Source organism: Polypterus senegalus, chromosome 14, assembly GCF_016835505.1.
Source record: "Polypterus senegalus isolate Bchr_013 chromosome 14, ASM1683550v1, whole genome shotgun sequence".
Lineage (NCBI taxonomy): Eukaryota > Metazoa > Chordata > Cladistia > Polypteriformes > Polypteridae > Polypterus > Polypterus senegalus.
In genome coordinates, this window is record NC_053167.1 from 143,701,974 (window position 1) to 143,774,062 (window position 72,089).

At 40.7% G+C, this 72,089-nt stretch overlaps 1 protein-coding gene across 1 annotated transcript; it reads left to right on the top strand.

The window, feature by feature from the left end:
• Positions 1-13,628: 13,628 nt before the first annotated feature.
• LOC120514716 (interferon-induced protein 44-like) lies at positions 13,629-56,406 on the top strand. The gene is made up of 8 exons (XM_039735226.1): positions 13,629-13,739; positions 24,781-24,826; positions 33,879-33,951; positions 40,299-40,494; positions 44,973-45,128; positions 49,197-49,368; positions 51,578-51,678; positions 55,965-56,406. Exons 2-8 carry the CDS (start codon positions 24,802-24,804, stop codon positions 56,157-56,159), a joined length of 918 nt encoding a protein of 305 aa, XP_039591160.1. The 5' UTR covers positions 13,629-13,739; positions 24,781-24,801; the 3' UTR covers positions 56,160-56,406.
• The last annotated feature ends 15,683 nt before the right edge of the window (positions 56,407-72,089 follow it).

The following is a 72,089-nucleotide window of genomic DNA, read 5'->3' on the forward strand; positions in this document are numbered from 1 at the left end:
ATACTTACCTGTTCAGCTTCCTCCACCATTTCTTTATGAAGCTCTTTCCATATCTTCATATACCTGCAATCTAATGGAGGCATTTTTCAACTACATTAGCCCCACTGAGAAGGATGCACTGACAGAGGCTTTGAGTGATTTCAGGCAAGCTGATTTGGAAGAGCTTCTTACCATTCTGAGCAGTCATAACTGTACTTCTCTGCCAACAAAAGAAAACTTGCTGACCTTGTTGAGAGAAATTGCACACAAGGAGATGGTCCAAGAGCCAGCATTTATAATAAAGTGCTGGCAGCCAGTCCTGAAAGGTATAGGAGAGTCTTTGAGTGGGAAGACACTGGAAAAGATCCTGGATGATCTTCAACCAAAGCCAAGAAACATCACAAAATTCATCCAGTTCCCAAAGTCAATGTCACCAATTGAGAGGACCACATCTCTTCACCTTCTAAGATTTGTCAGAGACATTGATCACAAGGACATTGGACTGTTCCTTAGGTTTTGAGCTTTTTTCTGATCTTTTTCTGGCAAAGACCATTAATGTTACATTTAAGGACATGTCTGAAGTTGTGCCCTGGAACTAGCATGCAACTACAGCAGTTTCTCAGAATTCAGGTCAGAGTTTCTGTCTGTGTTAAAAAGTGGAATATGGGTCATGGATATGGTATAAAAAATTTTTGATCAATTGAAGACCTCAGAATGGCCACGTGATAAGATACTGCAGGGATGCAGGCCTATACATCAAATAAGGAGCACAATTATACATTGAACTGTGCTACAGGTGTCTGAAATATAATGGACATACTGCTCCGAATGTTTTATAGTGGATGCTGTCTTCCTGAGGTTACATATGCATTCTGGTTCTTTGTCATCGCAACAAAGGCAACATAGTTCCTTCAACAAGAGCCAAACTACTAAATGTTATTCTTCATAGTTCAACATGATGCTCTTTAATGCATTACTTTGTTACATATTGCATTTTGTTACATTTACAGATAAAGCAAGTTGTTTTGTTTACACAAAAGTTCTTGTAGAACAACATAAATGATGTAATTATTAAGTATTAATATAAACATTCATCACAAAGTTCACATGGATTTTGTCCATATTTGTATTTCTGTTGCTTGATCTTTGAATTTTGTGCACATTATTTTCCAGAGGAACTGTTGGAAAATGAGTTTGTTTTTTTTAATGTACATTCATGTTTCACGTTTAACAGCTTTTCTTTTTTGCAGGTCTATTGTGTGATATGATGTCATGTAATGAGGAAAACAAGATTTGAGGAGAAAACATTTTTCTAGTTTTAGATTTGCATTTTATTGTTTTTTTTTTAATTACATAAATCAACACTTAATCTAGGGTAAGAGTATATTGATTTCAAATATATTTCAAATAACCTCCACACTGCTTTCAATGACCAGATTGTCTAGTAGTGTGGATATGTATTTACATGCTGATTGAGTGATGGGGCATTACAAAGAAAACAAAAAGTGGAGGAAGAAGAGTGAAGTTAAAAACAAGAAGTAACATAACTTATTTCTGCATTTTGGGCATGCTGCTGACATTCACTCAGATGTCTGAAAGAGAAGATTGCAGCAAATTCAGCTCGTCCTCCATTCAGCCATCAGCAGAAGGGAAAAAAGAAAATAATATTTGTGTTTTATTGTGTTATAAGATCACCTGTGGTATGCACCTAACACAAAATGTACTAACTAAAGTTTTAGGGTTTTTTCTTGGGGGATAGGAAGAAATGTCAATATCAGCTATGTATCTGTTACCTGTTACCTTCACTGTCAACTCTACAGACCACCATGGCAGACTGCTTTGCTGAACCTCTAATTCAACCCAACTTACCACCAACACAAGACTTCCAAGAAGTGTCCTTTGTACCCTTAAAGGGCTGTAGCTAAGGAATGATCAATCGAGCTTCTAATAGCAATTGGACAAAGACACCGAGTTAAGCTTTGATTTAAAATGATTTATTTCCATAATGACAGCAAATAAAAACAAGTATAAGTAATACAAAGATTATACAATCTGCGTGGGTTCATACATCTTTATTCAGTCCCAGATGTCAGTTTCTAGATGGCCCAGTTCCTTAGTTATTAATTATATATATCATTAAAGTAAAAAGTTAAAATATGATTTCTTGCTGTAGATTCAGCTCCTTTACAGGTGCCCAGCAGCTATGCAAACAGCAAGCTTCATTTAAATGTCCATGGCTGCTCTCAAAATGTCCATGTTTGCAAATGAGCTGGCCTCTTTACAAAAAGTGCCAGAAAGCAATTGAATTAAATGTTCGATTTTTGCCACAAACTGAACAATTGAACTAAAGCTGAATTCAGAACTCTTTCTGAAAACAGTTATAATTCATTCATTTTTCAGCTTTCCCAAAATACACTACACTTAACTTCAGCACAACAAAATTTTCAAGGTTAGGCCATTTACCTGAAATCTATCAATAGAGAAGGTTAAACCAAAGTAGCAAAACAAACGAGCAAAAAAATCTAAAGGAAACATACACGCTCAAAAGAAACAGACATAAATAAAACAGTGAGTATACGATCCTTTATGGAAATATTATTACGTATGTTGGTGTGAGTACATCAGGGGGCTCTGACTATTCTGGTTATGACAATATTTCTCTTACCAAAGGCCTAGTAGCCTCAAGAGCAGTATAACTAGATTCAAGATGGTGTTCCTCCATTAGCAAAACACCGAGTTCATGAAGATCTGGATCACAGGGAATACCAGTTTTCCAAATACAAACACCCTCTTCTACAATTATATCCAGTTTGTCATAGTCAGCTGGATGGAGGTAGTCCTGTGCTTAGTAAAGTTCTGGTGATCGGTACATGAGAAAAGGTCTGCCGTGAAATAAATCACGACCACTCCCGCCTGGCCTGATCCACATTCTGACCACAGTATCTAACTCCCTCTGCAGAGAATATTCAGAATAGTCAAATGTGTTACTAATCTTCTCAGCACAACCCCAGTACACAGGCACACATAGACAGAGGTAGGAATTATTGTCCCCCAAAAGAATATTCCTCTGGGCTGCCATATAATATTAAAAATCTATAGGGAATGTAAAATAAATTATGCAAAAGGAAACAAGTATTCTTTCATTTTTTATCTATTCTATATTGTTTTTTCTATCGTAATATTATTGTCCATAGGTCTTAGACAGTTTAGCAGTCAACATAAGGCTGTAAGTGTGAATGCTGTTAATTTAAGAAATTTTCAATAGTAAAAAAGAAAAGCTAATATCCCCTTAGCTTGGCAGGTACCATGGCACACATTGATTGGCACTGCCACAGATTCAGCATGCTAGTTTCAAATCCAGCACCTGATTGTCTGTGTGGAGTGTATATGTTCTCCCTATGTCTCTGTGCTTTTATTCTGGGTACTCCAGTTTTCCTTCCACATTCTTGAACCCATGCGCTGTGATGTACCAGTACCCTGTCTTGAGCCCAGTTCTAACATTATAGGCTCTTGCTCTCCGCTCCTCTGAACCGGAGTAACCTGAGAATGACTAGGACTATAAGTCGGCCAGTGTACACATTTACTTTGAAATTGCCATGAACTTTTGCCAAAACCAAAAGTCACTTCTAAAAGACCATAAAATAATGTAAAGTTGAATTGTGCTATCATAGGGTAATGCGTTCTACAAAGTCTTCATTTATAAGCTGAAATGTCTTTCTTTCCAGAGTTTGATGGCAACCTTAAACGGGCATATTTAACAGACGCTCTTTTCAACGTTATCTTTGAGTACTGTTCATCATTGTGTCACTGCGGTCAGTTCACCATATAAAAAGGAGCGAAGCTGATTAAGGACTCACCAAATAATCCAAGTTAATTTCCTGAAATGTATAATTTTACTGTAAGAATGTACTTCAGACGTTCTTCGCGTTTAAGTAAATAAAGATCAGTCAAGTGTCTTCTAAAACGCAGTTTAAACATACTGCAATACAACAAGTCTTAGACTTTCCTGGCGCACTTGAAACAGGTGCACTAAACAGCACATCAAATTGCGGAATTCAGTAGCTGCATGATGCATGCATGAGAACGTAACAAAACGTAAAGTGTAAAAAAAAAAAAAAACTAAATCCCTACATAACAAATTGGGCAGAATTACTTAACAATAATTTTACAAAGACGTTGAGATCACTTACCAAATAATGTGAGGAATAGCTTATTCGCAATTCCACGCGTGTAATTTTATTCACTGAAAAGTTTGTGGGTCCCCATCCAGCTGTGAACCCTTACAATCATCACCACCTTTCACATCAATAGGTATGGCTCAGCAAACACAAATATTTACCCAAAAAAGGAAAACCGCAAAGCATATATATTTAGGCCAAATCAGCACATTGATGAGTTAATGGTTAAAGCATAAAGGCTACTTGTAATAGTATACTGTAGAATTCATATGTATACTTAGCCAAAAAGTTACTATGGTGTGCATGTGTGTGTGTGTGCAAGTGTGCGTGTTTGTGTGAATGAGTTCTTCCCACCTGAATGACGTCAAGAAAGCAGAACTGAATGAGACCTTTGTCAACCACGTCACCATTGAAGTCTCCCACAGACTGAAACTCTAGAAACAAATCTCTCCAGTAGTCCACATTTTGCCTCCGATAGAATCCCCACCACCATTCAGTCCTCTGATTTGCAGTACTTCTTCCTTGAAGAATAGCAGGTTCAGAAAGTGTGCCGTTTTCATCCTCACGTAGAAAACGTTGTAGTCTGTTAACGTGCACATTTTCAGTACCGAGATCGGATCTGGTTATTTTTGGGCAGCCCCCCAATTCAATGACAGCACTAATAAAGTAACCTGCAACCACTTCAGGTTTACAGTTAGTGACATTCGCTTGCATTCAGATGATATGCCGTGAGAAGCCATCGATGCATCCGTTTACTATGATACCAAAAGGTGTGAGTTTATCATAGCTGTTGTAGGGTCCGGACACAGACAGGCGGACATGTTGTTTCTCAACCACCACGCGTTTATTTACAATATTATTTACAAATATAATGTCACTAAGACACAGTCCAATGGTCACTCAGACCTCAGTCACGTGCACAAACCCCAAAACACACAATCCTGGCCACAATGCCTTTTCTTCGGGCCGCCTCCACAGCTCTCCTGAGCTTTGTCCTTCCGCCTCCCGACTCCAGCCTCGAATGATGGTAGACGGCCCCTTTTATAGAGTCCCCGGATGAGCCCCAGGTGTTCCCGGCATTCCTCTTCTGGCCACGCCCCAGCGTGGCGGAAGTGCCTGCTGTCCTCCCGGCAGCTCTCCGGGCGCCGTCCTAATTCTTCCCCCCAGCACTTCCTGGTGTGGCGAAAGTGCTGGGGCAACAGGTCCCCAAGGCATTGAGGCGCCTCCTGGCGGTGTCCACGGGCCCCTACAGGGTGGAGCTTCCATGCCCTGTACCCGTGGCCCTCAAAACAACCAGGAAGGCGACCCCCACGTGATCCAGGGTGGGCACAGACCCACATCCGGTCCCTCATGACGTCCCGGCCGGGTCATGGCCCCTGGCATCCCTGACACTGTCCATGTGCCAAAGTTAATTTGGTCCCGGGACATGGTAATGCCTTCTTCGCAGTCTCCTGCATCTCCTTAGCTGAATGCCTTCTGGGTCCAAAGTTGATTGTATTTCATAAATAAGATCTCTATTGACTCTTAATCCAGCTAATTGACATCTCTCTGTCATCATACGGTATCCGTGGAGTTGCCCAGGGCCCGTTAACTGCTCTGCGATGTGGTGCACAATGGCATCAGGCTGGCTTAGATTGCGATGCCTATACAACTGAAGCCTTGCTAACCGTCTTCTTAAATGACGCACACTAACGTTGTTATTTTCTAAACTAAGACATAAAGATATTTCAGCCTGTGTCAGTCCTTGAATTAACGAAAATGTGACGCGATGATAAATACAATTCTGCTCTTCTGCCATTATTCCATTATCTCAAGAAAATAAAGTTCGTTTTCTCTAGATCTTGAATAAAATTATTCCGTTATCTCGAGAAAATAAAGTTTGTTTTCTCGAGATCTCGATAAAATTTTTCCGTTATCTTGAGAAAACAGTTTAAAAAAATAACTCTATATCACGTCCTCTCTCGCCCTCCGTAGGGACACTCAATAAAACTGAATAAAAAAAAACTCAAATGACAGTGAGATACGAAGAAGGCAGATTCGCCAGCTTTTTGTGTGTCAGTTTTTATCCCTCCACATCTCCAGTTATTCCCAGTTTCAAATAAAAACTAACACCGTCAGATCCCTGGTGGGGTTGGGTGGGTGGTCGTGTTAGTATGTATCGTGATCATGATTTTGAGAGAATAAAAGTGAAAAAAAAATGGTAACTTTTACAAGTCCTATAAATATACACCGTGTGTTACAGACGCAAACCAAACGTATGTGTGTACTGTATAATATTAACAATAAGAGCAGCTCACTGCTGAAAACAGCAAATATAGGAGTGAGTCGGGATCAAACCGGGGACTCTTGATTACAAGTCAGCAAATCTTACCACTACGCCATGGAAACTATTGTCTTTTCCTTGAACCTTTTGTGAAAGTGTTTACTTGATCTTTGGACTTCAGGCTTCATACATTATATAGTTTAAGCCTACATTTTGTCATTTACTACTAAAATATGAAAAACGTTTCTGTTTTAAAAATGTGTTTACACAGATTACTGTAGAAACAGAACACACGCAAAATGCGTGTGTTCCAAATAATGATCTATTATTTCCACTCTAAAACTCCACTTACAATACAATACAATACAATACAGTTTATTTGTTGTATAGCCCAAAATCCTGCCACAATGGGCTTTAACAGGCCCTGCCTCTTGACAGCCCCCCAGCCTTGACTCTCTGAGAAGATGAGGAAAAACTCCCAAAAAAACCTTGTAGGGAAAAATGGAAGAAACCTTGGGAAAGGGCAGTTCAAAGAGAGACCCCTTTCCAGGTAGGTTGGGCGTGCAGTGGGTGTCAAAAGAAGGGGGTCAATACAATACAATACACAGAACAGAACAAATCCTTAATACAGCAAAAAAATAAAAATTTTAGAAGTACGGAGCAGAATTTAACAGTAAATGATATCACATACTTTAGAGTCCTGGAGACCTCATCCATCAAGCTGCCTCCCCCATTTGGCCATTCCACGGCTGAAACATTGCTCGGCCAGCCAATCCGATGAAAGGACCCCTCTTTCCAATGATTCCTGTGATCCTCCATCAGGGATGACTTTACCATAGGCAGGCAAACAACTTGGCAGGTGGGCCGTGGCACCAATTGCCACACTTCACTCCCAGATAATCAATCAAGGCATGAGCTGGGAGAAGTTCGTGCAAGTTGGTGGGGGGATGGAATAGCTGGCTGCTTGCTGATTGTCTTTATCGGTGCATTTACAGGACAAAAGACGCTGGCGTAGAAGTGCGAATGGATTTAAGGTGGGTCGGATCTACAAGTTTTTTTGTAGGCTCAGGTAATTCATGTGTTAAGTGTCAAAAGGTGCAGCTTTTCTAGTTGCTGGCTGTTTAATCAGATGTTCTTATTGCAGGCAGGTTAATCAGTTTTACCTCATTTTTACTAATTTTTGTATTACTATTTAATATACAGTTCAGTGTTGTGAATTTTAAGGAATACAATCTACATTAGGCTTATTTTTTATGCCATATACATCAACATAGACATCAGGGTTAATGTTTGCAGTGCACCATCTAGTGGAATGTATATGGATAAAATGCATTATAGTTGTCATTCCAACAGATGGCACCTCACAAACATTTGTAGCAATAAAATGCATAACAATAAATGTTTGTGATTCACCCAGATGTCCTTTTATTAACATGGATAAACTGACTTCTGTTAGTCAGATTCTGTCTGTCGGACGTATTCAGCATTAACGTTGACAGTCCAGTCTGTTCTTTGGGTTGCTATATCTCATTTACATGCCATTTGGTACAAGATTCATCAAAGCAGTGCTAATGTTTGTGATGCACCATCTGCTGGAATGGAAAGGACATAGTAACCAGATAGACACACAGATACACCGACACACAGACACTTGTCCTTGATGGATGGATGAGCTGATTTACTGTATGTCTCTCCAGCAGTTCCTGTCCATTGGACATATTCACGATTAGCATTTGCAGAGCAGTGTGTCCTTTAGTTTGCTGTATCTCCATTACATGCAGTTTGATATGTCAAAGCAGTGTTAATCTTTGGATAACAGAGAAATAGTGACTGGATGGACACATGGACAGGCAAACACAAGGGGGAGCTGTAAGGGAAACGCTATCCTCACTTTGGGTTATTCCTCCTGGCCAGGAAGTGCTTGCAATGTGCAGTGCTTTGACCCAGGTAGTACTCCCCGGTCCGACATAAAAGATGCCACCTCATCTGCATCACGGAGTCGGAATCGGGATGAAGCTTAACGACTCCTCTCAGAGGAGACACAATGGGTGTTAGAGTTGCTTTGTAGGCTGATGGTGTGGTGCTGGACTTATCTGTTGCTGTGTCAAGGTGATGTTACAAAATAAATAACATTTTTAGTTTTTCTTGAACTCGTGCAGCTGAGTTGTGTATGGTGTAAATTAAGAAAATTAATTCTACGCTTTCTGTGGCACTCTTGTGACAACAAAAGACAACTGAAAGTAATACATTTGGTCACAAATTTCCGGTGATGGTTTTCTTCAGATAAGAACGTGTTTCCTGTTTTCTTGTCTGCTCCTAGAGACCATTTGTATTATTGTAGTATTTCCCTCTACTTACCCTTTACCTGTTTTCTCAAGGTTAAGTGTTCTCGTCAAGTTTGTTATCGGGTTGGTCTACTGTTGCACTTTAAGATGAACACACACACACAGACTCTAACCACAACAGTGCCCCATGAATGACACACACACGCTGATTAACCCTTAGCACTTTAAACCACACAAGTGCACACAGCAAAAAGGCTGCCCCCTTCACACTAGGCGGGCGGGGCTTTGCAGTGGCGCAGAAAGAGGAGAGACCGCAGTGAGAGAGTACAGTATTACAATGAAGTATTTTTATGTTTCTGACAGTTTCCCCATATGACACAAGTCCACTGAAATCTCGTTACTACGAAGTGCATTCAGCAGCAGATACTTTCATTACAACGAAGTGACCTTGAAATGCTTGAATGAATCATCCACAGAGCAGTTAGTTCTGTGGTCACAGCTCAGTTGTGGACATTTGCACAACGATCCCCAAACAGAAACACTGTATAAAATGTTCTTTCTTCGAACTTTCCTCGTACTGTTTTTTTGCTGTTTTTGTTTTGTGTGGTTTTAAGTGATACCTTTTCGTTATTGCTTCGTCAACATTTGAAAAACATCCATTAGAATTTAACTCATTATTACCCTTCTATAGAAACGGCATACTTGTTATATGCAAAAAAGAAGAAAAATCTTGGTTTGCAAACGTATGCGAGCTGCTGCATTTGAAGACGCCAAAAAGGCCGTTTTTATGTGGTTGCAGTGATGCTTGTTCAAGAAACATTCCTATTAATGCGGCACTCTTTCGAGAAAATATGAGGTTTTTAAACTCTTTTGGGACCCGGACAAACAATCTCACACATGGCAATAGCATTTCTCTTGGGGGTGGGTATCCCAGATCCCAGATCCCAGATCCCAGATCCCAAAAGAGTTCAGAAACCTCACAATATGAAGAAGAAGAAGAAAAGGATAATTTGGCTTCTGATTGATAACTGTTTTGACCACAACATGCTTCCGCACTTAGACAATGTTCACGTTGAATTCCTCCCACCCAATTAATTGCACGGCAGTGCTTCAGCCATTGGATTTGGGTATCATTCGCATCCTGAAAATGTATTATCGCAAGGAAATGCTGAGAAAAATTCTCGTCAGCATAACTTGTAGACAGGAGAAGATTAAACTAACGTGAAAGAAGCTATTGAAGCTGCTTCCATTTCCAACATCCTATCTTTGTGATGCACGAGAATAGACTGAACATAAGCAACACACTTCGCGTGTCACTGTCTTCCATCCTCCCCAGATGGGATCGTCTGGTTGCAGAAGAAAACAACTCAGGGCTCTCACTGATTCTGCATTATGGTAAGCTGTATAAATTCTATTACTAAATTATAACTTAATAATAATAGAAATATAATGTAAATTGTGTATAAAACTGCCCTACAAACCCTCCCATAATCACCCATAAACTCCAACCTCCAACAACCCATCGGTCCCTGGAAAAATTTGCTTCTAGTAAAGTGGTCCTTGGTGTCAAACAGGTTGCGGACCACTGGGCTGCACTACTGGTTGGGCTGCTGAGACTGGCCACTGGGCAGAACTGACCATCACGAATAGTAATAGCTCGCATATTTTCACATTTTGTTTGCTCTAGTTTTATGTAATTTTGTGCTAGTATTGTAACAAACAGTGCTGACTACAGCTGAAGATCCGAAGTGGACGTGAGAAGTTCGTAAGTTGCTTATTAACATATTTTTGTGATTTTCAGTTTGTAAAATTAGTGTAGGTTAGGTGACTTTTTGAATATCGGCTTATTTTACAATATAAACTTTGAAGTAAACTTAGTAAAGTCAAATTAGATTTTTGGAGGATTCGTTTTCCAACATGTATTACTGAGCAATGAATTCAGTGAGTGTTTTCGCGATTTCAGTTCACACGAACAGGACTTTGTGCTGTTTATGTCACCATACTCTTACAACGTTGAGAATGCACCTGAGAATATCCAAATGGAATTGATTGAACTGCAGTCAGATTCTATTCTGATGGCAAAATACAACGAAGTTGGTGTGCCAGGCTTGCATGCTTACCTGCATCCCTCGTATGTGCAGATCCGTAAGTTGGCATCGAGAGTACTGTCTATGTTCAGAAGCACTTAACTTTATGACAATTGTTTTCGTTAATGAAAGCTACCAAAACCCCACATCGCTCAGGACTTACTGTCGAGCACCTTTCATCCCTCATAAAAGTTGCAGCTGCACAAGATTTCAAGCCTGATATTAACAAACTGGTTACTAACAAGAGATGCCAAGTGTCGGGACAAAAGAAATAAATCTCACACTGTAAGACTCCTATATAAGCAATACATATAATGTAATGAATATAATATAATAATATAAGGACCTAGCTAAGAGGCTAAGACTCTAATTGTACGCTGTTGTACGGAGATTGTATGGAAATAAATTGCTTTTCTTTAAACTTTAAGTGTTACATTTTTTAAAGATTTCAGTATTGGAAAGAAAACTACAGTAACTTTGTATAATAGTATAATAGTATTTGTTACAGTGCAGCCCGCTGACGCACATATGGCAGTCAAAGCGGTCCACCAATGGTAGTGAGTTTGATATGCCTGCTATAGGCCATTTTATCAGCCAAGAAGACCTTCTTTATCGTACTGTCCCTAACCTTTGAGTGGCACCCTCACTCTCAGCCTTATAAACACTGCAGCACAGAAATAATGGCAAAAATCTGGCTATCACCAAGTGCTCAAAGAAATCTAACTTATTACTTCAATCACTCTAGACATTAAGACAAAGCATAGAAAGTTAAAAGCGGCATGGTTTTTATTACAAGAATAATAATAATATCACTGGAACAAAAAATAATAGAAAAATAGGTACTGATAGGAAAGTCTGAATATATGTAGTCTTTGGGAAAAGCTTACGAAAACAGGTAGAGATGACAAGGATGAATGTCCCAGGGAGGCATTTGATTTAGCAATCAATGTTCATGATGCCTTTCTGACGACCAGTGCCGTCTTCGTCCGTTCCTCTTCTTCTCCTTCTTCTCTTTGCTTTTTTCTCTGTCTGACGTTTCTTTCAAACCAAGGGATATCTATTATGAAATGTCAAGCCTTGGTTTCACAACACATGCACCTGATTGGCTGGCTGTCAAAATGATTGATGAATTAATTCACTGTCCGTTCTCCCAAACAATAAAACCTTTAATGTACTCTGAGGTGTCAGTAGTTCTTCCTTTCCCGGGATGTAAACCAAACTATTGTTCCAGATATCCATACATAAAGTAATCAATAGCCTGAGGTATCAGCTCAGCCTCCTTTCCCAGGCTGTAAGCCAAATTAGCACTAATCTATAAACAACTGTTATAAAAGTGAGATATAAGGAAAGAAAACCTGCTTTGATTTGTCTTAGTTCATCTGTTGTCTTGTCTTGAACAAAATATAATGGAAAACCAAAATGTACAGATTTTATACACCATAACACCATCATAGGTGGAGTTGTGACATTTCCATGGACCCCTCACTAATTAGCAGTTGTCGTACACCTCGCTGTAGCTTCAGGAGGCTGATTTTCCTTCTTTTGCCTCTCCAGTTATTTTATTAGTGGTTGTGTTCTGCCATGGCGTGTAAGAAATAATGCTTTTAAAACAGATAAAAGGATGGGCGAGCTTGTCTGGCTAAATGGCCTGATCTTGTCACAACTTTTCAAATGTTCTAATATTCTGCACACAAGTGTGCTGAGTGTCTGATGGTGGCAAGGCTGACAGAAATCATCTTATGTTGCATCAAATCATCAATGCTCCATTTCTGTCCACTTCATTCTTCAATTCACAACTTTCTACAAAAGATTTAAATTCAGCACTGACATACTGTGGACCACTGTCAGATATGACAATCTCAGCATTGTAGGGGAGAAGAGGGGGGAGACACAGCCCCCCAACCCTTTAGGGTTATTGGAAGTAGCTGGGATCATAGATTGGTGGGTAAAAACAATGGATCCTCACTCAGAATCAAAAATCCAGCAAAGTGGGTACTTAGAAGGCAAGAAAATGGTAAAAAGCATAATTTCCTAAGTTAAAAATTCCATTGTAAATCACCTCACCTGCATGTCTTTGGACTGTGGGAGGAAACCCACGCAGACACCAGCAGAACATGCAAACTCCACGGAGGGAGGACCCGGGACATGAACTCTGGTCCCCTTACTGCGAGGCAGCAGATCTTCTGCTCTACCACCTTATGATGAAATGGCGCTGATTAATTAAATGGGCCACAGCAGGACAAGGTCTCCCTAAAAAAATATATTCACAAAATAGAGTGTGAATAAAGTCTTTAAGTAAGCAGTGAAACCAAGCTGAAAGTGTGAAATTAAACATCAACTTACATTTACAGGACAAAAAGATTTTATTTCCACAAGAAAAGGTATAAAGGCCCTAGATGTTACAAACAAAAGCATGAATTAATAAATCAGTATGAAACGTAATGAATTCTGATGTGTAATGAATGTATGCCATAAGTGGGACCTTCAAGATGAAATCAAGCGAAACTCCAGGCAGGTGATCTCCATTGATCTCATGACAGCACCACTAATGATTTACGGCTGTCATTTTTTAATATTTACACAGACTATTATTTTCTGTTTTATATTTGTAATTAAATTATGGCATCTTTGCAGAAATCTGCTTTCAGTCTGATATTAGAAAGTCTGCAGATCAGTGAAAACAAAGCCAAATGATGTATTGCTGTACAAAGTGAGAACTTGCAAAGCACTGTATGTAAATGGGTAAAGCAGCACATTTACAGAAAATCAGGCCTTCTTCCAGGAAAAGGAGAGGATGTAGATTTTGCTTTCACTTTCACATTGAGTCAGCTCTACTGGCACAAGGGGGGTTTCCTGAGCTACACAGACCTCGTCCCACCCTATTCTCTCACAGGCTGCATAAAGAGAGAGCAGCTCTGAGTGAAAACATCTTGGGGCATCGCAGCAGGTGAGTGACCGGGGGTCTGAAGGGGTGGCCGTGGTCGGACCTTTGAATTGCAGTCTCTTATCAGCCTTTGCTTTATCATATGCTGGCTGTGGTAGGACATTCAGCTGATGTCTGTAGGCAGCACTTTAAATTCTGCCTTTTTATTTTAATCTAAGCCCATATAATCCTGGGGTGTCCAATTCAATTTTATTGAAGGGCGAAAATAACCCTTTATGCACTCAATGTGAGCACCAAAAATAACAAACCAAATGTCCTGCACAGAAGTGACTTATTAAACTTGTTGTACTGGTTTGGACTCAAGTGTCCTTATTATGTTCTATTGTTATCCTGCTATTGTTATCCTGTTATTCCTTATGCCTCCATTCCTTTGGGCAGAAAGCTGAGCAGGCTTACATGAAGTCAGCTCATTGCTATCTGGCTTGATGCCTTCTGCTGCAGCCACTTGAATTTAGTATGAAGACGTTCATTAGTGATGCATGATGTGTGCTTTGAATTGTTGGGTCAAATCAGTTAAAACAACTCTTCAGAATAAATATGCAGCTGCATGAAGCTGGAAATACGTCACTGTGTCTGGAAGTGAGAAACAAAGATCGGAACAGGAGTCGACCCCGGGTGGTTTAGTAGCTCAGTCAGGTCACTTTGAATTGCCATGAGCATCGCTGCACGTGCCAACAGCAAACAGATTAGGAAAAAGATGAAAAGCAAACTGCTGCAGTTTATCATCAGAAAAGAGTCGCTCAGAAGAGTTAATTTGATTCCATCTGCAGCAGCTTAATCTTTGGCACACGTTCTGCATTGGAAAGGCTGCACTGAGCTATTTAGAGATCACTCAGTAAAGACGGCAATGGACACGGATATCTAGCTGCAGTGGTGACTCCCACAGACTCCATTTTAGGTGGAAGGCTTTAACAGCACTCTGCACCTCTGCAGTCTTAGATTCAGAGTACTGACCTCACACGAGAATGTAATGTTAAACAACACGTGACAGCTCCATGACATCCTTAACTTGGTCTCACACACAAAGTGCTATTTGTTTCTAACAGCTTGACAAATCTCTTGAATGTGCCACCACAACTTTGCCCAAAGCACATCTGTGTAGAAAGGTGCATCAGTGCGATGTTTTATTCACAAACATAAATTGTGAAAATGTAATAAAATTCTGATTACTTGCCTGCAGTGCATTTAGGGGTGTACATAATCATTACAGTTTGACACTCAATTGCCAGTGCAGTTGTTTCTATTTATAAGTGTGTGGATGTCCATTCACTGTATGTTATTAATATTCCTCTACTGCAGGGGTCATCAACTCGGCTCCAGTCCTGAAGGTCTGCAGTGGCTACAGGTTTTTGCTTTATACAAATTTTTCATTAGAACCCATTTATTTACTACTAAAGCACTGTGCTTTTTGGGGCTTTTAGTTAACTCATTTGATACGATTCAGAACCCTTAATTGCTTAATTCGTTTTAATCCTTTCTATCAATGCTACTTAAATGGACTGCAAATCCCAGCAGGTTTGGGAGCACTTTGCCTTTGGGCAGCTTTGGGTGTTGCCAGGGGGTTGCTGGGGGAAATAAGGTATGTCTGTGACGATGCGGGTTCCGCTTCATGCTCCCATCTCCATTTTGGGAGCTCTAGAACCCGACACTGTCGGAAATGTAACCAGATGTGCTGGAAAATGAGGTCACAAAGAAACAAGGGGATGGTGTAAAAAGGTGCAAAGTGCTTTTATTTAAAACAAAACCAAAACCGTGTTCAAAACAAGTGCAGAGTTCAAAACGTTTTTAAATAAATAAGCCATAAAAACGAGGTAAAATTCAGACCTTTAAAAACAAGGCGAAAACGAGATTAAAATCCTGCAGACGACATTGGAGTCCCACCAGCCAAGCTCTGCTTCTTCCCAGTCTCTCCAGCTCACCCAAGGTATGCTCAGCAGGAAAAACTTCAGCCATCGCGGTCCTCATTCTACTAACCCCCATCATGGCTGCCTCTGCCAGTGTCTGCCTGACCGCTCGGTGTCCTTCCTTCTCGCACAAAGTCGTCCCTCGGATCCCTAGGGTTGACTCCTCTGCGATCAAACTTAGTCTTCTGAAAACCTCAGTGGGAGCGATCCTGTCCCATGAGCGGCGATCACTCGCTCTATCCAGGACCCCTAACCGCGCTGACCTTTCTCTTTCATAGCTGTCTGGGTCGTTCACTCTCTTTTCCCCCCTGCTGCTCTCGCTCTCCAAGCCTTTTTTTTTTTCTTGTCTTCCTTCTTCCGCCCTCGCGCTTCTCCAACTTTGTCTTGGGGATGTGGCTCAGGTGTGGTGAGTAGCAGCTCCTGGCATCAATTACGAATACAGACGATTCTTCACCTGTGCACTTAAGCGAGGAAACACCCGCATAACACAGCGTCCGAGAACTGCTCCCGCCACACTACCATGCCCCCTCTTTAACCCGCGAGTGTGGCGATTATTAATTTAAAAACTGGGCTTTTATTCTGAGCCATGGACCCACTATATCACAATGGCGTAGACTTTAAAAGTGAGCCAGAGGAATCTGGCAGCTCCGTGATCGTTTAGGTCTACTTATTTCAATGCTTCATCCTCAATTGGATTACAAATACAACTTCCCTGGGTTACAGTTTTTCTAGATTTACGTCCTTGTCCTGGTCCTGCTTGTTTTTGTGATTTCATGTTGGTTGGTTACGCCTTCATCTGGGGAGCACCAGCTCCCAATCACTTCAAGTCTTCACATAACAAATGGAACTCAGAAGGACAAAATGTTCCTAACAATTAGGAGGCTGTTAACTTGATTATCATCGCTCATCTCTGTGGAACTGGAGTGTCTGTGGACTGTATTGAGTGTTTATCTTTTACCATTTTGTGCTTAGTGTTTTATTGGATTTCATTTGTTCATGTTAATTGTGTCATTATCGCTGTTGGGGAAATGGGTGGGATTTGTGTGAGTGTTGTTTGTCTTTTTACCTTCATTACTTGTTATTGATTTTCTGAACATTTGGTTTATGTGTCTCTGTCTTTGAGTGTTCAAGACAGGTCCAGGCTGGGTGCATTCCTGGGGTCCCTGAAATAAAACTTATAAATCATCATTTAACAGCGGTGTAAACCTGAGTGTCCATTGTTTCCATTGAAACCTCGGTATATGCATCATAAAGTGTTTGTGTTAACAAAATGTTTTGAAATAAATGAGGGAGAAGGAAAGGACCAAGAGGTACAAATCTGTTCAAGCCAACAAAACAAATGGATGATGTTCTCAAAAAAATGAAAAATCTATAATGTGATAAAGATTTGTACTGGAACAATGAAGACATCATCAACCTATAGAACTAAACAGAATTGATCTGCTAGGCCTGCCTTCTAATTACAAAACTGGTTCGAACGAAAACCTGAAGGACTGGAGTTGAGGACCCTGCTCGACTGTATTGCTATGTACCTTCTGCTTACTTTCCAAAGCACAATGTGAATAATGAAGGATATTTACTAATTTAGATGAATTCTGAAGTAACTAAATTGAACTTTTACTTAGTAAATATTTGCCTAAGTTTTAAACCTTCTACTAGAATTATTCAGTACTCTTTAACCCCTGATATCTAAGGTGTCTCAGACCTGCCACAGTCTTGTGTTCAGTTATAATGGTGAATAAATAAATGTGACCCAAACTAACACACAACCCATACAATTGCCCACAGATCCCTCTTGTATGTTGTCCATTTCTGTACAACCACAGTCAAGTTCCGGCTGGCTTAGGCCACTGCTTTCTCCTTGCCAACCTCTGCCACCACTGCCCTGCACAGTAAGACAGTGGATGGTTAAAATCAGCCATTACAGCCTCTGGCTCATTCTTTTTTTTTTTTTTAATTTTTATTTACTAATTTTATTACAATCAATACATAGCAATCAAGTTTTTACAAAAAAAAAAAGAATTATGATAAGAACAAATCGAAATCGAAGTCTCTGGCTCATTCAATGCAGGCAGTCTCGTATGATGCTGACATTTGTCCTGAAGGGATTTTTTCAACTGCAGACACTATAAAAAAAAACAAGCATTTGTCTCAGGTGGACTGCAGTGACAGTCTTTGGGACTGTGACCATGCTGGGGTTTTTTTGTTATTTAATTCTATTCATACTTTTATTTCTGTTTATCTTAGTGTGTAATTTTAGCGTAGAATGAGCGGTGTGTCTGTGTATATATATATATATATATATATATATATATATATATATATATATATATATATATATATATATATATATACAGTCATATGAAAAAGTTTGGGAACCCCTCTTAATTCTTTGGATTTTTGTTAATCATTAGCTGAGCTTTCAAAGTAGCAACTTCCTTTTAATATCTGACATGCCTTATGGACACAGTAGGATTTCAGCAGTGACATGAAGTTTATTGGATTAACAGAAAATATGCAATATACATCATAACAAAATTAGACAGGTGCGTAAATGTGGGCAGAGATATGACATCAATACTTAGTTAAGCCTCCTTTTGCTCCTTTGAGCCTCTCGACGCTGTCCTCCTATAGACTGTGATGAGTGTCTGGATTCTGGATGGAGGTATTTCTGACCAGTCTTCATACAACATCTCTCCAGTTCAGTTCAATTTGACGGCTGCCAAGCACAGACAGCCTGCTTCAAATCATTCCATAGTTTTTTAATGATATTCAAGTCAGGGGTCTGTGACAGCCATTCCAGAACATTGTACTTCTCCCTCTGCACAAATGCCTTTGTAGATTTCGAACTGTGTTTTGGCTCATTGTCTTGTTGGAATATCCAACACCTGTGTAATTTCAGTTTTGTGACTGATGCTTGAACATTATCCTGAAGAATTTCTTTGGCTCCCCAGTGGCACCCACAGAACCCAAAAGGGCTGAGTCGAATAACTCCAATTCCCATGGTGCCATGTGGGAATGTGTGGCACCGCTGTAATCCAGGAGAGCTGCCATCTGGCAGTCAGGGGGAGATAGTGTCCTGTGTATGCCATCTCCCCTTATATATTGTGGTCACCAGGTCCCCAAACATCCAACACACACAGGCACAGACACAAGTTAAAAGAGGCAGAGTTTTACTTGTGGGCAACTCTTTAAACCAAGCATTTCCCACCACCACAGCAACAAGTACAATAATCCCTGTATAACACACAATAACTCTTCATTTCTCTCTTGGACAAAGGTCACTGCCTCCTCCACTCCTCCCTGCAAGTGCTGTCCACCTTCCTCCCAAATCTGAGGCAGACAGCTCATTTGATGTCCCCCAGGAGTACACCCTGTGCTCCACAGACATGGTCTGAAATCACTTCTTAAACCCAATGAAGTAGGGCTCCACCATCCCTGCAGCACCACCTGGTGGCACCCACGGAACCCAACAGGGCTGACACGAAGAACTCCATATCCCATGCTGCCCTGTGGGAATCTGAGGCACTGCTGCAACCCAAAATGGCTTCTATCTAGCTCTCCAGTGGAGAGAATGCCCTGTGCATGCTCTCTCACCCGGTCCTTCCATTCTGAGAGCACCTCGGCTGGGTAAGGATGTGGGCTGTCCCTCACAATATATTGGTTTGTCCGGTTTATCCGGAGGTGCATGGAGGTGCCCCGAATTCCAGCAGGGCATCATTGACAATGGAGTTTGGATTCACAGCCCTGCTGGATACCATGGGGGCCACCAGGGGATGCTGCAGGAAGACATGAACATTGTTTCTATTATATGAAGAATAAAGAGTGTTTCCATCTGACCAAGAAGTGCTATGAAATCACATGGACTGAGGGACAGAAGCACTTCCGGGTCAAGGAATATAAAAGAACTTTCGTAAACCCGAGCAGGTGGTCGAGTTGGGAGGAAGGGTGACGGAGCTGCTGGGAGGAGAGGAGGATTAATTATTGTTATTGTATTGATTTATTGAGTATTGTGGTGGTGGAGGTGCTTTATGCACATTATTGAAATATTACATTTCATTTCTTTATTTTACCTGGTGTCTGGACGTGTTGTCTACAGGTTTCACAGGGCAACAGCGACCCCTGCTGTCACAATATATACACAGCAGGTGCCAGGAAGGAAGATTAGGTATCCTGGCCAGGATAAAGGAAGGATTCATACCTGGCCATGCAGCCACAATAGAAGGATTGGGTGAAAGGGCCCACCGGGAGCAGTTCATTTAACCGTACAGCAGGTGTCAGTGTTCTTCGGAGCTAAACCTGATCAGAACACCTGCAGAGTGGCATTGGAGCTGGAGTCTGGAGACACAGCCCTCTCTGGGTCTTTGGGGACTGCGTTGCTGGGGGAGGACTGCCATACTAAGTGTGTCCGGTTCAACTTACTGTAACGATCAGTAGTTGTAAGCGACGTTAGCACTCTGTGTAAAGCTCTTGATCGCTGGTTTTTAGAAGAACTGTTGGTTTCTTCTGCGCCTGGACCTGCTGCCATCTTCTGCAGGCCACTTCATCTCACTGTCTGCATGAACATCTCACCAGCCAAGTCCATTCCTCCATCTCTTTCATGATCTTGTCACTTTGTATGTAGACAGATTTAAGTTCTTTTGAAGGGCTGTGTTTTCAAATATCGTTTTGTTTGAAGGCTGTAATATTCACTCACCACTTCTCAAGCTTTGGAGATTCACCTCAAATAAAACAGTAAAATACTATTAATAGTTTATTGAAGTGCAATTCCATGGCACACATTTTGTAAAAATTTAACAGCCATGATAAACAAGAATTCTTTTAACATATGCAACTTCATTTTAATAGTGTGAGACTTGCCCGGACACCACCAGTCGGAGACCACATCTTTAAAAAAGTCACACGATTATTATTCATTAAATAAACACAGTCCCAAAACACCACACAATGCATAAAGCAATAATCACCCAATAATCTTTCTTTCTCTCAGTCCTTGGCCACCAATCCCTCTCCCGACTCTGGCTCCCAGATTGCTGGGAGGCGGCGCCTTTTATTCCTGCCTGGATGTGCTCCAGGTGGCTGATGACGATCTTCCGGCAGCACTTCCTGATGTGGCGGAAGTGCTGCCCTTTGACCCGGAAGCACTCCGGGCGTCCCTGGCAGGTTCCTCCGCCATCTTGACAAGTGTGGCGGAAGTAATGTTCTCTCAGGTTCTAGGAGGCTTAAGATGCCCCCTGGCGGTGGCCACGGGTCCCAACGAGTTGGAAAGTCTCTCCTCCTCTCCCGTGGTCCTCTCCTGCTCCAGGACAGTTGTGTCCTCCTGACCCGGAAGCTTTTACTGCCACCTTCCGGACCTTCTAGGCGTCCCGGCCGGGTAAGAACCCCAGCCGTCTGTGACACTAGGCAGAAAACAAAAATCAGAGTCCCATGGAAACCACAGAATGACTTTGAAACGTGGAACTAAGGTTGGTTTTGTGCAGTTACAGGATAATAATTTTCAAAAATTGTTGAAGTGGGACTAAAAATTAGTTTTCAGTAGAGAGTCCTTTACTTTGTTTTTTTTAATAGTTTAGTTGTTAATTTGAGTGACAAGAGTGTGTGTAGAGCAAAATGGCACAGAATGGGAAGTGGTGCAGCAGTGCGGATGTTTATAATGATTTACATATTAGAATTTTTTTTCTATTTCCTAATTCTCTGCTACTATTTTTATAATGCCAGGACTAGAATGAATGGCCATCTGTTTCTGCAAAATCCTGCACATATGGACTGCCCCTTCCATTCAATTCATTTTATTTTGTGACGGTTTCTCAGGTAAAATGCAAGTATAGATTAATAAAAATTATTAAATACAGAACTAGTAAACATAAAGACACAGATTTGTTAAAACACACATAAAACAATAACATAAAAGAAAAGCAGCAACACCTGTCCATTAATTAATTTTTGAACTACGGCCAGTTGATAACAGATGTGAGGAAAACAAAAACTCAGTCAGCTCATCAATGGGGAAAGTAAATCAGTAAGTCGGAGGAGAGAAAGTCAGAGTCAGACACAGTGACAGTCCTGGAGACCTCAGCTGACTGACCGCCCACTCCCTGCTGGTCATTTTATAGTCAAGTCTGTGATGGTTGTCCAGTTTGATGAGAGAATCTTTCCATTCAATGATTCCAAGGCTCCCACTATCTTAGATGACTTTTCTATGGGCAGGAGAGCAGTGGCACCAAGTGGACATCAAGATAATGAGAAGAGCAACACAATAGAGGAGACTTATTAATGGTTTATACACAGTTTATTGCTTATAATTTTGCATAAATGACTAACAAACATAACTGCAGTCTGCACAGCTAATCAGCAGCTCTACTCAGGGTATCCTAAACTGAAGCTGTGAGTCCTTAGACTGGGACAGATAGGGCATCAATTATATTAGCAAGCAGATCATTCCACAGTTTCAGGGGCCGGTAACAAAATGCTCAAACTTCTACTGTTATTTCATAAATCATTGGAATCTTAAGCAGGCCAACATCTTGACATCTTCATATGTGCTGTGGTTTGTTAGTAGTGACAGGTTCAGATAAGTAAGCAGGGCCTAGTCCATTTAAAGCTTTATAAGTTTAAAGGAAGATTTTGAAATCAGACCTAAACGTAACCAGGACTCAGTGTAAGAATTTCGAAACAATCTGTTCTTTCTGGTTCTTTTAATAATTCTTGTGGCAGCATTTTGAATGATCTGAAAGCTGCCTGCAGCACCATTTGAGCAGCCAGTGAGCATCACATTGCAGTAGTCAGCCTTACTAGAAAATAAGGCATGAAGTCATTTCTCAGTATCCTCAATAATTAGGAAATGTTATAATTGTTTGACATTTTAAAATGAAAAACATGATTTAGATATTTTTGTTATGTGTTTTATTTAAAGAACATGATATTGTCCTTTGGCTGATTCAGTAAAATTAATGTTGCTTCCAATTTAGTTAAAAAGTGACAGAATCTTGCTATGGTCTCATCATTCCCCCAGTAAATAGCATTGGTGTTTTTTCTGTATTCATTGTCATGTTGTTCTCATCCATCCACTCCTTTAGCTCACTGAGAGAACTAATGAAGGACAACATCAGGGAAATGTCACTTGGTTTAGAAGAAAGGTAAACCTGGGTGTCAGAATTAATGTGATGTTTTCTAATGAGAGTTCCCAATGGAAGCATGTAAAGTCAAACAGCTGTGATCCCAGTACTGATCCCTGCGGGACACCATATTTAACTTCCCAGTGTAATGATGGAGTTCTAAAAGCACATTTCCATACATATTGTGTGGGACAGCCAGCAGCTTATCCCAGCCGGGACACCCCTGAAGTGGAAGGATACTGTCTCCCCTAAAACGCTATATGGCGGCAACCCTGGAGTGTAGCAGTGCCCTGGATTTCCACAGGGCATCCTGGGACTTGGAGTCCAGTTTCTCTGTCCTGTTTGGTGCCATGGGTGACACCAGGGGGAGCTATTAAAGGACCAGGGAGTCATGCTTACCTTACAGCCCGGAAGTGCTTGGAAGTCATGAGGACAGAAGCCCCACAGTACTTCCAGGCTGAATAAAGATTCTCCATCTGACCCATTAGTGCTGGAAAGTCACGTGGGAGGAAGAGTAGGAGCACTTCTGGGTCAAGAACTATATAAAGGACTGGTGGAGACCCAGCAAGCAAGCCAGAGTCGAGAGGAGTAGGGCAGAGCTTGCTGGGAGGTGTGGAGGAGAAGAATAATAATATTGTGTATTTACTTGTGTTTATCGGTGGCTGTGGTGCTGGAGGAGCACGATTTAAAGAAGAAATATTAAATATCTTTGTAGTGCTTTTACCCTGTGTCAGCGTGTCTGTCTGTTGGGGAAAAGGTGGGCAATAGTGCCACCTAGCGTCCACATACTTACAGTATTCCAATTGATCTCATAAAGAAGAACTAAGACAGGCAAGGACTTCACCCTGCTATTAATTCATGAGTTTCACCTCCTTCATTTCTCACCCAGTATCTCTGAAATACCAAAAACATATTTTTAGTCAACATGCTTCCCCATATTGTAATCACTGAAGTCCCCACAATATTCAACAGGCTGTCTTTTTTCCCTTCTTGGTAAAATGTTTCATGTCAGCTCTATTTGGTGCTCACTGACCTCTAGTGACCCTTAGGAGTATTGCAGTGTAGGCAGGTTTTTATACATAGTATAAGAAAAAAAAAACGAAACAGGCAATGCGAAATAGAAAGCCTGAGCCACTTGTTAGGGCAGTCCTGGTCTACACAGACATCCATTTTGAATAGAAACCAACAGAAGGATGCTCTGTCTAGCTCACGGGTGTCAGACTCCGGTCCTGGACGGCCACAATCGCTGCAGGTTTTCATTCTTAACTTGACTCTGACCCCTTAGTTGTTTCTTTTTTCTTAATTAGCAGCCAAACAATAATGAGACACAAAACGAGCCGCCACATGACCAGCTCAGCTGTGCCCATCACACAATATCTGGAAATAAAGAAAGGTGAAGGCCTCACTAAGGTTGATCTCTCAGGTCACCAAAACATCATGACGGTGTTCTTAGAAAAACGAACAGAAAGTCAACAGTTCTGGGAATGTCTGCTTTGGCAGAATGAGAGCAGCAATGAGCCATGGGATGAAATAACGAGCAGAATTAACAGCAAGAATTGGCTTCTCATTAAGAAACTGGTTGGAGTCAATTTGGTTGTAGTTTGATGTCCTGATTTAGCTGGTCATCCGTTGGCTCGTTTCACTTATCATTTCTGTTAAGCTGCCATTTCATGAAGAAACTAATCAATTCAAAAGGACTGAATCCTTAAAAATAGGGCTATTAAAATAAAGGGAAAAGGAGTTCATTAGTAGTGAAAACTGCTCGCTGATTAGAAAAAGGGTTAGAATGAAAATCTGCAGCCATCCAGGACCGGAGTCTGAAACTCTAGCTGTTTAAAATGACATGAAACAATTTATTTTGGAGGATTCACACTTTTACTTATCACTGCAGATGTATGTTAATTTTCCCTTCAAGGCGAGTGATGTGGTAAGTCATAAGGTGTGTGATTCTGAGGAGATTACATGTCGTTGTTACCTATCATCATGACCCTCACTTCATTTCCTTTCTCTTCTTTCTAATTCCAGCTTTGAAGTACATTGACAGACATGGGATCTAACGAATCCAGAGCAGGTAAGGCCCGCCACTCCAGTCTTCTTTCCTTTATACTTGTTAAGTCTTGTCTGTGTCACCAGCAGTCACATTACATTCATTAGAAGAGGCAGCCATCATTTTTTTCTTCATAGAGCTTCAGTGTCAAGATATTTTGCTAAGCTGAACACTTCTGTGCTCTCACAGGGACTTTTCAACATTCAGTGGTCATCTGCCTAAGTGCCTACAGTTGAGCACATGAAGACCACATGTGTTTATAACTTACTGGTTCAGTAAAACTGATGGTGACTCCAACTGAGTTAAAAAGTGTCAGAATGGTGTTGCATTCCCCCCATTAAAAACATTTCTGTTTTGTCTTTATTTAGAGACAAGCCATTCTCATCCATCCACTTCTTTAACTCACTGACACAATTAATTAAAGACAACATTAGAGAAAGGTCATTTGGGGTAAAACAAAAGTATTGTTGGGTGTTTTCTGCATTTGAATGAAAACTGATGCTGTGTTTTCTGCAGACTTCCCAATGGAGGCTTGTAAAGTGGAAACACTAAAAGTCAGAGCACTGAGCCTGCAGTACACCATATTTAACTTCTGAGTGTAATGATGGAGTCTTGTCAGCACATTTGTGAATGAACTAAAATCATATTTGATAAATAAGAACTAAAACAGTGTAATCAGTAGGTGGTGCCACCATAACCCCAAACCCCAGACTCAATAATACCCACCATAGTCACAGGATCAGACCAAAAACCACACAAACAATAAAGAGTTTCCTCTCCTTTTGCCTTCAGTTGAGTGTCACCCGCTGCCTCCCAACAGTCTCTGAGGTAAAGCAGTGGGCTCCTTTTAAAATGGACCCAGAACAGCTTCTGGTGACCCAGCATGACTTGTGGAGAATACTTCTGAGCTGCTTGAAATGCAGGATAGTTCTTCTCCGACAGTGCCCCCTTGTGGGGGCTGACAGGATTGCACTTCTGGACTCCAGTTCCCATGAACCCCTGCAACATTCAAACTAGGATGCCTCCAGTGGACAACTGCTACCTAATGTATGGGTCATGGAACTGCTCCTGGCCTCTGGCTTCTGCTTGTCCATCCCCTGGCATCTTCCATTTTATTCTGAAGTAATATTCTGCCCATCTGCCCTCTGTATCATTCACACCAGTCAAACACTGTTGCTGAGAGCCCAATGTCATTTGCCTGATTATATAACAGAAAAGAATGCTTAAAGGTGTCAAATCATAAGATATTAAGATGTTATTTATAATACATCTTCAGGTATGTTTGATTAGTCACTGAAGAGCAATGTGAAATGAGAAATATATCAAGTGATGAGGTCTACTGTCACAATGCAGCAGAAATTTCATTCTTTTTTCATTTTTTGGGTAAAAGACATACAGCACATTATCCTACCTGCTTAATACAATTCTGATTTGTAGGATGGCACCTCTCTTAGCAGCATCAGACACAAGGCAGAAACCTGTTCTGGACGGGGTGTCTCAGTCATACAAACACACATACTGGACATGCATTCAGACTTACACAAGGGCCACTTTGCAATCACCCGCTAACCTGACACATCAGTTTCATTCTGACAATGGTAGATACGTTTTAAACTTATTTTTTTTAATCTCTAATGTGGTTGCTCTTTTGGTGCACTACAGCATTCCCTGCTAGATGTACTCAAAGCAGTTTTTTCATGTTTCCTGAAGTGTTTCCTCATGCAGGCATCCATCTGATTTAGAAGACAACAGCTGCTAGGCTGCCATCAAATGTGCCACATAATGCAAATAATTTATTCCCTTTGTTGGATCTTTTTAATATCTTTGACTAATGCAATGCACAAAGGTTAAATTCTGAAGGCACATGCATATGAAAGGCAAAGACCGAGACATGCACGGTTAATGAGGTCGGCTTCTGCTCCTCCTCTCCTCTCGAGTGTGATTAGAATTTCAATACATTAATGTGAATAATTCAGACACACAGGTGCACATTGGTCTGTAAGATAAAGAGGGTGTCCAGAGTGCCCCTAAGGACTTCCTTCGTACCACAGGCCCAATTAATGGGTTTCATTCTTGGCCTCTGTTTTCTTTTGTTGATATTTTATTCTTTATTTGCTATTGTTTTGGGCTATTTTTGTATGTCAAAGCTTTTGACAATTATTATCCTTTGATTGATGTATTTTGGGTTTCTAATTATTGTATTACTTTTATGTATGGTAAGTCTACAAATTGTTGGTGTTTCCCAAGCCTAAAGGAATGGGTCCCACCTAACACTGCAGCTGGGGTGCTGTCTTCAGCCCTATGAAAGACCCATAATGCCTAAAAACCTTTTCTCAGGTATTAATGCACCTTCCTGACTATTGTTGTTTGGCTCCCCTTTTGGGAGTTCATTCAGCTCTTTGATTTTGCTCTTTCAGACTCTTGACCTTTGCTTTTGTTCATTCTGTTTTAATTATTTTCCACCAATTTTAAATCCTACCTTTGTTGTCAATTGGCCAAAATTTAACAGTTAATTAATGAACAGATACTGCGGAGCTCTAGTTCTAGTACTTAGTGCACACCTTTTTGTGTTCCCATTTGTTTTATCAATTCTGTGTCTTGATGTGTACTCCTTATGTAATTAGTTGTGTGTGTTAGAATGTCCCAACTTATAAATTCTATATGAAATGTACTGTGCATCTGGAAAGTATCCACAGTGCATCACCCTTTCCACATTTTGTTGTGTTACAGCCTTATTCTAAAATGGATTAAATTAATTTTTTTCCTCAGAATTCTACACACAACACCCCATAATGACAACGTGAAAAAAGTTTACTTAATGTTTTTGCAAATTTATTAAATATAAAAAAACTCAGAAAGCACATGTACATAAGTATTCATAGCCTTTGCCATGAAGCTCCAAATTGAGGTCAGGTCCATCCTGTTTCCCCTGATCATCCTTGAGATGTTTGATTGGAGTCCACCTGTGGTCAATTCAGTTGACTGGACATGATTTGGAAAGGCACACACCTGTCTATAGAAGGTCACACAGTTGACAGTTCATGTCAGAGCACAAACCAACCATGAAGTCAAAGGAATTGTCTGTAGACCTCCGAGACAGGATTGTCTCAAGGCACAAATCTGGGGAAGGTTACAGAAACATTTCTGCTGCTTTGAAGATCCCAATGAGCACAGTGGCCTCCATCATCCATAAGTGGAAGAAGTTCGAAACCACCAGGACTCTTCCTAGAGCTGGCCGGCCATCTAAACTGAGCGATCAGGGAAGAAGGGCCTTAGTCAGGGAGGTGAGCAAGAACCCAATGGTCACTCTGTCAGAGCTCCAGAGAACCAGAGAGGAGAACATTCCAGAAGGCCAACCATCTCTGCAGCAGTCCACCAATCAGGCCTGTATGGTAGAGTGGCCAGACGGAAGACACTCCTTAGTCAAAGGCACATGGCAGCCCGTCTGGAGTTTGCCAAAAGGCACCTGAAGGACTCTCAGACCATAAGAAACAAAATTCTCTGGTCTGATGAGACAAAAATTAAACTTTTTGGTGTGAATGCCAGGGTTAGGGTTATGGGGAATGCCAGGCGTCACGTATGGAGGAAACCAGGCACCGCTCATCACCAGGCCAATACCATCCCTACAGTGAAGCATGATGGTGGCAGCATCATGCTGTGGGGATGGAACTGGGAGACTAGTCAGGATAAAGGGAAAGATGACTGCAGCAATGTACAGAGACATCCTTGATGAAAACCTGCTCCAGAGTGCTCTTGACTTCCGACTGGGGCGACGGTTCATCTTTCAGCAGGACAACGACCCTAAGTACACAGCTGAGATATCAAAGGAGTGGCTTCAGGACAACTCTGTGAATGTCCTTGAGTGGCCCAGCCAGAGCCCAGACTTGAATCCGATTGAATATCTCTGGAGAGATCTTAAAATGGCTGTGCACCGATGCTTCCCATCCAACCTGATGGAGCTTGAGAGGTGCTGCAAAGAGGAATGGGCGAAACTGGCCAAGGATACTGTAGGTGTGCCAAGCTTGTGGCATCATATTCAAAAAGACTTGAGGCTGTAATTGCTGCCAAAGGTGCATCGCCAAAGTATTGAGCAAAGGCTGTGAATACTTATGGACATGTGATTTCTCAGTTTTTATATTTTTAATACATTTTCAAAAATCTCAAACTTTTTTCACATTGTCATTATGGGGTGTTGTATGTAGAATTCTGATGAAAAAATGAATTTAATACATTTTGGAATAAGGCTGTAACATAACAAAATGTAGAAAAAGTGAATGCGCTGTGAATACTTTCCAGATGCACTGTAAATCAGCTGTGCACAGTCAAGGGTTGCCTTGCACCAGAATGCCTTTTCTTACATACATATTTCAAGAAAAATTCTATTTTGTAACAGGCAAGCTAGCTTACGTTCACAACTCCTGTGATGCAATACAAAATAATTAATCATTCATCTAATTAACAAAATGCAAAATAATTTTGGAGTCATAAGGGTACCATTTGTTTCCTATCCACCTTTGTTTTGCATCTTGAAATGTGTGTTGCCAGCAACAGAAATTCTGTATCGTCAATTATGTGAATAAGGTAAGGGAGGTGAACCTTAATACCTTTATAATAGCAGGGTTAATTAATAATTTCAATAATAATTATGTTCACATTAATTTAGTAAATACAAAAAAAAAAACAGTTTCCAGAGTTGTGCTGCTGCTCAAAATAAAACCGCTTCAGTATTCACTTGTAAAACCAAAACAACACATTTCAATCACTTGCCAAAATAAAATAACAAATGAAGTAGAGAATAATTTTGTGAAATTTGCAGTTTAAAATATATAACAATTTTCAAATATTCCTGTGGTTCATTTATGTAAACATTTGAAAACAACAAGCGCAATGTCAGCTTATTATAAAACAGTGCGTATCAGGAGTCAGCACAGATTCCTGGCATCTTTTATGAGTAGCTCCCATGCATTAAATGATGGCACTTTATATGATTTTATTTTTTATTTTATTGACTTGTGTCTCTTACCACCTGGTACTGCATTGCTGCTGTCAGCAAGAGAGACCTGAAGGGGTGCTGTGACACGAGCCGTTTACTCATTGAACACTGTTCTCAGGCCATTTTAACCTTTCCATCCAGTTTCGTTAGTATAGCAATAACTGTCTTTGATGCTGCAGTTCATTATATAGAAACACATAGACGTCTTACCCAAGTGAAATGCCTGGACTGATTTAAGGAGTGTGAAGATCAGAACACGTCTGTGTGTGTATTACACAAATGTCACCCTGCTGCCACCATAAGGGGATGTGCCTAACTGACCACAAACTTGCTAACTCTGACTTTGCAGGTGGTCTGTGGTAGAAATTTAAGAGATAGATAAATAGATAGATAGATAGATAGATAGATAGGTACTTTATTAATTCCAAGAGGAAATTCACGTAATTTAACATCTTATTAAAGAAAGAAATGTCCCATAACAGGACAAATCAATTATCAGGCAGGAGAAAAGCTGTTCATTGTATCTTTTATTTACTCCTCAGCAAAATGCCTTAAAGCAGCGGTGCCCAACTCCAGTCATGGAGTGCTGTAGTGACTGCAGGTTTTCATTCTTTTCTTAATTTATGACTGGTTTTTGCTGCTAGTGAACTTCTTTTGAATTCATTTTATTTGACCTGCTTTTGAAGACTCAGACCCCTCAATTGCTTCTTTTTCCTTAATTAGCAGCCAAACAGTAAAGAGATGCAAAATGAGCCAAAACAGGACCAGCAAACTGTTACCATCATACAATATCTAAAAATAAAGAAAGATGAAGGTCTCGGGAATACTGATCTGCTCTTAGAAAATAGAAAATCCACAATTTCAGAAATGTCTGCTACTGCACAATGAGAGCAGCAACAAGCCATGGAATTAAAGAACGGGTTTAATTAACAACAAGACTCAGTGCCTCATTAAGCAGCGGGTTGGAGTGAAATTGGTTGGAGTTTGAGGCCCTGACTTAGTTGGTCTTCTGTTGGCTCACTCACTTCACATTTCACTTCTGTTTGGGTGCCATTTAAGGAAAGAAACATTTCTTAAAAACCAAGTCAATTAAAATTAATTCAAAAGTTAATTAGCAACAAAAACAGATCACTAATTAAGAAAAGGGTTAAAATGAAAACCTGCAGCCACTGCAGCCCTCCAGGACTGGCGCCTCATGCATAACGGCGTGCGTAGAACTCGCACTATAACATGACGTAAGCACAAAAGCCGAAATGTGCTTATGCACAGAAAAATCCAGATGCAGGAATCTGTGCGTATGCAAACTTCCACGTTCTTCCGCTACATAAATCTCGGTCAGCGTGAAAAGTAACGCTCGTGCACACTCCTTATGTCCCGCCCCAACTCCTCCCAGAATTACGCCTCTTTGAATATGCAAATTAATATAAATCGCCCTTAAGCTCAGCCTTCTGTGAAAAGACAATGGGAAAAGCACGGGGGAAAATATAAGAATTTCAGCGAATACCAAGTGGAGGCAAAGGAAAAACGTACTATTTGTTTAATTAAACTGTGGTATAATCAACAAAAGGAAGTTGATCGAGTGACATAGCGTGTTGGAGAAACTTGAAAGCTCAGATATCAGTCGCCGTGAAAAGGCGAGTCGTAGCCCACCGTCTAAGTGTCATATGAAAACTTAGGGTACAGAGAAATAAGAGGCACACAGTGGGGAAAAAACTACGAAATGTCAACTTCAATCTCGAAATTTCCACTTTAATCACGTAGTTTATTTTGTCATTAAGGTAGAACATCATAAACTTCATTTTAAAATTGTTTAATCAACCAGTTTCTCAAATCATATCGTAATTAAAGTAGCACGTTAAATGCTTTGTTTTGTATGTGATCTTCTATGTGCTCTATGTGTGTGAATCACTACTTGCTTCTTAAACCGGCTCTCTTCCTCTGACTGGACACAGAATCCATTACATTCGTCATATTACAGCTCTCTGAATAACTAAAATACTGAGATGCATACATGATATCATTTTCATGATGATAGGAGTTAAAGCACGTTATTAAACATGTGTTTCACGGCACAGTGATTGTGCGCAACTTTCGATGAAATTATTTATTGCAGCACTACTCATGGGCGGCACTAGGCTTGCGGCGGCCCTGGGCAGAGAAAGAATCGATGGCTCCTTCGCCCGTCAATGTCAATATGGTATCTTATGCACGGTGGATGGCCACGTCCGTTGCGGACACTGCATAGCCTCCTCGTGCTCATGACACAAGCGTTTAACTTTTGTCGAAATTTGCTGCTATGTTTTTAGCTGTGTCATTATTTTCTCTGTCTGTTTTATATTCAATATATATTGGTGTGGCCGCCCCTGCACTCCTTGCTTTTCTTTCTCCAAGTAACCGATCGCCACACAATCAGCTCTGTAATAGATGTTAAGCCATCTGTAAGCTTAGAGCGCCGATTCTTCAAAACGTTTAAAGAACATTGAACTATCTTCGTAGTACATGTTTAATTATTCTATCCTTCATGCCAGTCCCAGTGAAGAATATAGATTTTTTAAATGAAGTTAAAGTTTTATCTGCATAATATAATAAACATATTTTGCTGCATTTCATCTTAAAAATATCATCATCATATGTAAATACATGCTTTATAAAGTGGCTCAAGTTTTGTAATATTATAACTGTAGTGCAAGTTTACAGTGAGGTGATTGTACTTATAAGTACAAACAGTTCTACAAGGAGCAATTGATTGAGTGTGTTTATAGTTCTTGGGATGAAACTGTTTCTGAACAGCGAGGTCTGTACAGGAAAGGCTTTAAAACGTTTTGCCGTGGCTGAGACAGCGTGTGCTTGAAGCTGTATACCGATAATTCTCTTTCCGATCAGCTGCTGCTGTGATTCACACTCAGATACAGTGATATAAATACTCCGAGTCGTGCAGTGAGAGTAATATGGAAGAAGATGATCCGCTGTGGCAACTCCTAACGGGAGCAGCTGAAAGAAGAAGAAGAAGAAGGTGCAGTGAGAGTAACAACACTAAAGCAGTTATGGTATTTGGTATACTATGGCTGTTCCCTGGACTATTATATTGTTACAAGTTAATTACAATCAGATGCATTACACTAATAAACAATATGCGGTTAGTTTCAGTGTATTTATAAAGCCGCATCAGGAAAATAAAGAGTAACCACACAGGAACAGTAGCACTGCTTTGACGCTGGGTGCCGCCAGTCTGCAAAACCAAGCAGAGAACTTGCGTACAAAAAGGTATGAGGTACCGAGGAAAAGTGCGTGGCTTTACGGCAAGTGTAGGTTTTATACATCGCGATTTGAACGTGGAAATGTTTTTATGCAACATTTCTGTGCATACGCACCGTTTATACATGAGGCCCCTGGAGTTGGGCACCCCTGCCTTAGAGGGAGCATTCTTCAAACGTAGTCTGTTACAGCCTGGTCAGAATGATCAGAATGGTCAGAGAAACAAAGAATTGAGGTTCATTGATTATTGAACTACTGAATTTACATAGAGTGTCAATCTATGCATACATTTTACTCTCGTTGGTTCATTGCTTTACACCTAACCCCAAATGATTAATATAAAATAAAAGTCTGTTATATTATATTCTGGTTCTTCTTATACCTTTGAGTTGTGCCACCGCCCTTGAAATTTCTGTACATATAACAACTGCCCATTCTTGTTTATAGGACATCTGCTCATTTCTTAGTCGTGTCTTAGTCATCCTTCAGTACATTGTGTATTATTACATCCGCCTTTCTTCTGGTACATTCTTGATCATCTCAGTATTTTTCCTAGACCAGTTCATATATTTCAGTGTACATTTTTGTTGTTCACTTGACCTTTATCTGGTTTCCTGGTGTGCCTGAACAGGTTTCTGACATTTATTGACCCTTTATGCTATTTCTTTAAGACGAATGCTATGTTACCCTAAAATCATTCTTCCACAGGTCACCGTTCCAAAAACTGATTGTAATTTGGGGAGAATGCCATGTAGCTGTCTTGTTAAGTTGTGAATATCGTGAATGTCAAAATTAACAGTTAAACCTTTATTTAATTCATATTTGAAGTGTACAGACCAGAACCACCACCACCACCACCTTTACTTGAAACGCCATGGAGGGAGCAGGAATTTAGCACAAGGTGAGTATCTGCCATCACACTTTGTCCCCTTGTTATTCCTTTTATTCAGTTTTTGATGATCTGTCTCTTATGCAGCACATTTCATTACCGATCTAATAACTTGACATGGACTTCTCTTTGATATTTAGAGATGCTTATTGCTGTCACCAGGATTTTTAACTCACACTGGTATCTTTATTTTCAACTTCTTTGCTTAATATTATTCACATGCTTTCCAAGTATTTTAAGTTCTTCTTGATTTCTTTTTATTAATCAGAAGGTAATTAACCAACAGCCACAAATAATAAAGGAGACAACAGAAAGTCAGCTAAACTGGGAACATTTTCGCCTTCTTGTTTGTGTCTTTAAAAAAATTAATTGCCGTCAAAATAGAGAGAGGGACCTTTTCACCATTACCAAAACATTTTGTTGTTCTTTTTTTAGCCATAAAAGTAAAATATTGGCTAAAATTAGTTCTGATGCACAGGTTGACTACAAATATAAGGAGCTCAATGTCTAATTTAAAAGGCAGTTTCCAAAAATCCTAACTAAGAAATTAGCTGAGCCAAAAACCTGCAGCTTCTGCCCACTTCTGCAGTAGAGGGCTGGCCAGCCTGAATATGAAATACCTTTTGTTTCAAAATTAAATGAAATAAATGAGCAATTATGAGGTAATTAATCATATGATAAAGTAAACATATATACTGTATATAAATGAGTCAATAAATTGTAAAAACAAAAACAACTCATAATTAAGTTAAGTAATATATAATATCATTATTTTGGTTCAACAATGTAGTTACTTTACATTTAAATATCGAATGTTTTATTTAAAAGTATCCTTATTTAACAGAGGGAATTTTCCAAACAGGGCGGCACGGTGGCGCAGTGGTAGCGCTGCTGCCTTGCAGTTAGGAGATCCGGGTTCACTTCCCGGGTCCTCCCTGCGTGGAGTTTGCATGTTCTCCCCGTGTCTGCGTGGGTTTCCTCCCACAATCCAAAGACATGCAGGTTAGGTGGATTGGCGATTCTAAATTGGCCCTAGTGTGTGCTTGGTGTGTGGGTGTGTTTGTGTGTGTCCTGCGGTGGGTTGGCACCCTGCCCAGGATTGGTTCCTGCCTTGTGCCCTGTGTTGGCTGGGATTGGCTCCAGCAGACCCCCGTGACCCTGTGTTTGGATTCAGCGGGGTGGAAAATGGATGGATGGATGGAATTTTCCAAACAACACATTTTTAAATGGCTCTTTCAATGCCAGTGCTATTATTTCAGTTTGCCTCTTTTCATGATGGTTTTGCCACTTTTGTCAATCAATAGCTGAACCTCTTCCTATTGGTTATTCCTTTGCTGTCAATTACTTGTACTTTTCCCTGATTGTAGGTGGTATGGCGCCCAAAGATCTTTAGTGCTACTTTACAACTGGTAAAGACGTGAAGGCAGTTAAGAGTTGGTTAGTCAGAAAATGAAATGATCCTTTAACACATAATGCCATTTTGAAATGAATTGACAAAATATTGATTTTTACCACACCACACAACCTCTACACCCAGTCACTGTTCAAGAACTGGATACGGAGATGGTGCACTGCTGTAAGAACTTGGGGGTCCACATCATTGATAAGCTGGACTAGTCTTGTAAAACTGAGAAAGCAGTGAAGAAAGGGCAGAGTAGACTCTTTTATAAGGACTGTGCACTTCTTAAATGTGTGTAGAGACCTCTTTTATATGTTCTACAACTTTATGATGACCAGTGTGGTGTCCTGGATCAGTAACATCACATCAAGAGAGGCCCACCAAATCAGAAAACCGATTAAGAAAGCAGAAGTTATGGGACACCACCTGAGCCTGTTGGAGGTAGTAGCGCAGGAGAGAATGAAGACAAAAGTGAGTGCCATTATGAACAATGCTGCACATCCTCTCTGTGACACCCCAACACTGAGGACTTTCAGCAAGTGTCGAGAAACACCACTGGGGCTCCTTTATACAGTATCTCACAAAAGTGAGTACACCCCTCACATTTTTGCAAATATTTTATTCTATCTTTTCATGGGACAACACTGAAGATATGACGCTTTGATACAATATAAAGTAGTAACAGTGTAAATTTTTTGTCCCCTCAAAATAACTCAACACACAGCCATTAATGTCTAAACCGTTGGCAACAAAAGTGAGTCCACCCCAAGTGAAAAATGTCCAAATTGTGCCCAAAGTGTCAATATTTGTGTGGCCGCCCACCATTATTTTCCAGCACTGCCTTCACTCTCTTGGGCATGGAGTTCACACGAGCTTCACAGGTTGCCACTGGAATCCTCTTCCACTCCTCCATGACGACATCACGGAGCTGGTGGATGTTAGAGACCTTGCACTCCTCCATCTGCCCCACAGATGCTCAACAGGGTTTAGGTTTGGAGACATGCTTGGCCAGTCCAGCACCTTTACCTTCAGTTTCTTTAGCAAGGCAGTGGTCGTCTTGGAGGTGTGTTTGGGCTCATTATCATGTTGGCTCAGTTTCCGAAGGGAGCGGATCACGCTCTGCTTCAGTGTGTCACAGTACATGTTGGCATTCATGGTTCCCACAATGAATTGTAGCTTCCCAGTGCTGGCAGCACTCATGCAACCCCAAGCCATGACACTCCCACCACCACCAAGCTTGACTGTAGGCGAGACACACTTGTCTTTGTACTCCTCACCTGGTTGACGCCACACATGCTTGACACCAGCTGAACCAAAGAAGTTTATCTTGGTCTCATCTGTTCCTGTAATCCATGTCCTTAGTCTGCTTGTCTTCAGCAAACTGTTTGCAGGCTTTCTTGGGCATCATCTTTAGAAGAGGCTTCCTTCTGGGACGACAGCCATGCAGACCAATTTGATGCCGTGTGCGGCAGGCGTACAGTCTGAGCACTGCCAGGCTGACCCCCTACCCCTTCAACCTCTGCAGCAATGCTGGCAGCACTCATACGTCAATTTTCAAAAGGCAACCTCTGGATTTGAAGCTCAGCACGTGCACTCATCTTCTTTGGTCTACGATGACGAGGCCTGTTCTGAGTGGAACCTGTCCTATTAAACCTGTCGCTGTATGGTCTTGGCCACCATCCTCAGAGAGTTCTTTGCCATGAGGTGCCATGTTGAACTTCCAGTGACCGGTATGAGAGAGTGTGAGAGCGAGGACACCAAATTTAACACACCTGCTCCCCATTCACACCTGAGACCTTGTGACACTAACGAGTGGCATGACACCAGGGAGGGAAAATGGCTAATTGGACACAATTTTGACATTTTTCACTTAGGGGTGTACTCACTTTTGTTGCCAGTGGTTTAGACATTAATGGCTGTATGGGGGACAGCAAATTGACACTGTTATACAAGCTGTACACTGATGGCTTTACATTGTATCAAAGTGTTATATCTTCAGTGTTTTTCTGTGAAAAGAAAATATTTACAAAAATGTGAAAGGTCCACTCACTTTTGTGAGATTCTGTACCAACAACAATACACCCTCCTAGGGACAAATAAGTTAAATGTAATCCATCTTATTGTCACAGAGTGAGTGATGAGGACCAGAGGAATCTGATGGTTACCTGCAGTGGTGTTTGAAAGCTAGTGAACCCTTCAGAATTTTCCATACTCCTTCATAAATGAGATCTACTACATCGTCAAATTTACTCACTTGTCCTAAAAGTAGGTGAGGAGAACACAGTTAAACAAATGAGACACAAATATCATTTATTCAGTAAGAAAATTTTGCAATGTCACAAATCTGTGTGTGGCAAAATCATGTGAACCTTTGCTTTTAGTATTTGGTGTGACTCCCTTTTGCAGCAGTACCTGCAATTAAACATTTTTGGTAGGTCTTGATCAGTCCTGCACATTGGCTTGGAAGCATTTTAGCCCATTCCTCCATACAGAATTAGATAGATAGATAGATAGATAGATAGATAGATAGATAGATAGATAGATACTTTATTGATCCCAAGGGGAAATTTCCATACTCCAGCAGCAGCATACTGATAAAAACAATATTAAATTAAAGAGTGATAACAACACAAGTATAACAGACAGACAATAATTTTGTATAAATTTAGCGTTTACCCTCCCAGGTGAAATTGAAGAGTCACATAGTATGGGGTCTCCTCGGTCTGTCAGTGAAGGAGGACTAATTACCTCAACTCTTGGATGATGCTGTATTTTCTCAAATGCACTGCACACTTCAGGTCATTCCACAACATTTCTATTGGGTTAAGGTCAGGATTTTCATTTGGTCATTCCAAAACCTTTATTTTATTCTTCTTCAAACACTTTTTGGTAGAATGACATGTTTGCTTGGGGTCTTTGTCTTATTGCATGACTCAGTTTCTCTTGAGATTTTCCTTCAGAATTTGCTGGTATAATTCAGAATTAATTTTCCCGTCAACAATAACAAGCTGTTCTGTCCCAGGCATGGCAAAACAGGCTCAAACATGATCCTACTGTCACCATGTTTCACAAATGGGATAAGGTTCTCATGCTAGAATGCAGTGGTTTTCTTTCTCCAAACATAATGCTTCTCATCTGAACCAAAAAGATCTGTTTTGGTCTCATCTGTCCATAAAACATTACTCCAATAGCTTTCAGGCTTATCTACAAACTCTTCATACAGCAAACTGTAGACAAGAAGCAATGTTTTTTATTGCAAAGCAGTGGCTTTCTCCTTGCAACCCTGACATGCACACCACTGTTGTCCAGTGTTCTTTTGAACATTAACCAATGAGAGGGAGGCTTTTATTTGCTTAGAAGTTACCCTTGGTTCTTTTATGACCTCGTAGACAATCATACATCTTGCCCTTGTAGTGATGTTTGTTGGTCATCCACTCCTGGGGAAACGTACAATAGTCCTGAACTATTCTCCATTTGTACTCAACCTGTTTAACTCTTTACAGTTGGTTTTGTAGCCTTTCCCAGCACAATGAGCATCGATCATTTTTTTTTCTGAGGTCCTCTGACATGTCCTCTGTCCGTGACATGATATACTGATTCTGCACAATCGGGTTTGAAGGTGAAGCCCTTGACAGAACCGTAAAGAAGGTGCCCATTAACACCTGATTGTCATCACATTGATTGACAACACCTGGCTCTCATCTCACCTTCAAGTTACCTGCTAAGTTCACATACTTTTGCTATTCAGAGATTTTCCTCAATAAATCAATGATCAAGTATGATATTTTTATCTCCTTTGTTTAGCTTTGTTCTCCATATCTACTTTTAGAACTTGTGTTAAAATCTGATGATGCTTTAAATCATATTTATGCAGGAATGTGGAACACTCTGAAGGCTTCACTAGCTTTCAAGCACCACTTTAAGTCTTAAACTCCTGAGAAAGAGCAGTTAATCTAAAAATGGAATGAGTAAGGTGCAAATATACAAGTCAAGTGGAAAGTACTCAGAACTGGTCTTTCTCCATAAATGTGGAATGTTCAATAGCTTTTAAATGAGTTGGATGAAGTTTTACACGGCATAGAGAGTCAGAGTGAGTTGAGATAGTGTGCCATTTGTTCATTATGAAGAAACAGCTTGAACATCTTATTTCAGACGCTAGTTTAATGCTGGACCATTTTCACCAGATACAGTACAATAAGAAGGAGTAGAAAAGGCAGAAGTGGAACTGAAAATAAGTGAATGGATAATGTTAAAAAATGTGCGCATTACAATTAAAACTAAAATGTGTTGTCTTAACCAGGGGAACTCTTATTGACTTAATGGTTTTGTCAGTTTGAATGTAAGAAAAGAAGCACTGAAGATCTTTGGTAGGTCACTGTCAACAATAGAGAGGAAGTGATTAACCAATAGGAACAGGTTCTCGACTAATAAGTGAGGCATCCATCCTGAAAAGAGGCAGTTTGAAATAAGTAGCCCTGGCATGAAAGTGGCCACTCGGAATTGTGTCATTTTGAGATGTCCCAGAATGATCAGCATCAAGAGCAGGCCCAAACACTCCATATAAGATGTGACTTTTTCTTCTCACCCAGTACCATTGCCTTTTCTTTTTTTTCTCATCATTTTTGTCTGCCATCTTGTGTTCTTTGTGTGAGTTTAAAGAATGTGAGTATTTGACAGTACACTGTAAGTGCTTAAAGATTGCTAAATAGCACTGAAAGTTTCATTTTGTAAATAGCAGAATGGCTGAAAGAACAATGTGAGTGCAGAATGGCTGGCTGTGGCCTGTGAGTGCTAATGTGACAAACATGCCACCACATGCTGGGTATAATGGGGACTGTACACTTTCTATCAACATGAGTGTATATCTTTGAAATGCGTTATCCTGAAGTTACAATCCCTGAAGGTTTCCACTGAATTCCCAACCACTCTCTTTACTTTTCTATTATTTTTTCACACACAGGATAAGGGATGAACTTCTGAAAAACATCAGAACCTACAAGACTGTGACAGAGTCAGTGGAAAAGCCCAGAATCCTCCTGATTGGGCAGATTGGAGCTGGTAAAAGCAGCTTCTTCAATTCGGTGAACAGCGTCTTCAGAGGTCATGTGATGCTGCAGGCCACTGCTGGGTATGGAGCCACCAGTTTAAGCCAACAGGTAAGTGAGGGGCAGAAAGAAGAGGAGCTGTGAAGACTCTGTAAGCTTTTTGGTCATCTATTGCTGGCCGTACCCAGGGTCCCCTGCTTATTTATTTAATGCTGGGAGTCATTGCTGAGTACAGCACCAGATCGGGCCTCAACATGGCCTGCAAGTCATATGGGGCGTGAAAGTAATGGGACATGGACCTTACAAGAGGCCATGAACTATGCTTGTTTGTGCTCTGCTGAGAAAGATGGGTAGATTAAAAGTAGCAGACCCCGTCAGCCTACTGCTCTGTCAATATTCCTATCGAGAAAGCAGAGTTCAGACTTCAGTGGCACCTTTTATTTGTGACATGGCAGCTTCTCTGTTCACCATAAAGCACTTGTATCAGGAACTCCTGCTGCTCATTTTTCATTTCATTTAATTTTTCACCACTTATCGAAGATCCCCCTGTTACACTTGCCAGCTCCTATTATGGGATTCCAAGGTGTTCCCAGGCCATTAGGGAGAGATAATCCTCCCAGTGTGCCCTGGGTCTTATCCATGGTCTCCTACCAACTAAACCTCTACAGTGACGTGTCCTATGAGGCATATCAGATGCCAGAACTACTGTACTTCAATTGGCTCCTCTCGATGCAGAGAGTCAATGCTCTTCTCTGAGCCTCTCCCCGATGCCTGCACCTTTCACCTGATCTCTACGTTAGAGCCCAGACATCTTGCAGAGAAATCTCATTTTGGCCTCTTGAACCCACAATGTCATCCTTTCTGTCATTACCCAAAGTTTATGACGACAGGATAGGGTAGGGATGTAGATCAATTCTTCTTCACCACTACAGATCCGCATCGTGACTGCTAAACTGTGCCTGCAACCCCTATCTGTCTGTTGATCTCACCATCCTTTGTTCCCTCACTCAGGAACAAGACCTTGAGATACTTAATCTCCTCCACTTGAGACACTAACTCATCTCCTTCTCTGAGAGGACTATAAGATTTGGAAATGTTGATCCTCATCCCTGCTGCTTCATGCTCAGTCGCAAACTGTCCCAATACTAGCTGGAGTTCACAGCCCAGTGTAGCCATCATGGCCACGTCATCTGTAAAAAAAAGTAACACAATTCTAAGGCCCCTAGCTGCACCTTGCTATCGTGTTCATGAAAACTGGATAGGAGACAAAGCACAGCCCTGGCAGATTTCCACACCCACTGAAAACGACAACAATAGCAACATTTATTTCTGTCACACATTTTCATATAAATAATGTAGCTCAAAGTGCTTTACATGATGAAGAAAGATAAAAAAGACAAAGTAAAAATTAAAATAATAGAACACTAATTAAGATAGAATAAGAGTAAGGTTCGATGGTCAGGGAGGAAAGAAAAAACAAAAAAAACTCCAGATGGCTGGAGAAAAAATAAAATCTGCAGCGGTTCAGAGGTCACGAGACCACCCAGCCCCCTCTAGGCATTCTACCTAACATAAATGACCAGTCCTCTATGTATTCAGGGTTCTCATGGAAGGACTTGATGATGAAGGTCACGTGCACTTCTGGTCTTTAATCCATCAATGTAGGAACATCACAGTGCTTTGATTAGGTGGTGGTGGTGCAGGTCGCACCACAGAAAACCGGAAAAGAACAGAAGAGAAAGTAGGGGTAAGTGCGGATTTTGAATATGAATACCATGAATTATGATGATAATCTATACTAATAAAAGGCAAAGCCCTCACTTACTGACTCACGCATCACTAATTCTCCAACTTCTCGTGTAGGTAGAAGGCTGAAATTTGGCAGGCTCATTCCTTACAGCTTACTTACAAAAGTTGGGCAGGTTTCATTTCGAAATTCTACGCATAATGGTCATAAATGAATCCTACTTACGTACATATATACGTCCATAGCCTGCAGCTCGGTCGCCATGTGAGGCGGAGTTGCGTCCTCCATCCCAACGCCTCCCACGTAATTGGCTGCCTGCCCATATCAGGCCGTCCGTTGTTCCGGTCTCTACATTCCCTTCCTTGCTTCACCACGGTATTCATGTCTCCTTGCTGATAACTGCAGCCTTTTTTTTAATCCACGGCTTCTCCGCTGTTTTATTGTTCATTTATTACGACTATAGTTATTGTGTAGGTATTTTAGACTTAGTTTACTGTTCTGGTACCCATTTCTTTTACCGTTCCAACCATACTACCATTAACATGTCTATCGAGGTGATCACCATCGATCAAAGAACTGTCACTTACCGAGTGGTTTCCATGCCCAGAGATGGCACCTGCCTTTTCCATTCTCTGAGTTACATATTGCACAGCCATATCAGGCTCACTCTTGATATCCATTGTGTCTTATGTATTGAATGACTGGCACAGGTTCAAGGTGTGGACTGATGACGGTACAGGAGATAATTGGACTACACAGGAGCACTAGAAGAGTGAAATGCTTAAGCCCTTCACCTATGGATCTGCATGTGAGTTGATGGCTGCCGCTGAATTGTTCGGGTGTCGCTTTCAAGTGTACCGAAATGGCCAAATATTTTACACCTTTGGACAACCGCCAATGCCTCTTAAACATCGTAGATTCACAGGTGACCATTTCAGTAGTGGAAACTCTGATGTTTATGAACGTTTCAACTCTCAAAAGCTGGATGTGAAGTTATTGATGAAGCCGGTTGTATGCTTACAACGCTTGACAGATGCCGAATGTCACTTCAACACAACAAGTCCTGCAAATACTAACGTAATTGAAACAAACCATGAAACTCAAACCAATTATGACAACAGCAATCCAAGCTGTGAGAAAACAGTAAAAAGGAGGCGTGTCAGACATTGTGGTACTTTTTCTGATGCAGCTAGACGGAAACAACTTTGTGACACTGCCGCCAAATACTCACAGAAAAATCCACAACTTAATAGAGATGCTGTCGCTAAATATTCGCAGAAAAATCCACAAGTTAATACCGGGAATGCCTGTTAAACATCTTAGATTCACGAGTAGTGATTTGGGTAGTGAACACTTTGATTAATGAAACCTGTTGACAAACACGGAATGTAACTTCAACACAACACGTCCTCCAAATACGAACCTGATTGAAAGAAATAATGATAATCAAATCCTTGATGACAGCAACACTCATAACAATCACAAAACAATTACATTGTCAATCATGTTACGTTATTTTTAAAATGTTTCCTTTTCTTTTTCATAACTTCTTTAAACACACTACTTCTCCGCTGTGAAGCGCGGGTATTTTGCTAGTTAATTGAATATACAGAGCATCAGGATTAAACTAAAGTGAAGTTATGAGAAAGCCATGCTGAAGTAATGTGTTTTTAGCAGTTTCTTAAAGTGCTCCACCGTATTAGCCTGGCGAATTCCTATTGGCAGGCTATTCCAGGTTTTAGGTGCATAACAGCAGAAGGCCGCCCGCCTCACCACTTCTTTTAAGTTTAGCTCTCGGAATATGAGACACTCATTTGAAGATCTAAGGTTATGATTTGGAGTGTAAGGTGTCAGACATTCTCAAATATAAGATGGAGTGAGATGATTGAAGGCTTTGTAAACCATAAGCAGTATTTAATGTCAATTCCAAATGGCACAGGTAACCAGTGCAGTGACATCAAAACTGGAGAAATGTGCTCGGATTTTTTTTTCCTAGTTAGAATTCTAGCAGCTGCATTCTGCACTTGTTGCAATCAATTGATGTCTTTTTTGGGTAGTAAAACAGTAATGTTTTTCTGGGAGCCATGCCCCTGTAGTGGCAGACTGGAGTGGTGGCCCTCATTTTAAAAAAAGGGACTGAAGGTTGTACTCGTACTATTATGGAGTCACACTTCTCAGCCTCCCTGGAAAAGCTTATGCCAGAGTACTGGAAAAGAGACACTGCTCAGTCATGGAACATCAGATCTAGAAGGAACAGTGAACTACGTTGGACAGTGAACATCTCTTTAACCTCATGAGTATTCTGGAATGGGCATGTGGGAACGTGCAATCAGCTTACATGTGTTTTGGGATGTTAGAGAAGGCATATAACTGTGTTCCTCCCAAGGTTCTTTGGGTGAAAGGAGAGTATGGGCTTCCAGGATCTTTAATAAGGGTTATTCAGTCCCCATATAATTGCAGTGAGTTCTGTGTCTGTTTATCCTCAGAAAAATATCAGCATTTCCTACTGCTAAAATGTTAAATATGTGAGGTGACCGAGAAGCAGGACAAGGCTACTGAGTGGCTTTCTGGCTTTGTAATGACTTTGTATTTGTACCTCCAGTCACAGGTCATTCATGCATTTATTTTAAATAAGTTGAGGAAGTTTGAGAATGAAGATGGACAGACAGACATGTGGCTTTGCACTCACTGGATTCCTTCTTTCTTTTATAAACAGTTGATCTTTAGTTTTTTTACTTATTTTTGTAAACATTTTTGGTGTTTTGTAAAGAGTTTTGTACAAATTATATGTATGACAATATGCTTTAGGAATAAATATTATTATTGTTATTCTTACACACAGTACAGAACATATCCAGTTCATGATGGAAAAGGTGGAAACTTGCTGCCATACATCCTGTGTGACACGATGGGTCTAGAAGGCAGTGGCATTGATGAAGGGATCCTTGTGGAAGACATCTTCAGCGTCATTAAAGGACACGTCCATGACTCGTATGAGGTGAGACTCGCCTGTCATTTTACTGATGTTTGTCTAAACTCATGATATAAAACACATATATTTCTGAAGCAAAGCCTAGGAAAATAAATAATTACTGAAAGTGAATGTGCCGACGTGTTCTCCTTAAAGTGTAGTGAAGATGGTCACCATCAACAGGTTTCACAGATGGACTGTGTGTACAGCTCTTTACCATTTACACAGATCATATTCAGCTTGATGTTCGATACAAAGTCCATCACTAAGGTCAGGCTTGAATGAAGGCAAGGTAGCGTCTGGACCGAGATGGCATTAAAACTGAGCTTTACAATGTTGCTCAGTCCATTTTCTATCCATTTTTTCTCCTTTTTGCCCTAAAATTCCACTCAGTGCTATGACCACAATCAGGAATACAAATGAGCTTTTGTAAAATGTGTAGAAACATGTCTCTTGCTGGCAGGATCATCACGAGACACGTTCAATGGGGACATTAACCACAATTTAGAATATCCACTCTGAGGTTTAGTGAGATGAATCCCTGCTGTACACAAATAAGATTTGTGTGACGCTGATGTCCACTACAGCTTGATTTTGTGACCCCACAGGTAAACTCCACAATTTTCAGTTTGCTGTCTACTGCATCCTGTATGTAGAAACAATATGGCAGCACAGGTGTTAAGCTCCTTGATGACGCTGACTGCATTAAAAAATATTTCTGCGCACCCTGGACATGCCAACATTTATTGGCAGCAAATAGGTTTTCTTTTAGATTTATTTAATCTAATGTGATTGGAGAATCATCGATGCACAATGTCATGTTGACATCAATGGTTCACAGCTCACTCCCGCCATTAACGTAACTACAGAGGAGCGAGTGTGACTTTAGGGAGATGGCAACATCAAGCGGAACTTTACAAATCAAAGAAAATATGATTATTTCTTTACTGGGAACCAATTAATAAATCGTTCACTTGAAGAAAAAAATAAGATAAACAAGCTTGGACTCAACCGACCTGACTTAAGAATTCAGCAGGAGCCGGGATTGAAGATGAGCTTACATACGGACTTTTTCCAGTTGTTCTTATGACAAATGGAGTTGGCTAACTTGGATGTGTTATAAGTAAGGCCTTTTTGGTTTCCCTGTTTGCTGATTCAGAGTGTTGGTACTGTAGCATTGTGGACAACGACAGGGGTACCAGATCTAAAAAAATGGCTGCACTTATCTAGGCAATAGGATGAGACTAAAAAGTTTTGGCAGGCTTTGTATTGCTGAACAGTTAGATCAACGCTTCCCGATTGGGGGTGCTCGCACCGCAACTGTTGCTGGGGGTGCCAAAATCCATCAAGAAAGAAAAATGAAAAACAGTATTTGTACAAAATCTTAATTTATTTATCCATTCTTAAATAATTAAATGGGCAGGCTATTTCGTATCAGTGCAATACGCTGCTTGTTAAAACAGATGACTTCCGCTCTTACGTGCACATAGTGCTGCGTGGGTATTATGAACTATCGTATCTGTTCAAGTTCTATTTAAATTTTAAATATAAGTAAGTTTTATTAAGTCGACAGAAATATCTTTGGTAGGAATGTAAGTTAATTTAGTCATCATTGCATACATTTTTCTTCACCATAGAAATTTAAAGACTAAATTCAACTTACATTCCTACCAAAGATATTTCTGTCGACTAAATAGATCCCACTTATATCCAAATAGAACTTGAAAAGACAGATTTTTTCGAATCTGACTGCGCATTTTAGATCGACTTGACGCGCACTACATCGAGCCCGCGTGCTATTGGGCTCTCGCCTGCCTGCCTCAATAAGTCACCGTCGCTTCGCTCTTACTTTTTTACCATTCATTTATTCATGGCTAGTCGTGAAAAAATTAGAAAATGGAAGGAGGATTACACTGAGGATGGCTTTACCAAAACAATTATTGATGGAGAATAAAGTATCCATTATTCATAAATCTTCAATTGGTGATCTGTTTTTCTGCATTAACCATATGTTTTTACATACTTCTTCTCAAACCAAGGGGGTGTGAAATCGGCCTCGTCCGTCACAGGGGGTGCGAGGGTAAAATGAATCGGGAAGCGCTGAGCTTAAACATTCATTTGAAAGAGTTTTTGATTGTAGACTATTATTGGTGTCTTTACTTTGTGTGCTATCATACCAGTTAAATGTTTTTTGTTTTGTTTTGTTTTTTGCATCATTGGAAGGCCATACTTTTAGTTTTCTTTTTATAATAGCCAAGAAGGGCATCATTTTATTTTTTACGGCTAGGTGTTTGAATTTGTGTGTGTGCATCTTCCAAAGTTGTGTGCATTACTGAGCAGTTTTATTAGAGGATCATCCTCATTTGGGTGCTGATGGTCAAGTTCTATAAACCATCTTATCTGGGTGAAATTTTATATGCCCGCCTACCAATGGATTTCTGGCAATGTCACTACTAATACTACTACTACTAATAATAATAATAATAATTCTTTACATTTATATAGCGCTTTTCTCACTACTCAAAGTACTTTTTTTGTAGGCAACATTACAGTTTGTGTCTTTTCTTTTCTTTTCTGCTGAGCTAAGAATTTACATTTACACCCGCCATTAAAAGGCCTCTTCACTGTCCTATCATGTGTTTTTGAGTAGCAGAGTGCACCATGGCTAGTAAGCTGTAGTTTGAATGGAAACGGAGCCAACAGAAAAAATATGAAAATAAGGGGACCCACCACACTACCAGAAAGAACTTTAGTGCTGTAGCTTAATGACAAATATATCACAATCTCATGAAGAACATAGATAGATAGATAGATAGATAGATAGACAGACAGACAGACAGACAGACAGACAGACAGACAGACAAACAGACAGACAGACAGACAGATAGATAGATAGATAGATAGATAGATAGATAGATAGATAGATAGATGCCACTCCACTGACTTTTTAAAGCTACACACGTGCCATGGCTGCCCACCTGTCCACAGCACTGACCAGTTTGTCCTCTCTGTAATTTTGAGAACCAACTCTAAGCTTCTCAACCCACACACACTTTTTTGTGGTGTACGATGTATTCACGATACCAAATAGCCATTTTTCTCTGTAAAAAGCCCTGTCAGTGGAGTTGGCTGTTTGCTGTGTAGCACATGATGCTGTTCACAGAAGTCATTAATTAATTTTATGGAAAATGTAACGTGAAACATCAATAAGCATTGAAAGGTGAAAGAAGAAAAGAAAATAGAGAACAGCGCATAGGAAAAATTAATTTTTATTTATTTATTTGTTTGTTTCTTTTGCCATTTTTAACTCTGAGCATCTTATGAGCGATGTGTCCAAAGCACTCAAAGAAACAAAAGCTGCAAAAGTATTAGAGGTGACATAAGAACACCTGAGTCCACCCATTACTAAATGAAACTGACAAAAGGCTGCGCAGCGCACAGGAAAACACCCACAAACTGCTTAGACGCCACTGTAACTCACCAACATTTGACATGTTCAGCAATTGTAGGGATTCATCATTCTGAAATGCAATACAAACATGTCGATAAATCAGTCGACAGTTTTGTGCCAAAGGAATAGAAAGGGTTATTGTGTTTCTTATTTCGGTGTACAGTATATCAAGCAGTATAAGACAAGATGATGGACCGTCTGTCGGGCAGGCTGCACTTTGTGAAACTCAGGGACTGTATGACCAACACTGGAGCAGCACAAGGAGCAGGCCTGTCACCTTTTCTCTTCACTCTACACTTCTGGCTACAAATATAACAGCAGGTCGTGTCACTTGTGGGGCGTGTTAATAAAGGGGATGAGACAACAGGGGGCTCCTTTATACCAGAAATTTGCCTGTATAGCTTCTCACTGGGACTGGAACTGCCAAATAAGACATTTTCTTTATTTTATTTTAAATTTTCTTTTCTTTTATTCAGCCTGGCACTTACACATGAGCACTCAAGTGTGAAGGTCTGTGTCTGGTGTGTGTTATACAATAAAGAATTGGTAATAACAAGCAGGTGGGCTCCAATAAAAAAATTGTATATGTGTGTAAGTGAGGGAAATGTGTGTTATGTCTTGTTAAAATGATCGTGTCTCTCCAGTTCAATATCAGGGCACCGATAACCAGAAATGACAGGCGCTACCGAGTGGAGCCCAGCCTGGCTGATAAGGTGCACTGCGTCGTCTACGTAGTTGAAGCAAACAAAATCAGCCTCCTTGGTCAAAATCTGCTGAAGAAGGTGAAGTCCATCCGGGCCGAAGTGAACAAAATGGGTGAGTACCTGCAGCTTGACAGAGGATGATGGGACATTAATTAGACATTCTGACAGCATTTTTATTTCTCCCACATAACTAATACCATTAATAGTGCGCATTGCTGCTGAAAAGTCAGTTGTTGTTAATATTAGTAAGACCATTTAGTGAAGTTCGAAATGTTAGTTAAAATGAAATGCACCCAGCAGTTTATATTGCGTGCTTATTGTTTGAAAGCAGTGATTTCCTGGCTTTGCTTCAGACCACAGGATTACACATTAAACATATTTAACAGTTTGTGTCTTTGCTTGATTAGTTATATAACTATTATATCTCCCAGGGAAGGAAAGTTCACGGCTGTAAAGGTTGTATAGCTAAGGGGATGATCTTCAGGATCTCCTGTGGCCATTCATCTCATGGTGACCCCTGCTTTGAGACTCTGCTTCACCTCCCGTCCTGCACCAGCTTACTTTACTGATGTCTTCTTCTATGTACATGTCCTTTCTTTGGTGCTTTTGATACTTTTACCTCATTTTAGTTCCTGCCTTCTTGTGTTTTAATCTCTGCCAGTTTGTTAGTTCATATTCACCAGTTTACTGTGGCTTTTGTCCAGCTCTGTACCCCCGCCATGGCTCTACCATGCTAGTAACAGTAGGCCCTCAACTGGGTTAACTAGCTACAGTTCACCACGTAAGTTGTAAAGGATGATCATTCAAAAGGCAGGCCAGCACTAATCACTGTGTTTTGTTCCTCTTCCTCAACTGTATATTGTTCTTGGTCAATGGAGCCTATCCTAGCCAGCATAGGGCAGAACGCAGCAACTAACTCTTCCAGTCCATCCCAATGCAGGGCAAACACACACACACACACTCACTGGGCCAGCTTAGCATCAGCAATTCACCTAGCAGACATGCTTTGGACAGTGGGAGGAAACCAGAGCAGCCAGGAAACCCACCGAGACATGAAGAGAACATACACACTCCACACAGGGAGGACCTGAACGTGAACCTGGGTCTCCTCACTGCGAGGCAGCAGCACTACCACTGTGCTCACTGTATGATGAAATTTTAACGATTACTTAAATGGTCCAAAGTCCCAAGTAATAAAATATACAGTGTGAAAAAAAGTTTATAAGCAAGTAGTAAAACCTAGCTAAAAGCATATAATTAAACTTCAACTTAAATTTACAAGATGCAAGAATTTTATATGTATATATAAATCACAGAGATCAATTTTGTGACAAAGAATACCATAAGAAGAACAGCAATAAGGACAGTGCCGTCTGTTAGGCGACTTATACACAATGCAAGAACAACAAAGACCGAGAAAGGCACGCCTGTCATTTTTCAGAGAGTTCACGGTTGCTTATATCTGATCTTTAGTTGGGTCACACAACCCGCTCCCATAAGAAGACAAGACGATGATCCACACTGACAAGCAAGAACTTTTCCTAAACATTTACTAATGGAGCAGGAAGTAAACACAATGTCTCAGAGTCATGCAAAACAAGTTCCAGGTGTGACCACTAGAGGGGGATGCAGCACCACAAACCTCACCAACACAAGTGCCGGTTTAATTAAAAGGTTTATTAGCACAAATACCTTTCAAAAAGGCTTCAACAGTTACAAAAACACAACACAACTCTTCTTCTCTTCTTTTCTTTCTCATTCCACTCCTCCAGACGAGCTTTGCCTGCCCTCTTCACCGACTTGCCTATTTTGGACCTAGGAGTACTTCTGGTGCCAGGGCACAGCCCGTTTGAAGCACTTCTGGATCAAACGGAAGCCCCAAAAAGCAGGAATTACTCCCTGGTGGGTCCCACAGAAGCCAACAGGGCTGCCCCATGAGACTACAGTTCCCAGCATGCCCTGCAGTTATCCCCGTGGGAGTCCTGACCCATAAATGTTGCCATCTAACATATGAGGGCAGCACGTAGTCCTGACAGGTTGTATCCCCCTTTTATGCATTATACTGCCCGGGTATTGTTCCTTGTCTCATCCCAGCCAGGACACTTGTCCGTGTGCGCTTACCATCACACAGAATATAGAATTTAAAACTGCCCCAGAGACAGAAATACTCTGCAACAATCGAGAATGTTAGACTGAAAATTAAGACTTTCTGAGACCCCTTTAATAGTTCAACGGTGTCCTCGTCATTCTATTAGACTGGAATACAGCAAATGGCAGACAGAACTGGATTTTAACTCAGACTCTTGTCTCATATCTTGTAGGGATTCTCCAGCTTGTGTTGGTCACTAAGATTAATGAAGCCTGCCCTGAAGTTAAAAAAGATGTGACCAAAGTGTACAGGAGCCGCTACCTTTATGAAAAGGTGAGTCAAACTGACCAATGGGGGGCTGGCAGTGATGAGTGTGATGTGATCATAAGAAGTAAAGTAATGAAACGTGCAAAGTCAGTCCATCAAACAAGAAAGTGGCATCTGAAGCTCTAGATGTTCTCTGTCACATTGCCATTTTTCTTCTTTGCTATTCACCATGACAATTGATTATCTGTTTATGGGAAAGTGTTCATTAGTTATTATAAGCTCTTCCTCGTTGTCCGATATTATTAAATTTAAGTCTTTTAAATAGTAAAGCCTCTATACTTATTCAAGTGTCTTCCTCAAGCCCAGATTGAGAGGCCATCTCTTGTGTCTGATGCCATGTAACCATCATGTGGAAGTTCTTTAGTGTCAAAAATGCAAAGATGGACAGGAAGTGTGAAGGGGACATAATTTAGACCATTCAGAGACAGAGGACAGTCGCTGCTGAAGATACAATATAATATACAATTTATTTTTATATAGCCCAAAATCATGCAAGACGTGCCGCAGTGGGCTTTAACAGGCCCTGCCTCTTGACAGCCCCCCAACCTTGACTCTCTAAGAAGACAAGAAAAAACTCCCAAAAAAACCCTTGCAGGGAAAAAATGGAAGAAACCTCCGGAAAGGCAGTTCAAAGAGAGACCCCTTTCCAGGTAGGTTTGGCGTGCAGTTAAATGATGAGCAAATATTGTAGTCATCAGCATCATTCCCTCCAACAATTAACATCTCTGTCTTATCGTTGTTTAAAGACAAGTAGTTCTCATCCATTCACAAAATTGGAGAAACCTCATTTGATCTAAAAGAAAGGTATAACTGGGTGTCATCTGCATATGAATGAAAATTAACAACTAATGAGAGATCCCAGTGGAAGCATGTGAAGTGAAAACAGTAAAGGTCTGAGTACTGAGCCCTGCGGGACACCATATTGAACTGCTGTGTATAATGATGGAGTCCTGTCAGCACATTGTAATCAATCTGATAAATAAGAACTAAACCAAGCGAGCACGGAGCCTGTAAGCCTAACATCATTTTCTAGCCTGTGCAGTGAAATAGAGTGGTCGATGGTGTCAAACGCTGTGCTTAAGTCCAACAACATAATTACAGTGGAGTTTCCTTCATCAGAGGATATCAGAATGTCGTTTACAACCCGTGTTAGTGCCGTTTCTGTACTATGACCAGTGCAAAAACCAGACTGGAATTTCTCAAATAAATTGTAATGCGTAAGGTGTGACTGAAGCTGACTGGCGACTACTTTTTCAAGTATTTCAGAGAGAAATGGTAAATTTGAAATGGGTCTGTTTGTTTGGCCCAACTGTCTCTGTTACCAGTCAAAAATGTGTCCAAATGATGGGTTCAGCCACAGCCTTGACTTACTGTATGCGTGTGTTTCTTTACAAAATCTCCCAATATGCCCCTTAGTTAGTGTTAAATGACAGACACAAAAAAGATTGGGCTCCCTGTCTGCTGCTGAATTAAATTTGCCCAATTTGTCCAGATCATCCTGAATTAGTGTCACCGTCACAGGGATCATCAGGTCTCTCGCTAGCTGTGCCTGTCTTCTGCATTTTTACAGTGCATAATATATATATATATATATATATATATATAGTCATGCAGTGGGTTGGCACCCTGCCCTGGCATGGTTCCTGCCTTGTGCCCTGTGTTGGCTGGGACTGGCTCCAGGAGACCCCCCGTGACCCTGTATTCGGATTCAGCGGGTTAGAAAATTGATGGATATATATATATACAGTGGTGTGAAAAACTATTTGCCCCCTTCCTGATTTCTTATTCTTTTGCATGTTTGTCACACAAAATGTTTCTGATCATCAAACACATTTAACCATTAGTCAAATATAACACAAGTAAACACAAAATGCAGTTTTTAAATGATGGTTTTATTATTTAGTGAGAAAAAAAAATCCAAACCTACATGGCCCTGTGAAAAAGTAATTGCCCCTTGTTCAAAAATCACCTAACTGTGGTGTATCACACCTGAGTTCAATTTCCTGATTACTGCCACACCTGTTTCAATCAAGAAATCACTTCAATAGGAGCTGCCTGACACAGAGAAGTAGACCAAAAGCACCTCAAAAGCTAGACATCATGCCAAGATCCAAAGAAATTCAGGAACAAATGAGAACAGAAGTAATTGAGATCTATCAGTCTGGTAAAGGTTATAAAGCCATTTCTAAAGCTTTGGGACTCCAGCGAACCACAGTGACAGCCATTATCCACAAATGGCAAAAACATGGAACAGTGGTGAACCTTCCCAGGAGTGGCGGCCGACCAAAATTACCCCAAGAGCGCAGAGACGACTCATCCGAGAGGTCACAAAAGACCCCAGGACAACGTCTAAAGAACTGCAGGCCTCACTTGCCTCGATTAAGGTCAGTGTTCACGACTCCACCATAAGAAAGAGACTGGGCAAAACGGCCTGCAAGGCAGATTTCAAGACGCAAACCACCGTTAAGCAAAAGAACATTAGGGCTCGTCTCAATTTTGCTAAGAAACATCTCAATGATTGCCAAGACTTTTGGGAAAATACCTTGTGGACTGATGAGACAAAAGTTGAACTTTTGGAAGGCAAATGTCCGTTACATCTGGCGTAAAAGGAACACAGCATTTCAGAAAAAGAACATCATACCAACAGTAAAATATGGTGGTGGTAGTATGATGGTCTGGGGTTGTTTTGCTGCTTCAGGACCTGGAAGGCTTGCTGTGATAGATGGAACCATGAATTCTACTGTCTACCAAAAAATCCTGAAGGAGAATGTCCGGCCATCTGTTCGTCAACTCAAGCTGAAGCGATCTTGGGTGCTGCAACAGGACAATGACCCAAAACACACCAGCAAATCCACCTCTGAATGGCTGAAGAAAAACAAAATGAAGACTTTGGAGTGGCCTAGTCAAAGTCCTGACCTGAATCCAATTGAGATGCTATGGCATGACCTTAAAAAGGCGGTTCATGCTAGAAAACCCTCAAATAAAGCTGAATTACAACAATTCTGCAAAGATGAGTGGGCCAAAATTCCTCCAGAGCGCTGTAAAAGACTCATTGCAAGTTATCGCAAACGCTTGATTGCAGTTATTGCTGCTAAGGGTGGCCCAACCAGTTATTAGGTTCAGGGGCAATTACTTTTTCACACAGGGCCATGTAGGTTTGGATTTTTTTCTCACTAAATAATAAAAACCATCATTTAAAAACTGCATTTTCTGTTTACTTGTGTTATATTTGACTAATGGTTAAATGTGTTTGATGATCAGAAACATTTTGTGTGACAAACTTGCAAAAGAATAAGAAATCAGGAAGGGGGCAAATAGTTTTTCACACCACTGTATATATATATATAATACTTTTAAAAAAACATGCTTATATTGAGTTAAAAAGTGTACTACAAAATAAAAAATACATTCATCACTTGTAAAATAAAAGGGTGGGCGCTTTTTTGAATGTTGATTGATGAAGAGCAGCCACACGTTTATTTTACGAGTGATATATGAGACACTTTTACTTTTTAGTACACTTTTTAACTTCATATAAGCATGGTTTTAAAAAGATTATATATATATATATATAATTTTCAACTTTTTAGTCTTGGGTTTGTTTTGGTATAATTTTATAATCAATATTTTAACGCTTTACTTTGACGTCTATATGCACACATCTTCATACAAGATGCAGTTACTAGCACCATCTATTGGTGAAATCTTGAACTATTCTTCATATGAAAATTTCATTTCTTATTTAACATCGATTAATTGATCAATTAGTGAATCTGATTACTGGTTCATGTATTGTCATCAGAAGTGAGTAAAGTGTGCAAAATTTCAAGTTATTTGGACAATAGGAAGTGGGTTAAATATCGGTTACAAGATTTGTACCAGACAAGAAACAGGTGTAGCTAATAGAAGTGTGGTAAAAAGTAGTTATGGTCCTAACGCCTTACACATTTGTGTCCTTCTGCATTCACAGACCAATTCTCTTCTTTCCTATTGAAACAGACATCCAGGTTGAATAAACATTTATTACTCAAATTTGAATAACAGGACAAACCCTGGTTTGTTCATTCAGTATTTACACATTGTGTCTCCTTGATTAAGACCCTTAACCAACCAGCGGTGGGATCTTCATCAAGGTTTGCAAACATCCACCTCAGTTAGGCAAGTTAAAACACTTAAAGATGAAAATAATCAGGAAACTCAACCAGCAGCAGCTCAGCAGTTTCCATCCATCTTAAATCAAGTCTCACTTGAGTTTTCCTCTACTTCACCCTTTTTTTCCATTTTAATTCCAGGTGACTCAGCTTGGACAGATTCTGGGAATTCCCGTCTCCTCCATCTCCCTGGTTAAGAGCTACTCAACAGAGACAGAGCTCAACCTTCACATGGACATTTTGATCCTGACGGCCCTGCAGCAGATGCTGAGAGCTGCTGATGCCTACTTTGATGATATAAATCACAAAGCCCTTGCTCAGAGTAGCAGTTTGTGAAGTTTTGTTATTTTGCCATGGTTTAATAACTTGAGTGCATTTCAAAACAAAAAAAACATTTGACGACATCTTAATCCATAACAGGGTTGGTCAATGGGAACCCCTGTCCACATGCACATTGAGTTGCATCCATTAATACAAGGATGTGGAGTGAATTGGAGAAACCCCATCAGAGACCTGGGGCCTCATATATAAACGATGCGTACGCACAGAAATGTTGCGTAAGAACGTTTCCATGTTCAAATCGCGATGTATAAAACCTAAACTTGGTATAATGCTACGTACATTTCCACGGTACCTCATACCCTGTCGTACGCAAGTTCTCCGCTCGGTTTTGCAGACTGGCGGCACCCAGTGTCAAAGCAGTGCTACTGTTCCTGTGTGGTTTATCATTCTTTTTCAGATCCACATTACTGACGCAGCTTTATAAATACACTGAAATGAACTGCATATTGTTTATTAGTGTAATACATCTGATTGTAATTAACCTGTAACAATATACAGTAAACCCTCGTTTATTGCGGTTAATCCATTCCAAACTCTGCTGCGATAAATGAATTTCTGCAAAGTAGGATTCTTTATTTATAAATCGAATATTTTCGCAGTTAGAGCATAGAAAACCTGTATACGACCTTCTAAATATATTTTTTTAACATTATTAGAGCCCTCTAAACATGAAATAACACCCTTTAGTAAAAAGTTTAAACTGTGCTCCATGACAAGACAGAGATGACAGTTCCGTCTCACAATTAAAAGAATGCAAACATATCTTCGTCTTCAAAGTGCGCATCAGGAGCAGAGAATGTCAGAGAGAGAGAGAGACAGAGAGAGAAAAGCAAACAATCAAAAATCAATAGGGCTGTTTGGGCTTTAAGTATGCGAAGCACCGCCGCACAAAGCAGCTGCAAGGAAGGCAGCAACGTGAAGGTAGTCTTTCAGCATTTTTTAGAGGAGCGTCCGTATCCTCTAGGCCAGTGTGCGAACAGCCCCTCCGTCAGGAGCAGAGAATGTCAGAGAGAGTGAGAGAGACAGAGAAAAGCAAACAATCAAAAATCAATGCGTGCTGTTCGGGATTTCAAGTATGCGAAGCACCACACGGGAAACATATCGTATATCATTGAGGAGTTTTATTTAATATGTAATAAGTGCTCTGATTGGGTAGTTTCTCAGCCATCCGCCAATAGTGTCCCTTGTATGAAATCAACTGGGCAAAACAACTGAGGAAGCATGTACCATAAATTAAAAGACCCATTGTCCGCAAAAATCCGCGAACCAGCGAAAAATCTGTGATATATATTTAGATATGTTTACATTTAAAATCCGCGATGGAGTGAAGCCGCAAAAGTCGAAGCACGATATAGAGAGGGATCACTGTAATGGTCCAGGGAATTATGTTGATTATATTATACAGATAAAACTTAAACTTCAGTTAAATAATCTGTATTGTTAATAATTAAACATGTGAGGACACGGTGCCGCAGCGCTAGCAAGTTCACGTATTGTTCCTGCCTCACGCTGTATATTTGCTGAGGCTGGCGCGACACTGGAAGGATAGACGGATAGAATAATTAAACACGTACTACCAAGATATTTCAATGTTCCTTAAAAGTTTTGAAGAATCGTCGCTGTAAGCTTAGAGATGGCTTAACGTCTATTACAGAGCTGATTGTGTGGCGATTGGGTATTTGGGGAAAGAAAAGTAAGGACAGGAAATGCAGGTTAGTACGTTTGAAAGAGACAGTATTGCTAAAATAAATGATTTCATTGAAGGTTACACACGGCACAGCAGCATCTTGTGTGAGACATGAACAGTCACTGTGCCATCGTGTTCCCATGTTTAATAACATGCTTTAACTCCTGTCATCATGAAAATGATATCACGTATACGTCTCAGTATTTTAATCATTCAGAGAGCTGTAATATCACGAATGTAATGGATTCTGTGTCCTGTCGGAGAAAGAGAAAGAACAGAAGCACGTAGTGATTCACACATGTAGAGCACATTGAAGATCAAATACTAAACAAAGCATTTTAACGTGCTAATTTAGTTACGATGGGATTTGAGAAACTAGTAAATTAAACGATTTTAAGATGAAGTTTATGATGTTCTACTTTAATGACATAATAAACTACGTGATTAAAGTGGAAATTTCGAGATTGAAGTTGACATTTTGTGTTTTTTTCCCCACTGTGTCCCTATTTTTTTTTTGTCTGTACCCTAATAAGCTTTCATATGACACTCAGACGGTGGGCTACGACTCACCTTTTTATGGCGACTTTGATATCTGACAACTTCTTTTTTATTTCGGGCACTGTGCGACTTTGTGAACTTGAGCTTTCAAGTTTCTCCAGCACGCTATGTCACTCGATCAACTTCCTTTTGTTTTTTATCCCACTGTTTAAACCAACAAATAGTATGTTTTTCCTTTCACTCCACTTGGTATTCGCTGAAATTCTTATATTTTCCCCCGTGCTTTTCTCATTGTCTTTTCACAGAACGCTGAGCTTAAGGGCTATTTATATTGATTTGCATATTCAAAGAGGCGTAATTCTGGGAGGAGTTGGTTTTCACGCTGACCGTAATATTTGTAGCGGACGAACGTGGAAGTTGGAGTACACACAGATTCCTGTATCTGGATTTTTCTGTGTGTAAGCACATTTCAGATTTTGTGTTTACTTCATGTTATAATGTGAATTCTACGCACGGCGTTATGCGTGAGGCCCCAGGAGAAGTCAAGTAAAGTCCACGCAGGCCTTTACAATCATGAGGGAGCAACGCTAATCTATACACCAGAGTGCCAGCCGTTTTGATCGAGTGAAGTTGTAATGTAGAGATGTAGAAAATGATTTGATGTTAGTTTTCTAAATATTTGACATGTTTATTGCCTTAATTTGTTATCTTTCCCATTTCACATTGTTTAACATAGACATGTAGTATTATGCTTATCTTGTGATCTATGGAATTAACTAATAAAGCATCTTGTATCAGAGTTCAGTGTACAGTAGAACAAACTGTTTAAAATAAATATAAACTGATATTTTTAGAGTCTGCATGTTCTTCCCATGTCTGAGTGGCTTTCTTCACAGTTTTCTTCGGCTTCAGAATTGCGTCCAGTTTGTGTTTGGTTTATTGCCAACTCCAAACTGGCTCACTGTGATTGAGTGGTCCCAGTGCTGGACTGGCATCCTGTCCAGAGTTAATTCCAATAAAGACTCCGCCTCCTGTGTAATAAGTTGGTTATGAAACACCAGGCTGGCATGTGAAGTTCATTTGTCAAACTCAGTCTTGGTGCTCCCTGGTGGCTCCTGATTTGCATTTCCTCCAGATGAGCCGATTTTCTAACTTTGAAGGGACATTTCACATAATTAAAGTTTTTTCCATCTTTATATCTACTTTTTATATGTTTATTCCAAAATATGTGTTATTTGAGTCTGTTGTGTGGTTTTTAGAAAATATCTGTGCATTTTACTCACAAAAAATATATATTTACATTTTTAATCTTATATTATATTATATATTATATTTATATTTATATTTATCGAACACTTTGTGCACAGTATGGAGAAAGTGTTTTATTGCATAGAAGTGTGTATGAATGAATAGAAAAGGAAGACAAGGAAGTGTCAGCCATGAAGAAGGAGCTGGACGCCTGTCCACTTCCATGACTGTTGACAACATTGAGCGTCCACATGAAATGTTTCTTGTTTCTTGAATAGTCAAGTGACAGTAGATGATGTGACAGCCCTTCGAAGACAAAGATTCATGTCTGATGAAGAAAAACATTTTTTAATGAAGGAATACAAAGGCCTCACCACGTTGCAGTTTCTGGCTTTGCCACTGGTGGCTGGCAGCAACCTTCATGAGGCTCTCGGGCTCGCGTCTTTTCTAAAATAAAATCGAAAATTGCATAGGGAAACTGATCAATAAGGCAAAATGACAGGAGGACAAGCCATGACATCTGCTGAGCATGAGGCAAATTATGGAGGCCAACGATTTAATAGGAACAAGAAAAATGACATCCCTGGATTCCACTGTGTCTGACACACTGATACTTGTGACATGTGGCTAGCAGCCACATCCATAAAGTTAATGGGCTTTGCATCCTTTTTATAGCCAGAGAATGCAAGGACGACAAAGATGTAAAGCAAACTGTGCTCAGGTATTCAAAGCTGTGTGATTTTTATACTTGCAGAACAGACTGATACACACCATTACAGCACAAAGAAGAACAAGGGCCACGGCGCCCCCCGTCCACAAAGTTATCAAAGTGCAGCATACACAATGCGGGCGTGACAAACACGGACAACTACCTGTGTAAACTGATGTCTCCTTAGGTCTGTACCACAGATTAGTTGTTTTCAGCACAAACTAAAGTCAGACACTTAAAACACACAGTCATTCATCCACACTGAAAAGCTTACAATGTAACATGCACTGATGTAGCACACATGTGGCCGGCTGGGGCAAAGCCATTCACAAGCCTGGCCCATCCAAACGCTTCTATGTGAATAGCCATGAAAAGCAACAACATCTGCCAGGCCATCTCAGCGTCAATCCAAATGTAGGAGCCGTTTCACTGAAGATGAATGACAAATGATGAGACAACAACCAAAGTAAGAGGTCAGTCTGAACTCAGGGCCATTTATCAGCTCACTAGCACTGCTGACCATCGCCTTACTTGTCAGCCTGCAGGGTACAGAGGCATGAAGTTAAAGAGCAGCTTCCAGAAGAACTGCATGGTAATAAGCAGGAAAAAAAAGTCAATGAACCACCTTATCTTGAGGACCAGGGGTTCAAGTGTTTCTTGGCCTTTAATTAATGTACTTACTATGTTGTTTAATGAGCACATCAAATATGAATAACACTAAGTAACATCTAATATTTAGGACACACTGTCATTGTCACTATTGTGTGCTGTCTTTTAAATGTCATTTAAAGAAAAGCTATTGAAAAATCATTAAGTGTGATAGGATCAAGAATTTATGGAAAAGGTATTTTAAAAAGCTGTTAAATGAAGAAAAGCCATGAGTGGTATTTGGGAATGAAGTTCTAAATGAAAGGCGAGTGCCAAGAATAAGGAGGAAGGAAACAGGCAACAGGACTGGATGAAATACTAGAAGAAGTATGAAACAGTTTAGGAGAAGAAGGAGTTGATGTGTTGTGTGATCTGAAGGAGAAGATCTATGAAGAGGACAGAATACCAGAGGAGAGGAGGAGCAGTGGGACTGAACTCATTTATATAGAGAAGGGTCACATTCAGGATTGTGAAAACAATAGAGAGATAAAGCTGATGTCACACACACTGAAAATTTGAGTGAGGGTTGTAACAGACTTGCCTGCCACCCTGAAACGGGTCGATCGTTACCACTGACTTGTCCTACTTTAAGGCAGATGATAAAAAGGATAGGCCAATATCGCACTATGCAACGCACCACCGTACACACCTTTTTAAAATGTTCAGTTCCAAATGACGAATGACCATTGTCACACACGTGTGCGTGGGAGGCAGCTAAAGGGCTTAAGTAAGGGCAGTTCCGAGTCATGCCGGGATGTGGCAGAGTGCACGGACTCTTTTTCTCCTTTTCCTGCAGACCATTCATGGGAGATTCCACCTGGTCCTCTTGACGTCACTTCCGGGACCGAGCCTATGGAAGGAGACCTTGCCGGCTCTGGCCCCTGTGATGTCATGTCCGGGCTTGAGCCAATGGTTGAAGACCCTCACGAGCCCGACCCCTTTGATCTCACTTCCTGTCTTCCCCTTTAAAAGCCTCCACCTTTTCCCTATTCCCTCAGTTCTGTTTTGGACTTGGTTTTGTGCACAGCAGTGCTATCATTTAAAACTTCAATTTGCAGCCAGGAATCCAAATATACGGGTGGCTGCCCCAAACCTTGCTATGGCTCTTTGTGGCTTTTGTGACACCATATAGAGTATGAGAGAAAAAAAAACAGCTGGAGGACAATATCCATAAACACAGAGACATGTATTCTATCCAAGAAAAGACAGGAGGAGAAAAGAACAATAGCAATCCCTTCATCCACCCTCCCCCAACTCAAAAATAACTCTTATATGTGCCAATACAAAAATATGTATACACAGTAGGAATGTCACTCCCCCAGTTCCCCTTCCGAAATTCACATGTAAGTCCAAAGTTCCAGCCCCTGCTGGCAGAAAGTGAAACGAAGAGTATAATCGGATGCTGACCCCATAAAGTGAAAGTCCTTACTGTAAACTGCTCTACAGTCAGTCTGCGGCATGATAAAGAAAAATAATGTCTTTGTGAGCTCACCTGAGTCCGTAGGAAATAACGGAACAACAATTTCACAACTCAAAAGTGAATCGCCGACTTCCACCTAACAGTCAGGTCTTTCGGAGCTACAGGACCTCTTATCTTGGCAGATGCTGATCTGTTAAGTCCGATTTTTCCCCGTCTTCTTCTTGGCTGTCCTCTCTCCCTTTAAAATGCCGTGTTTTATGCAAACTGCTCCCAGAAAAAAAAAAAAAGGAAAACCGGATGTCTCACCTTTTGGGGCACTGCTGTCAATCTCAGTCTCTAAGTACTGTCCACACAAGCAAGACAGCATAAAAACACATTTCTTCTATTTATGTGGCAGCACCACACAGATCTCCACCCCCAGTCAACGGTATGGTGGGTTCAAAACAGCGCTTGATATTGGTCACATGAATTGTTTCCTTTCTGGCATCTAATCCACTACCACTTTGTATGCGAAAATTAATCGGTCCTAAACGTTTTATAATTTTTACTGGGCCCACCCATTTTGGCACTAGCTTAACAGCAGACCTGTTGACAGCAGTGGACAGCTGGTGAGTCCTAATCCAGACCAGGGGCCTCATGTATAAACGGTGCGTACGCACAGAAATGTTGCGTAAGAACTTTTCCACGTTCAAATCGCGATGTATAAAACCTACACTTGGCGTAAAGCCACGCACTTTTCCACGGTACCTCATGCCTTGTCGTACGCAAGTTCTCCGCTCGGTTTTGCAAACTGGCGGCACCCAGCGTCAAAGCAATGGTACTGTTCTTGTGTGATTACTCATTATTTTCATTTTCATGACGCGGCTTTATAAATACACAGAAACTAACCGCATATTGTTTATTAGTGTAATGCATCTGATTGTAATTAACTCGTAACAATATAATGGTCCAGGGAACAGCCATAGTAGTCCAAATGCCATAACTGCTTTAGCGTTGTTACTCTCACTTCTTCTTCTTCTTCTTTCAGCTGCTCCCGTTAGGAGTTGCCACAGCGGATCATCTTTTTCCATATTCCTCTCACTGCACCACTCAGAGTATTTATATCACTGTATCTGAGTGTGAATCACAGCAGCAGCTGATCGGAAAGAGAATTATCGGTATACAACTTTAAGGACACGCTGTCTCAGCCACTGCAAAATGTTTTAAAGCCTTTCCTGTACAGACCTCGCGGTTCAGAAACAGTTTAATCCCAAGAACTTTAAATGCACTCAATCAAGTGCTCCTCGTAGAACTGTTAGGACTTATAAGTACAATCACCCCACTGTAAACTTGCACTACAGTTATAATATCACACAACCTGAGCCACTTTATAAAGCGCGTATTTACATATGATGACGATATCATTTTAAGGTGAAATGCAGCAAAATATGTTTGTTAAATTATACACATAAAACTTTAACTTCATTTAAATAATCTATATTCTTCACTGGGAGTGTCGTGAAGGATAGAATAATTAAACATGTACTACGAAGATATTTCAATGTTCTTTAAACGTTTTGAAGAATCGGCGCTAAGCTTACAGATGGCTTAACTTCTATTACAAAGCTGATGGTGTGGCGATCGGTTACTTGGGGAAAGAAAAGCAAGGACTCTTGGGGCGGCTACGCCAATATATATTGAATATAAAACAGAAAGAGAAAATAACAACACAGCTAAAAACGCAGCGACAAATTTCGACAAAAGATAAATGCTTGTCATGAGCACGAGGCTCATGAAACACATGTTTAATAACGTGCTTTAACTCCTATCATCATAAAAATGACATCACGTATACATCTCAGTATTTGAGTTATTCAGAGAGCTGTAATATCACGAATGTAATGGACTCTGTGTCCAGTTGGAGGAAGAGAGCCAGTTTAAGAAGCAAGTAGTGATTCACACACACAGAGCACATACGAGTAGAAGATCAAATACAAAACAAAGCATTTAACGTGCTACTTTAATTACAATGTAATTTTGAGAAACTGGTTAATTAAACAATTTTAAGATGAAGTTTATAATGTTCTACTAAATGACAAAATAAACTACGTGATTAAAGTGGAAAATGCGAGATTAAAGTTGACATTTCGTGCTTTTTCCCCACCGTGTGCCTTTTTTCTCTGTACCCTAATAAACTTTCATATGACACTCAGACAGTGGGCTACAACTCTTCTTTTCACAGCAACTTTGATATGTGACATCTTTATTATTTCCGGCACTGTGCAATTTTGTGAATGTGAGCTTTCAAGTTTCTCCAACACGCTATGTCACTCGATCAACTTCCTTTTGTTGATTATTCCACGGTTTATTTGAACAAATAGTATGTTTTTCCTTTGCCTCCACTTGGTATTCGCTGAAATTCTTATATTTTTCCCGTGCTTTTCCCATTGTCTTTTCACAGAAGGCTGCGCTTAAGGGCGATTTATATTGATTTGCATATTCAAATAGGCGTAATTCTGGGAGGATTTGGGGCGTTACATAAAGAGCGTGCACGAGCGTTAGTTTTCACGCTGATCGGGATTTATGTAGCGGAAGAACGTGGAAGTTGGAGTATGCACAGATTCCTGCATCTGGATTTTTCTGTGCGTAAGCACATTTCGGCTTTTGTGCTTACGCCATGTTATAGTGCGAGTTCTACGCACGGCATTATACATGAGGCCCCAGGTCCCCAACAACAAAGAGTACCTCTTGCCATCGTGCATTATAATACTTGGCATGTCAAACTCATCAACCTCCTTTGGACTTGCTGCTTTAATTCTTCTAGGACCTGAACTGTGGTGCACGTCTTTGAGTCAGGGAGAGGAGCTGGGATGATCAGATGGTCAAGGGGACTTTTGAGTTGTCTGCTGATCGCAACCCAAGCAGGTGTCTCATCAGTGGCCTCATGCACCGCTGTGTTCATGGCAAATTGAAGCTCCAGTAGGCACTTATCCCAGTCTTGGTGTCATTCACACACATAGGAGGCTACCATAGTCTTCAGGGTCCTATTCACTCTCTCCGTCAGATTTGTCTGTGGATAGTAAGCTGTGGTGAGTTTCTGTTTGACCCCCCAAGCTGTATACAGTTCCTGAAGCATAGAGCTAGTAAATTGTGGACCCCTGTCAGACACAATATACTTTGAGACCCCCCAGAGGGGTAGAACAAATCTTCAGGACCTTGGCATCCCTAAGTGCAAACAATTCTACCCGTTTTGAAAAACATTCTACAACAACTATTAACACTATCTTTTGAGTCAATGCCCAACATTTCTCCTGGTTCATTTGTCATAACGGATAGGAGAAATCCAACTGGCTTACCTGGTGGGTTCTTCAATTGCTGACAGGTCTTGGATGATTTGATGTGGCACCAAACATCCCTCTCACTGGTGGGCCACCAAACTACTTCCAGAATTTTCATCAAGGTCTTCATCCGCCAAAGATGCCCACCAAAAGGACTGTCATGATAATATTTAAGGAATTAAGAACCATATTCTTCTGGGACCACTAACTGGTATCTGGATCCTCTGAGTTTCTCTGGCACCACACAGAAAAGGAATTTTAGCTGCCATCTCATTTGCCTTTTTTCAGGCCCAATCATAGACACACCCAAAAGCGTACAATGTAAACTTTAGGAAGTGGCAGGAGATTAGATTAGCAGGCAAGAAAATGGGTGATGGGTGGATTGACTTTTACTTAGATACCTTTCTCCTGTACAAATGTAACCTTTTCTAGAACAGTGTGAAGGGTGCATTTTTTATTATAGTAGTCTGTGGTACTCAAAAGATGTCAGTCATCTCCCCTTCTTAAGTTTGCAGTCTCACATTTTATTTCAAATTTAGCACACGGGTTATAAAAGCTGAAGATTAAAACTTAATAATTCATGCTTATACAGAAAGTTAAGCACTTTAGCTCAGGCTGCCAAGGACTCAGCCATGTCTAAATTCTCCAAATAAGTTACAGGAATTCTTTATAGTAAGACTCCAGCATGGCCTGTGACAAGTCTGGTGGAGAATTGGGTGTCTGAGCAGGAGGGTCAGTTGTGCTTCTTAATTTCTTGGGCCTTGTCTCCAGTCATAAATCACATGCAAAATTTCCAAAGGCGATGCTTCAACATGTAGATTGAAGCCATGGGCTTACATCAGAAGACTCTGCAGTATCAGCTCCTTCTGCACAAACTGCCATGTTAGGAGCATCCGGCTTGCCAACAAGGAGATTAGCTCTGTGGTGCTCGGCCTCTATGAGCAAACTAGGCAAAGAGTTCACCCTTTTGGTTACAATCTGTAGGTCTAGTTTTCTATATATTTATTTCAATTCTCATTTTTGTGTTTATGTTCCATTTATTTAGCTGAGCCAATTTTGTAATTATTTTTTGTGATGGGATTTTTAATAGTTCTGCTCTCAGTAAAGATAAACTTAATTGAGTTAAAGAATCAAAGTTCTAATCATTGGCCATATGGCAGTTACAACCAGGTAGGTCTTTAAAATCACCTCCAGGTTGGTAGGTGGGCTCTAACAAACACTAGTGCAGCCAGGGGAAAGGTGGTGATGGAGGGACTGGCAAGGGACAAGCCAGCTCACCATCAGACAGAAGTCCAAAGAACTGCTGAGGTAGGCCCATTTTTGTATTCCCATTTACAGTCATATGAAAAAGTTTGGGGACCCCTATAAATTCGTTGGCTGAGCTTTCAAAGTAGCAACTTCCTTTTAATACATGACATGCCTTATGGACACAGTACGATTTCAGCAGTGACATTAACTTTATTGGATTATTAGAAAATATGCAATATGCATCATAACAAAATTAGACAGGTGCATAAATGTGGGCAACAGAGATATGACATCAATACTTAGTTGAGCCTCCTTTTGCTCCTTTGAGCCTCTCGACGCGTTCCTCCTATAGCCTCTGATGAGTGTCTGGATTCTGGATGGAGGTATTTCTGACCATTCTTCATACAAAATCTCTCCAGTTTGGTTCAGTTTGATGGACAGCCTGCTTCAAATCAACCCACAGATTTTCGACGATATTTAAGTCAGCGGACTGTGACGGCCATTCCAGGACATTGTACTTCTCCCTCTGCATGAATGCCATTGTAGATTTCCAACTGTGTTTTTGGGTCATTGACTTATTGGAATATCCAACCCTACGTAACTACACCTTTGTGACTAATGCTTGAACGTTATCCTGAAGAATTGGTTGATATTGGGTTGAATTCATGCGACCCTCAACTTTAACAATGGCACCAGTCCCTGAACTAGCCACACAGCCCCACAGCATGATGGGACCTCACCAAATTTGACAGGAGGTAGCAGGTGTTTTTCTTGGAATGTGGTGTTCTTCTTCTGCCATGCAAAGCACTTTTTGTTCTGACCAAATAACCCAATTTTTGTCTCATCAGTCCAAAGCACTTTGTTAAAAAATGAATCTGGCTTGTCTAAATGAGCATTGTGGAAGCCGGCCCGGACACAGACAGGCGGACACATTAATGTCACCCAACACATGTTTATTCACATCCATTATATACAACAGTGCTGGCCACAACACCGTGCCTTCTTCTCTTTCAGGCAGCCTCCTTACCTCCTCCAAGACCTTGTCTCCTTCTCTCCCGACTCCAGCCACTGTCTGAAGGGAGGCGGCCCCTTTTATATGCATCTGGATGTGCTCCAGGTGTCCTCCAGTGACCTTCCGCCGACACGCCCCTGTGTGGCGGAAGCACCGGCTGTGTACCCGGAAGCACTCAGGGTCTCCCCGATCCTCTTCCCCCCAGCACTTCTGGATGTGGTGGAAGCGCTGAGGTCCAAAGCTCTCTAGGCAGAGGGGCGCCCCCTGGCGGTGACCACGGGCCCCTACAGGGTAGAGTTTCAAAGCTCTGTACCCGCGGCCCCCAAAGGAATCAGGGTGGTCGCCCCCATGTGGTTTGAGGTGAGCTCCTAGGCATCTCGGCTGGGTCGCCACATCTCCAACAGCATTGGCATACAACAAGTGACTCTGTTTGTGGGGTGAGTGCAGAAAGGGCTTCTTTCTCATCACCCTGCCATACAGATGTTCTTTGTGCAAATGGTGCTGAATTCAAGAAAGATGTACAGATACACCATCTGCAGCGAGATGTTCTTGTAGGTCTTTGGAGGTGATCTGTGGTTGTCTGTCACCATTTTCACAATCCTGCCTCTGCATATGCTGCTCCTGTATTTTTCTTGGCCTGCCAGACCTGAGTTGGTTTAACAGCAACTGTGCCTGTGGCCTTCCATTTCCCGATTCCATTCCTTACAGTTGAAACTGACAGTTTAAATCTCTGAGATGGCTTTTTGTAGCCTTCCCCTAAACCAGGAGATCAACAGTCTTTGTTTTCAGATCTTTGGAGAGTTGCTTTGAGGATCCCATGCTGTCTGTCACTCTTCAGAGGAGAGTCAAAGGGAAGGAAGCACAACTTGCGATTGACCACCTTAAATACCTTTGACCACTCATGATTGGACACTCCTGTCTATGAAGTTCAAGGCTTAACGAGCTCATCCAACCAAGTAATCAGCATTGAGCAGTGACAGGCATTCAAATCAGCAAAATTACAAAGGGACCCACATTTTTGCACACCCAGTTTTTCACATTTGATTTAATTTCATACAACTAAATACTGCGTCACTAAAAATCTTTGTTAGGAAAACACAGCAGTACTCAAATGTTCCTAGGAAATGAAAGACATACCACCGTTATCTTTATTGTTGAAAGGAGAGTCAATTATTACGCAGGCTGAGAGGGGTTCCCAGACATTTTCATATGACTGTATGTCTACAACTATGTGTGTTTACTAAACCTCTTTGTTTATAATATTTACAGCTTCCTTACTTTTATTATTATTATTTTTTACTGTATTTTTGGTTATGACCACACCAGAATTGAAATGTTCAGTAGCATTTTGGCTTATGAATTATGAGGGGTTATACTGGAATTTCTTTTTTATCATGCCTGTGCCTTTCTTTACTTATGACATACATCTTTACTATTGCATGTGGAACTGCTCAGTATTTCTTTAAAGGTCCAATAAAACAGTTTAACATAAAACATGCACGTTTGTGCACCATTCACTTCACAAAAATGGAATCAAGCAATGCCTTACTGGTACCTGTCCAGTTAAAGCTGGCATAAGAATACTTCATTAGTGTATTTGAACATTAGAACATTATAAAATGTGTGATGAGAACAGACCATTCAGCCCAACAAGCCTGTCTATCCAATTCATTTGGATTATCCAAAAAAACAACAATTCAAGATTTTAAGGTCCTAAAAGTCCTGCTCGCCACCAAACTACTTGGTCATTTATTCCATATGTCCATGGTTATCGATTTGAAGAAAAACCTTTTTGGCCCACCAGCCTGGCACTGTCAGCTGAACCAGACACAGACATGGGTGGGACACAAGTCAACGGCATACAAGGTTTATTTTTTTCTTTTTCCCTTGTGGGAAATGCCTTCCCTGTTCCCCACAAGTATAACACAGTTCATGCACAAGCACAGCACAATGCTACCAGTCTCTTTCTTCACTCTGTTCTTCTCCTCCGTCACCCCTCGGGTCAAGCGTCATCACTCCTCCTCCCAGCTCTGGCTCCTCGAGTAGTGGCTGCTGGTTCCTTTTATAACACACCCGGAAGTGCTCCAGGTGCTTGATCACTCGTTTCTGGCAGCACTTCTGGGTGTGGCGGTAGAACTGACCATAAGGGCCCAGAAGCACCTGTTACAGCACCCCCTGGTGGCACCTGCTGATCCCAACAGGGCTGCACCACACTCCAACTCCCATGAAGCCCTGCGGGAGGTCTGAGGCCAGGGGGGTTGCCATCTAGCGTCCCAGGGGAGGTAACGTTCTGGCCACACTTGCTCCCCCAGTTCTCCCAGCTTGGACACATCCCAGCCGGGCAACAGCCCCGGCTACACACTACACCTTCTAACAATTATGCAAAATCTGCCCTTAAATTTCCACAAAAAAATCTGCATTTTTGTTTCAATCTTTATTTTAAATAACAAATGGGATTTACTTGAATTCTGTTCACAATTTCAAACACTTCAGTCATGTCCCCTCTTAATCATTTGTTGAAACTGAAAAAGCTCAGCTACTTCAATCTCTCCTCATAGGTCGGACCTTTCGCCAGCCTCGTTGCTCTTCCCTGGACTTCCTCTAGTGCTGCTATGTCTTTCTTGTATTATGGAGACTAAACTTGAACACAGTACTCCAGATGAGGCCTCACCAGTGCGTTATAAAGCTTTGGCATAACTTCCCGTAGCTTTTAATTCACACATCAATATGCTATATAACTTAATACCCTATTAGCTTTCTTAATTTTTGACCTCCCATTTTGTATTTAAATGTAATATTTCTGAGTATGTTCTCAGAATACTTCGATTTAAATTAAAAATCTACTTTTATTTATTTTTCTTCAGTACATTTTCAACCACTTATGGCTACTTTTACCCCCATACATTTCATTAACATTAATTACTGAAATATTACATCAAAAAACAAAAGGGCTATAGAAGTGTGCACAATGTTTTATTCAATTATCTAAAATACTGACTGTTTTATCTTGGTAGAGTAATATATTTATTGCTCTACTTTCCCCTATTGTATTATTAATATGTAGCCTTAGAATGCTTAATCTCACAGACTTACCACTGTATATAACTTCTCCCCACCTTCCCTTCTATATCTATAACCTCAGGCAATTAGATGTAGTAAAAAGACAAGCAGGAGTTAAGTTACACATAAAATAATGTATTACTGATAATATTCATAAATAATAACAAAATACAAAGTACATTTGAATATTGGCAACCATACAACCTGATTAAATGGTGATGTGTAACTCAGGTGGCACACAGACTTGTAGTTACTTCAAATGTCTCTAGTTAAGGCATCATTGGTGCTCAGCTTTCTTCAGAACAGGCCTCAAGCCTGTCTCAATATGGCTGAAGCTGTGCTCTTCATTGTGCTGTTCTTGTCAGTTCATGGTCTGATGGTCTTCATCAGTTGTTAACAAAAGAAAGATACTTCTACATCATCACAGGTTAGCAAGAGATGTTTCTTTGTATATGTTGGTTAGAGAGAGAGAATGTGGTTGAGCAAGCAAATTTATAGGTTTTCTGCCCAATCCCTACAGCCAATCCAGCCAGCCATATCTTAGACCAATGGGTGAAATAGAACATCTTAACACCTGCAACCCCCCAAACCATATGTTAAACATCCTGGCTTCCTTCCGGGGGGGTTGAAAGACTTTAGCAGAGAAACACTCGCCAAACTGGTTTAAGACACATCCCCAAATCCTGTCGTAAAATTACAAAGAATAGCTGTAAAAACGGGGGGTTACTGGGGACGGGGGGGTCAAACACGAATGCCTCTCACCAAAGTAACACTAAATTACATTGCTTTGCGTAAATTATAAATAAAGACATACAAAACATTTATCAAGTTATATGCAAAATCTCACATCACAACACAGACTTCCTTGCTTTTGGAGAATTCACTTATTTGAAAAATCTGGGACAATATTCAGATGTGTGCTGCTGGCATCTACATAGTAATGCAAGTACCTTACGGCAGCCTCTGAGTGAGCGCTGTGGTCCTGGACATTCGGGGTGTGGCTGGAACACATTTTTCAGTTTTAGTTATTTTCACGTATGATACTGGCAGACTCACATGTTGTCCACATGTCAACCT

Coding starts and splice junctions, on each gene's coding strand:
- LOC120514716 (XM_039735226.1), top strand. CDS start 24,802: ATGGGATCTAACGAATCCAGAGCAG. Junction 40,495..44,972: donor CCACCAGTTTAAGCCAACAG/GTAAGTGAGGGG, acceptor TCTTACACACAG/TACAGAACATATCCAGTTCA. Junction 49,369..51,577: donor GGCCGAAGTGAACAAAATGG/GTGAGTACCTGC, acceptor CATATCTTGTAG/GGATTCTCCAGCTTGTGTTG.